Here is a 60948-nt window from a genome sequence, read left to right as displayed (position 1 = left end):
TTTCGCTTTTGCTCGGGGCCCCTGAACCCTCGGGCCCATGGACTTCGTCCACCCTGCCTACCTGCTTACAACGCTCCTGCGCAGAGCCCTATTAATTGCCTGACCGTGGGACTTTCAAAAAGTTGTATTATTGGCATAATTATGATAAAGAGTAGCGTATCAGTCGGGGGGGGGGTATTATTATTGGCATAATTTTGATAAAGAGTATTGGGCAGGGGGCAGTACCCCCTCAGTCGGCTTTTACTGGGCTGGCCGCAGCTCCATCTACCGGGCATTTCCATGTGAATATCTTTAGTCTGCTAAATACCTCGATTTAGGGCAATCTAAAATAGTGTAAAATTACAAATTGGCTTGGTAAACACAAAATTAATGTTCACCTTGATTTGGACTCAAATGATAATATATATGGGGTTAATATATAATAGCGCATAACGCGAGAGCCTCTGAGCGGTTTACAAAATGTCAAAAATGATACCCTCTGAGGATTTTTTTATATCTATAGTATAGCCATCGTCCGCCTTAAGTTTAGTATTATGCAATGATTTATCATCAGTGGCGTTATCAGGGTCAGTTGGGGGGGGCACTTAACACATATGCCCATAACAGCGCTGAAAGACCCATGATTTTGATAATTTCAGCTTGCTCATTCCTCACATTTCTGGTTTGACCGTAAGCAGCTCTGAACTTGAGACCCCCTTTTACGGTACCGTACGCCATCAGCTTCCAAAAGCCGGGGGGTGAGCATACCCACCAAAATGTGCCCCGGGCTTTCTCTTTGTGTATTTTGTTTGCGATTATCGTACTATGGTTTAAATAAAGCTATTTTCAAAACAGGCGATATTATTATAAATATCTAAATTTATTGCGTATCTTTCAATAATTTACAACAATTCAATTTTATAGTTCAATTTTTATTTCATCAAATACAGTTCGGCGGAGTTTCCTATTCTGGAAACATTTTATTTTTAGACGTTTTTCCCACAATACACTGCTTATAATATTATAATATATAATCCTATCTTAAAGGGGCATTTCGTGATCCACAGATTGTAACAAACTAGTCCAAAAAATAATACACTCATTTAACAAAAATAGAACTATGCTTATATAAATATCTATAGCTCCGTTTGCAATGATTATGGTGTAACGAAATAGAATAGGTTCTTTAATGTAGGACTATTCTGATTCTGCTGCTAGGCCTTATGGAAATTCTAACAGAATAGGAATGTTTTCAGAAAAGGGAAGCTCTGCCGAACTAAAGTAGCAGACATTGTACACAAAATATATGATGCAAAGTAGGGGGCTAGTGAGAAACATGACTAAAGGAGTATTTCGTGATTCTAGCATCCCTTTTTTATAGTATGTTTCAGTAGATATCCACAAAAGAAAATTCAGTTGATTCCAATTTTTCATTTGCGAGTTATGCATGATTACGACGTATGTGTATTAAAAAGGTTCCATAGGTAACCGTATTGCAAGTTCATTTCAGTAAGTGTAATAACATAAATACAAATTTGACGATATTTTTGTTACTGATTATGTGTTTAGAGTAGAGTATTGAGGCAATCCTGTGTGTAATTTTGGTTCGTTTTGATGGACAGGATTTTAAGATATGAACTTGTGAAAAATTTCTTTTTTGGCTTATATTTATCCAATGTTTGGCTAAATTTACCCACTAATTTTACCCCATAACAATTTACTCTGTGTTCTAACAGTGTAGATTTACCGACATGGTTCAGTTTTAGTAGGATCGGAGCACATAATAAAATGCATTTCAGTTTTCAGTTTGTTCAAAATCCCCCAAATGTTTTCGCCACATGTTTATCATGACATCTCTTAGTGACGTCATTGATCCAATCCACGAACTCATAAACTTTGGCGTAGAATGAATATCCATAATCTGGGTAAATAAGATTGCATCTGGTTGCATCATATAAGACCCCCAGCATTGTCCAGCTATCGTCGTCTCGTCTGCAAACCAGTGGACTCCCAGGATGACTGGTGCAGTCGTTTTCGGTTTTCTTCCTGCAAAATGATACAAACATCCGTTAGTTGCCAGTCCTTACTATGGAAGTCTCCGGCCTTGAGCCCTGTTGGGTTTACAGCCTTGATGTTTTACAAACATATATATTTAAAAGTGGCATTTATAATATTTAACTTAACATTTTAATATTTACTAGCGTCATTACATATTCATATATCCGTTTCAGGGTGTTTTCAACCCAAACAGATTTTAGTAAATGAGATGTTTCCCATCAACAACTTGAAATTTCATATTAAACTCATTTATGCCAAAATGGCATTTAGAATTTACCTCATAAATATTCATGGCGAAATCATTATTATTAGTCGCAAACGACACGACCTAATTTCACCGTGCGATAAATTTCCCTATCTTCTTGACAATCACATTCCCATAGCCAAACCTCGGTGCAATAAAACATAATACTGCATGGTTTATATCGGGGAAATAGGGCTACTATTTGCCGTAGCCAGTACCTTGGGGAAAATAGTTTACACTATTTCCCCACTAACCATTTAGTATTTGTATACTGTTTGGGTCATCACTGGGAGCTCTTCGGAAATTTCATAGAATACACCCGCGCGGAAATATTGTACAACCGTTGAAATGAAATGTAGTAAATTTGTTTCACTATAGAGCATTCAAAATTACGCTTTCTTAAATGTTGCAGTTTCTTACGAACAGCGATTGACTTATCGGACGAGTCGATTTTTCCTTTTGGTGTTTTAAGAAACGACCGATGTCATCGGTGCTTAGTTTGGCGACTAACGTTAAACAACCAGTGTCATTGGTGCATTAAATTTGACGACTATCCGTTAATTTATTCACTATTTATGAATTGAAACTATATAATTACTTTAGCGTACAAGAGAACGTTTTACTGAAAGACGTACCATTCGCCTGCGCAGATCATCTTATCTGACACGTCAACATAAGTTCTTCGCTTGCACTCCAAGGCGCCCACCAGTGGCATCGTTACCTATCGTTATTAATATTGGGAGAAAGGAAATAAGACTATAGTCAAGTTTAGCTCATTGATCAACTCACAATAAACGATTTGGAATTGCAATTACCAACTGGTATTCCAGATGTTATTTTATATTGCGTAAACAAATTTGCCCGTAATCCCGTATACTCTAGGCAAAGAGGGCCTTAAAAGCAGTCAGTCCAGTTTTTCTGTTTAAGGTTCTTTAAAGGCACATAGGAAAGGGTTCTATATCGCTGTGTAGAACCATTTTATATTTTACTGTTACATACAGAGGAGAGATTTTAGAACCTTTTTTTTTTTTTTTTTTGTACCATTAGCCTAAATCATTTTCCTAAATCTCTGAACGGGTTAATCATGTTAATGGTTCATTAAAGCAATCACATTAAATAAATGTTGCTTTGCACGCGCGTCAACGTGCGCTCTTTTCAAAGACACTAATCGTGCACACGTGAGTGAAACATACATGGACTCTCCATCATGTGAAATTTCGATAGAATTACGATTCCGGTATTTATGCCTATTTTTTTACAATATGTGGTGCGATGCAGAAAAACAGCGTACGCCTAGTGCCATGAGTGCAGGACAGTACTTTCAAAAATAGTTTTGACACATCGCTATGGTGGCATTTATGTCACTATTTAATTAATGTAATAACACACCTGGTGAGGATACGGATTTGGAAACACTGTTACCCCATCTTCCGGGTCCTCCCAAGTTGATTCCGTGGCCCATCCTGTTTGATAACACTTTTCCATGTCTGAATTGGTGCCTGGAATAAAGTTGAATGTATCTTCCTCTGCAGATGAAGAATAGAAAAAGCAAATATGCAATTATCAATATCTGAAATGTTTGGATTAATTCGTGCTTTATTTTTCTTATCAACGTCTTAATGCACTCAACTTGAATTATTAAAACACAGGCGATCAGTCGGTTTCTAAAGTGAACAACATCCCTCAAACATGGTGACGATACATCGACGACACATTTGCATTTACGTACAAGAGTACAAGACACTTACTGGTCGGCAAGCATATAGTGCGTATACAATTAACAAGCTGCAGTGGGTGACGAAGCTTCAGTAATGCGATATCTGAATCTAGGGTGATATTGTTGTTATCCATGGGAAGATGGATCTCATCGACAAAAGCAGTCTGCTCACATCCTTCTTCTGGGTTGTTAACAGCAACAGCATGACTACCTAACACCACGAAGAGCTGAGAAGATAATTCATAAATAATATACCGAATCAAAGTTGACGTAAGAATATAATAAGCTATAATTTCATACAGAATTGCAGATAAATTTGCAAATAATTTTGTACATTGAAAGTTACCAACCAGTGGTACAATACCCTATCGTAATCGTGGTGTCCGAGGGGCTATATCTGGACCTTTTACATTAGATATCTGTAAAGGTAGGCTTGGGTCCATCAATGACCACATAATTCTTAAAGTAGGGGAATTAATGAGCTACTCCAGGAAATATAGGCGCACACGCGCAATAGACAAGAATCCCTATCAGCACCTTACCTGTCACCCGGGACCTGTCGCCACATAAAGATACACGGAGCCCCGATTGTAACACACGGTGTACCACAATCTGGGGCTCATAATATATAGTATAACAGCATTATCATCATAAGAATTTACTGATAGCACAATGTACCTTTTCTTCGGGCACAATTTCTGGTTCGCCTAAATCCTGTTGCAAGTTTCCACGTAAGCAGCTAGCTGACAGCATCACCCATTGATCACATATCAGAGCTCCTTCACAGTACACGTTATAAGATTGGTGTTTTATTTGCGCTAACCATGGCCAAGCATGACTTTTAGCTTGGGTAGTGTCTTCGAGGATTTCCCAATCACCCGCTATTCCGCAACGTTCGTAATCTAATAGAAATTTAAAAAAATGGATTAAACAAATCAAAAATAATCGCACAACTTGCATGACTGGTGCGTATATGCGATATACTTGGGAGAATGGAGCGGTAAGTTACAATTTCAAAAGTATAGGCTACCGGGCCCGAACGTAATAATAGTATAGGATGGGCTACTCATGATTAAGTCGAATAACCTTACCAGTCCGTAGCCTTGTAGTGTTTCATAAAAGCTGAGGCACAGCTCTCGGTACAAAGGACTAAAGTAAAATTACCGAAACAAAAGATATGGTTAGGCACCAGAACTTTGGATCGACCGTCGATGCTGCTTCAATGCTTGTTCAATGCTCGCACCGCATCGGAACGCAATTGCGGCGTAGTATGAACGGACCTTAAGATTCATATGTTATCACAATTAACAATAGTCAATTAATTAATTTCATAAATAACTAGGATCGACCAAGCATCGATGGTCGATCGAAAGATCGAACTAATTTTTCCCATGGCCTTAAAGCAATCTTACCTGTGCGTTTTTCAGCGATGATTTCGGTCAACACGTCGAGATCGTCAAAACTATTGATTAAGAACACGTGACTAGTGTAAGGTACTGATGCTACTGTTCTTATCTGCGTGGAAAAAAAATATATGAAAAAGATTTATTATCAGTAGCCTTTGTCATTTGTTTTATGGAAATCATTCTTCACATCTCATTCTTAAAGACTAAAGCTATACGTACAATATTAAGTAAGCGTATTTACGCCACCCCTACCCCACCCCGTCAAAGTGCTTTAAGACACTGGGCGAAAACACAGGATGGTGTTTACATATCGTGGCTCATAATAAGGACCTGTCAATCAAATGAAACAATAGGAGTTACAAAATAGTTTACGCCTATTGCCAGCCTATATTTTAAAACAGTCCGACGTACGCTGTTTCAACATATGTGTTGCGGATTCGGTCAAGTTGTAATTAGCTTTGTTCGGGCCTATATTCTTCTTCTCGCGGTGTTTTCGCCAGCGTTAGCTGGCTATGATCTAATTCGGAGATCGTCTTTGTTTGCTAAAGAGATTACGGGGTACTAGCATTGGTTTGAATTACTTTGCGGAACTTTTTATGGTGAAAATATATAATAGACCTGTTATTGGATTTGTAAGAAAAAGAAAGTATGTTTTGCCGTTTCAACGAATGAAAACGAGTGAGAATTTCAAAAGTTATGGTTTGAAGGAAATATGACATTAAAAGTTCATGCCAGGCCTATAATAGTTTCCACAGCATATCAACGAAAGAAAATTATAGAATCCTTGTTATCAGGCGTTCTTAGATTTACATTAGCAGACCTCCTGGAGATCAGCACAGCATGAGATGTGAGTGTATTGATAACATGATTAAAACCTTTATGGACGTAAAAGTCAAAGTAAAAATATCCTATATCCTGTATCGTTTTATGGATAAAAATGACTCAAAATGTCATTTATGAAATAATTTATCTTAAACATCAGTTTTGTCTTTTCAACGGGAAAAATTCGATGCAATTTCAGGGCCTATTTTTGATATGGGTATAATTTATATACATGTAGGCCTATTATAATTGAACAATATCAGTCTTTATACATTTTATAATGTGCTATATTAAGTATAAATTGCGAATTAATATAAAATTAATGTGCATGTATAAGGCAAGTAGGATGGCAGTTTTAGCCAATTAACTAAAAACTGCATTTCTTTATATTAATAATGAGCTAAGGGTAGCCTAAAAGGCAGAAAAGACAAAAAAGACAGAACAATTTGGAGTAATTAATTGACAGGAAGTTATAGGAGTTGTTTGGTTTGCTGTTTCTGTGTGCATGTTCTCATCATTGATGGTTTGGTGGACTGTCATGAAACATGATGGATCATAAAAAGAGTGATCCTAAAAATGCCACCACCCAAACTTATTACAAGGCATCTTCTGCATTGAAGCTGGCTTTCCCTTTAAAGGGAATTTTTTCTACAGCATAAAACAAAAGTTGTGCCGCTGTGGAACCGCCGCGCTGGGGTGAAAGTTTCTGCTGCGTATATCTCAATGTGAAAACGCACGTAAAATGAACAATATATTTTGGCGTAAGGGAATGAGGGGGATGGAATAGAAAGTTTTAAATGAAAAAAATGAAAATCACGCGAGAGGGAACGCGCAATTTGTTGTCGATTTTTTAAAAAGTTCATTTCCCCCTCCCGCGTAAATATTGAATGGTCCCTGTAATGTAATGTAATGTAATAAGTTTTTCAAAGTTACGAGAATATAGCCTACCGTATGAGCCATGAAAATACTGACAATACTGAGCGAGCCGAATTTCAAGGGTCAAATGTGCGATAGTCTCATAAGTCATTCATACTTACATTATTAATCTCTGGGAAACTATGGAACAAATTCAAAATCCACGTACCTGATTGCGATCCACATCATTTCCAATACCAACAGCGAATATCTCAAACCCTCTATTCACCCTCAAATCTCTGGCAATAGCAACCGGATCCTCCGTGTTCGCATGTCCGTCTGTAACAATGAACAGTGCCTTTTTGGAGTTATTTCGCATCTGTGGGATAATTGCTGTGACGACTAGTGCCAAGGCTTCTTGCATTGCTGTTCCACCGCCAAGAGTATCCTGGTGTAATTATAAGTATGAAATGAAAACGATAAGAGTGAAATGAACATTTGAGATCTTTGTGTAAAATGTAGCATTTTAGTGTTCTTATAATTGGCCCTAGCCTTCCAGCCGTTTGTTTGTTTGTTTACCCAGGTTGGTCCGTGAGCATGGTGAGGGTTGACGATGCTTGGCTCGGCTAATTTCAATCAGGACGGAATTAGCGAAGCCAGGCAACACAACCGCCCTCGCTTTCAGTTTTCAGGCTGTACACGATCGTCCTCGCTTTTAGTTTTCCGCTTCGCTAATTCCAACAGATTGGAGTTAGCCGAGCCAAAACGCAATCACCGGCTGGAAGGGGCGGGCCAATAAGAAAACGCTATATAATCTTTCTAGTCCTTTAAGGAGCAGTAAGATCCTGGGGAGCGGTGCACTTAAACCATCACGCAAATAGATCGTTCAATTAAATATCTCTTTTATTCTTGTAAGTATTAAAACTTTGTCAGAATATGTTATAATTACCGCCAGTTCGTCCAGTTCACTGAACACTTCCTCCTTAGTGTCGACACCATCATTATAATTGAATTCTATCTCGGCGTCATTGGCAAATGATACTACAGCTATTCTTGTTCCTCCATGGTCTAAACAGGGAAGAACATAGACAAACAAATGGGGTCAGCAAACCACAGTCTCTATTATTAGAATGCCCTCTAAACGAGTCAAATTTGATGATTTTCTGGTCATTTTGATGATCAGAATATCCGAGTCGTTTTGAAGATAAATCTGTATATTACGTTACGATACACTACATTACATTGTATATTACATTACATTGTACATTACATTACATTTCATTTCATTACATTACATTACACTCTACATTACATTTCATTACATTACATTGTACATTACATTACATTTCATTACATTAGGCCTACATTACATTACATTGTACATTACAATACATTTCATTAAATTACATTGTATATTACATTACATTGTACATTACCTTACATTACATTACATTGTACATTATATTACATTACATTACAATACAATACATTACGTTGTATATTACATTACATTGCACATTACATTACATTGCATTACATTGTATATTACATAACATTACATTGTACATTACATTTCATTACATTATATTACATTACATTGTACATTACATTGTACATTACATTACATTGGATATTACATTACAGTACATTGTACATTACATTACATTACATTACATTGTACATTACATTGCACATTACATTACATTACATTACATTACATTGTACATTACATTACATTATACATTTCATTACATTACAATACATTACATTGTACATTACATTGCACATTACATTACATTGCATTGTACATTACATTACATTATATTGTACATTACATTACATTACGTTACATTACATTGTACATTACATTACGTTACATTGTACATTACATTACATTACATTGTACATTACATTACATTGTACATTACATTACATTGTATATTACATTACATTGTACATTACATTACACTACATTACATTGTACATTACATTACATTGTACATTACATTACACTACATTACATTGTACATTACATTACATTGTACATTACATTACACTACATTACATTGTACATTACATTACATTGTATATTACATTACATTGTACATTACATTACACTACATTACATTGTATATTACATTACAGTGTATTTTACATTACATTGTTCATTACATTACATTACATTGCATTGTACATTACATTACATTATATTGTACATTACATTACATTACGTTACATTGTACATTACATTACATTGTACATTACATTGTACATTACATTACATTACATTGTACATTACATTACATTACATTACATTACATTGTATATTACATTACATTGTACATTACATTACATTGTGAGGACACGGTAGCTCAGTAGTTATGGCCGTGGACTCATAATCTGGGAGCTTGCTCGACGTGCATGTGTTTTAGTCCCCGTCCCACCACCGTGTTGCGCCCTTGGGCACGGCGCTTTACCTCGCTAGCCTCATCTCACCCAGGTACAATGGCAAGCTGTTATGGTTAGTCACAGTCGTTGTACTGATTAACCCTGTGCCATTTGTAGGCTGCAAACGTGGTTCCGGCATAATCTAATGACGACGGAATAAATGTAAAGCGCTTTGATTTGAGGCTGTTTACGGCATAAAGCGCTATATAAATATCTACATTTATTTATTTTATTATTTGTATATTACATCACATTGTACATTACATTACATTGCATTGTACATTGCATTACATTACATTATAATGTACATTATATTGTACATTACATTACGTTACATTGTACATTACATTACATTACATTACATTGTACATTACATTGTATATTACATTACATTGTACATTACATTACATACATTACATTGCATTGCATTGTACATTACATTACATTACATTGCATTACATTATATTGTACATTACATTACATTACGTTACATTGTACATTACATTACATTACGTTACATTGTACATTACATTGTACATTACATTACATTGTATATTACATTACATTGTACATTACATCACATCACATCACATCACATTACATCATAGTAAATTACATTAAATGTAGTATATCAGCTGACGACGCCGGTAAGTTCAGCCGAAGAAAGCGCGCCGGTGAGTACCAAATTTTATAGTAGCATAAAATTATTTTCTGTTACAATTCAATTCTCTTGATAAAAAGAAAATTATCCTGCTTTATGACAAAAGTAAACAAAATTATGTAGATTTTATATTAATGTGCTTACTTTCATGATCAACGCCAAATTCTTCAATTAGATTCTTAGTAAAATTCAAGCCTTTCTGAAAGTTCCTCCGCCCAACACTAGAGGACTTGTCAAAGGCAAACACAAGATCGAGTCCAACGCTGTTCCCTCTACTGAGTCGCCCCATGGCAGATCGTCCCTTACTAGAATCGGTGTACAATTCAAATTTGTCGATAAAATCTCGACGGATATCACCTGCGATGTCATTTAGAGTCTTGGGAGCTGAAATCAAATCAGAAATGGAACGAATGTACACTTTTTCAACATACCACGCGTGCGCGTATACATGCCTTTCAGGTGAAATATATCTAGGCCTGTTACTACTCCTGTTTCATGGGAATCGATAATCATTAATTATAAGGCTTCAAAACAATATCATACCGATAATAGCAGATAGTGAAAACCTTCTGATTCGCAGTCATATTTATACATTAAAGTGATCCTTCTAAAGTCTTCTGAATTCCGTCCCTGCCACGCATAATAAATCACTCAGGATCACTGTTCATGGTCTATGCTTCCTTATTATCATTATTTTATCTAGTTTACACTTTACCCACCACTCACCCCACACCATACCACACTACACACCCCTTCTCTAAGCACACACACCCAACCACCATTAGTGTATTATGTACCCCTCGGACCCTCTTTTCGTGAGGTGCCAGAGGTGCTTACGTTTGCAGACAGGTTGCCATCCACTCCACTCTTTACGCTCCGTACAAACTCGGGATTCCGAACCTTCTAGTGTATACCCAGAATTGCAGCCAAATGTCACCCTATTGTCTATCTCATATCGGTCACCAAACTTGAAACCGTCTATTGGTATGACGGGTTCTTCGCAACCGGTTCCTGAAAGTAAAGAAAGGTATAATATAAGCTAAGAACTTGCAGTGATAATGAATTATGATTTTATTTGATAACACCATGCATTTAAAACAACGAGTAATAGCTAATATAAATGTACAGGACATAATTTGCTTTAATTTTGCTTTCATGGTGCTGTTTGAAACTTAGATGTTCATGTTTTTAATCACAATTTTCCAAAGGGTTAAGTTACTTCGGTGAATGGTGATGATATGAAAACTATTGATGCAGGATCCGGTTTTTGTTTTTACAAATGGGGGCGTGCCATTTTGGTGTTACGTGACACCATGGACCTAGCATTATCTAGCGACTAGTCTCTGGTTGGTTGATGGTTGTTTGTTTGGTTTGATTTGATTTGGCACTAGTGTTACTCAAAATTGAGTTTCTGTGCCAACAAGTCCCTGGATCATGTTCCGTATCAACCTCGACTTCTCAGTTTCTTATAATTCAACTTTCGATTGCATATTAAATACAAAGCTGTATATTAATAGTATAATGTTCCTGATCCACATCAATATAATGACCATTTAAAGAATGTTAAAAATGGAACACTAGAAAACCAAATTTTCACAATGGGCGACTTATAATGTTTCTTTATTTATTCATGGGACCTGTGCCTTAAGTCATTAAACATATAGCATTCCATCTACAAGAATATGTCTCTAAATTTGTTTTTTGACGACATGCGACAGAGACGAAAGGCAGACACCCTATACAAAAACATTACAATACTGAGATTAGTTTTACAATAATACATGTTTGTACAGCCGCTTGTGTCAGTAATATTGTTGCTCAAACTCCAAATACTGTTTTAGTGGAGGGTGTCTGTTTGTATATGGAATTCTACGGTGTTGATAAAGCCGAGTTCAAGAAAGCACAAAGCAAGCAAGCAAGAAACCACTAAATGAAACTGGGATGGAAACAAGAAACCAACAAGAAAGAAAGACTAATACGAAAGAACAAGTGAAGAGAGAGGAGAGGGACGTGGGAGAGGGACGTGGGAGAGGGAGAAAGAGCAGAGACACTTGAGGAGAAAGGGATATTCCCGGGGAATGTTTTATCATAACTTACTTTGACATATCGGATAGAGCCCATTCCATCCGTTCTCTCTGGTGCACATCATAGTACGTGATCCGTATAACTTGTACCCGACATCGCAGTCAAACTCTGTTTTCTTGGAAGTGTTATATTTAATGTACCCATTTTCAGGGGCAGTCATGAGCTCACATTGTGGTGGATCGTCTTTCGAAGTAAAGAAAAGAGATATTAGGGATACTAATAATATTATAATAATATTTTCTTTAATTTTGTAAAAACAAAATAAAATCTCAACGAGCTACATAAAAAGTAACATTGTATAAAATATTACATAAGAAGCTTATCAGATCAACAACACAAAAACGTTTAAAAAGTAAAATATTGTGTACATCCATGAGAAGAGTAAAATTGGCTTTAATACTAATACTATTATAGGCTACCTGGACCTCAAGCATGCGGCCCGGCCACAGATGATTATTTTTGATAGACTTGCGATACCTTTTATCATGATTTTTAAATGTAAAGTACATGGATTTTTACATTACACTAATGTTTTTCAAGTAATTCAGAAATGATTCCTTTTCAAAATAATTCAAATATCACTTTACTAACAGCTAGTGTAACAGTATTGGCAATGTAAATGCAAAGTTGAAAAGTTAGGCATGTCAACGTTGGTCCAACGTTGGCTTGGTGTCGGCTTACCGACCGCGACCATGCGGAACATTGCCAACGTTTGGCCAACGTTGTCTTGGCGTCGGCTTACCGACCGTGACCATGCCGACCATTGCAACGTTGTGCCAACGTTATCTTGCTATGGTTTGTGTCAAGTAATACTTACATTCACATGTATTGACACCGTCTCCTACATAATCGCCTTCGCACAAACACCTGTAAGACCCCCTCAAGTTCCTGCAGAGGGCATTTTGGTGACAATTATTTACCGGTTGTTCAGCGACACCTGCACATGCAGGGTCGACATCTACACTGCTGAATGAAAATGAGAAAGATTCGTCTGTCTCATCCGTGTCGCTGCATTCGTCAACGTCTATATAGTAAAATAATAGATACAGCAATAATCAGATAATTTAGCAATGAATTTTATAGTCAACGATTATCGCTGAGGGAATGGTTATCGCAATAACATTATGCATGCACTTGAAGGACCCTAATATATTCTACGTAACATATTATCGATTTTACGTCATCAAACATTCGTTAGAACTTAAACATTACAGGGGGTGTCCAATACTCGGAGTCTGTATAGCGGCATTTATGGTGCTAGCACGCTGCCAGTCGAGGCCTATCATGGAAACGATAGATGGGTACTTGGTTAAAGAAGTTGCACGATGGATATAAACATTTTGTGAAATCGTGGTCAAACACATAAGCGTAACGATAACGTAGATCATGATTTCGCTGGAGCAGACCCCTCGGATTTTTTTTCGGGGCAAATTGATAATCACAACGAACAAACTGGGCATATTTGTGTAAATCTGACATTACCATAGGATTTCTCGACTCATTTCCTTTCTAAAAATTGTAGTTTTATATACTTTGAACTTACACTTCAGAAATAGGCCTAATGAAGTAGCAAAAGTGGCACAATTGTGATTTTACCCTTTCGTTGTTAACTAAACATATTTCGAGATTAAAACAAGCAAATTGAACAGAGCAAAGGGCATTTGAGAGCTAAGACTGCGCCCTTGACGTTGCATGTAAGCATCATGTCACAACGGTATTTTCTAATTGCCAAAGAGGGCGCTTCTCACTTGCACAATTGTTGGTATTGGTGTGGGAATGCCAATGTGGTTCAAGTATTACATTGTGTCTTACCAAGACAAATTGGAGCAGACGGGCTGAAATTGCCATTCTCTGTACACATTAATTTACTGCATCCAGTGAACCCAGGGTTGCATATTACCGTCACCTCTTCTCCTACTGCTTTGCTTGGATTGTCGTCTGTTATATCGGGATAGTATTCACCATTGGATTGTGCTATTAGCTCCTCTATGTTACATTCTGTAGGGTAAACATACATTTCTAGAATTAGGAAACAACATCACTCACTCTTGATTAAGTTCATCAGGACTGCATACAGTATTCCATTAAATCAAACATTTCTTCTAAACATTTAGGCCTACTTATGGGACATTTCAAGAGCTAAGGTCTACTCATTTCTGTATGAAACGTCCCATACGGTAAGTGTTTCATTTGGACTGGTATAGAAGAAATGTTTGATTAATTAATAAAATAATAAAACATCACTCAATGACTTAACTAGTGTTGTTTAATACTGATAATTATGTGTACAGGGGGATGCGAAAAGATGGTATGCGTACGTGAAATATCTTGTCCCCCTTTGGGACATGCCACAAATATCTTTGCCCCCCCCCCCTCAGGTGACACACACTCTTTCCATCGCCCTCCTTACCAATGCAAGATTTTTGGGAACCTAGATTTATCATGTTTATAATCATATCGCAATAATATAATATTCTTTTTGATTGTATTGTTTTTAGAAAAGCGGTCGGGATGAGGCTGTATGTGGATCGCGATATGCCCCTTCAAGGGTAGACTAGGTATTGTTGGTCGAAGCAGTTAAAAAAATCGTTTGTCACGATAAAGCCCTTTTCATCTCGATCATAGGCATAAATAGAGTAAAATACAAAATTTTTGCGCGCTACACGCACACATCCAGTTAAGCATTTTTTAAAGCTCCGTTAGGCCCTTCGCACTTGATTATTAGTTTCCTGTTTACCGCCCGCGTCCAAACTTGAAAATCTCAAAATAATTAATTATTTTATTCTTATTTCTTATTTTCTCCTTTAAAATAACTTTCAACTACTTCTACTTGCCATTTTCTGACTTTAATAATATCAACAATATATATTAGACTTTATTTCAACACGGAAAGCCCAATTCAACAAAAGTTGTTCTTCCTTGGGGCCGTGCATAAACAAACATACAATGTACAAAATAACAAATAATTACAAAAGCTTATTATCTAGACTTAAACATATTACAAACTCAAAATTATTAATTGTCAAGCCAAAATGATACTTATGGTTACATACATACCATGCTTACAGGCATGGCTTTATGATTTTTAAGATTATTTTGAAAGTATACAATGTTGGAGAGTTTTGGATATTATTTTCTAGTTCATTCCAGCTTACAGCACTTCTATATGACAGACTGCGCTTTTTGTACTCTGTTCTTGGCAGGGGAATAGTTACATTGCTTTGGCTTTGACGAAAATTATAGGTATTGTTTACGTGACTGAAAATATGACTCAAATAAGGAGGTGCAAGATGATTTAGGATTTTGTAGGTTAAAATTAAACAATTTGAGTTTTGTCTGTCAATTAATGGTTTCCAATTAAGTTCAGCACGGACATCTATGCTAATAATGATGAATGAACAAAGAGTACAAATTACTACAACTCCACCTTCACTTATTTATTAAATCAAATATTGTTGTGAAATAATTAAATGCCCGCTCTAGTCAAAACGAGTCAATAGTTGATTGTAATAGTTCAAACCAGGGGCAGTAAGAATAGAAATCCGTGCAGTAAGAATAAAAAATCCGTGCTTAAAAATAGTTCTATACTAGTTTCAGCCCGAAAAATGACAAAGAAATTTAAGAGAAGTTCCTCCACAAAGTAAGTCTGATCTAGTCGGGAAAATCCTATATTGGATAGTTTGTGGCGATCAGTCAAACATTCAGTTGGCAGGGGAAATTTGGGACGGCGCCCCCATCCCAAAATGGCAAAAAAAATCCCTGTTTTTAACCCAGAAAGTCCCGTTTGCGAGCGTAGCGAGCGAAAATCTTTTAAGCCTTCTTGGTCAAAAAAGGTCCAAATTTTGCGGAAAAAAAAATCCACTTTTTCAAAACCCGTCCCAGTCCAAAAAGGTCCAAATTTTGAAAACAAAAGGTCCACTTTTTCAAAATCAGTCCAGCCCATCCCCCACCCCCCATAAATCCTGGTTATGGGCCTGTTTGCGATATATTAGTAGAGTGGAGTCCAGATCAGTGAAAAAAGCACTGCTTAAATGCTAAATGCATGTGATATCAGCCGGTTTAAACTCTTCTATGTGCTTACAAGGTAAACGTATAGAGGTAAATACTACATTGAACACTTTCAACGCTAAACTAAACACATAGACACTTAATGATGAACACGTCAAATCATTTTGGTATTAAACGTATATAAAGGGTGAGTAAAAAGGGTCAACGAATCAATATCCACGTAAGAACCATGTTGAACTTTCCCATTATTGAAAATGCCACACCATCATACACAACTTGTAAAAAAAAACCCAAGTGAACTCTTAAACTTTTATGAGTCATTTTACGGCGATACCCATTATAACTCTTTGTCCACGAGGCACCACAATTTGAATGAGAGCACACAATGCGAAATAAGGACACCAGATCTTAAACTGGCTTTAACTTAAATCAAGGTTGATTTTTGCGTTCTATCAATTCCTTTGTCGGTTCAAACTAACTTTTTAATAGTACTTAAGTCCTTCATACCTTACCTAACTCCAACTCCAATTTTTCGATTCCCTGCAATGTGTCCAACTTATACTGGATATTTTGTAATTCACACCACTTCAATTTGCACACATTCCTTTCGACATTTGAAAAACCCGCGCATATATTTGTATGTTTATAGAGAATGAACATTTTTACGTAAGGGTAAATAGGAAAATAACAACAATTAAAAGCAATGTTTCCTCTACTTATACAAGACCAGGGACAATAAAACTTTGGGTGCTCCATTTTACTTCAGTGCCAATGAGGTTAAGAAAATGGCAGTTGTTCCAAATAGTATAATCATAGTAAAGTGTGCTGACATTCAAAGTTTAGATGTCTCGCGGACAAGCATTAAAAAGCTGTAAAATGTGTCATAAAAACAGAACGGCAAGTGCTAATTATCACGTGTTTTAAATCCTAAAAGTTCAATCTGGTTATAAAATAAAGATGGATTCTTTGCACTTTTTGGACTCACCCTGTAAATTGCTTGTAGAATATAAGCACCCTGTTTATGGACTGAACATCTAGAGTTTTAAGTTGAGCACTATAGACATTTAGTTCATGAAGAGTGTGTTTAATCTTTTGTAATGAATTTGTATGCAACTTTTTTATGCAATTTGCCGACAACTTATGCACCTTTGCATTACTTAAGTTGCAGAAATCTTATCACATTCACATTGTGAGAACTTTACGCTACTGTGCGACAAGTTAAAAGATGGTAGGGACACGTGTGCATTTCATTCAACATTTAATAAAGAGGTTCTGTGTACTTTTATGGAGTTTTCAAAAATGACAATTCAATTAAATGGAATGACATTTTAAATGAAACCTATTATCTTTCTAAGTAAATCAAAAGGATTTTTATATTATTATTATATTTTACAGATATAAATTTGTGCAATTTTAGGCACCTGTGCGCATTTTATTCATTTTTGCAGAGATTGTATTCGTTTTTGCATATCAATACCATCAATACCATAAACTTAATAACGTTTATGATCCTAGTGTGTACTTTCATGGAGCTGTAGGTAATTATAAATGAAATGAATTAGTGAAATACATTAGTGAACCAGACATGAATCAATTTTCAACTTTAAGTGCATATCATAAGATTGATAAACTTAACTTCGGGGATTGTTAATGTCAAAAATGTCATTTTTTAATATAATTTGTCATAAAATTTCAAAAATTCAAAATTATTTGATAGTTAACTGAATAAAAGGTGGACAAACCATCTCCTTCTCATGATTTTTAAATGCCTCAAGCATGCCCGGGGGGGCACTCGCATTCCCCAGCTATACGGGTATGTGCCGCGGCGACGACCCCCTTTTTCAGAGCCGCTAGCCGTTCCTTAGACCCACTAAATTCATTGATTGCCGCTCTTGAAGCTCTAGCCGTTCCATAGACTCTCAGATCAAGCATGATGGCCCATCGTACCTGCATTCTCAGTTCATCTTTACTCATGATCAGGGACAAGCGATTTGCGCGGAAAAAATAGCAAATTGCGCGGAATTGCGCGGAACAATTTTTTCAGTGCAAATCATGTATCCCTGCCCATAGGAAAAAAAATAGCCAATTGCGCGGAATTGCGCGGAAAAAAAGTTCCGCGCAAATCGCCTGTCCCTGCTCATGATGTTCACTCTCAGAGAACTCGCAGTCAATCATGCAATACTCTTGCTATTCCTTCTTGGAGTATAAATCCTGGGAAGCGTACATTCCATTATAGAGGCGCTACAGTATGGAACAAGCTTTCATCTGATATACGCATTAGTTTGCCAACTTTAAGTTTATTTCAATTTAAAGCTAACATCATATCAATGTAATAGCATTGTGAATCATAATGTACAGTATTAAATATAATACTAGATTGCTTTGTAGTTACAGTAAAAATGTAATTATAAAATCATTTTTGTAAAATGTTTTTCGTTAAAGTTGTTTTGTATCAGGGTCTCATGGGAGACCAGTATTGTATTACTGAATTGAGTTTACCCTGAATAAATAAAGTTTTACTACTACTACTACTACAGTTAAGGCTATTCCTCGTTTTCAGAATGCAATTTTGTATGTCTGAGTGATGTGCTCTCTGCTCTCAGCCCTTAACGTCAAAAATGAGTCGGTAAAATGCGTGATTGTAACGCGTGATTGGTAAAAGTTTACAGAACTTGAGGGGAGACAACCTCTCTGCCAGCAACCCCTTCCCCTCAAGCTTGTGTCCGCTAGCCGATCTTTTAGATTTTACTTGTGCTAACGTGCAGTGACTTTTTTCTTCTAAAATAGCCCCTGGTTCATACGAAATAAAGAAAATAAAAGATAATGATTAATTAATAATTAAAGGTCACCTCGTTCCTTTTTCAATTTTTTTAATAGGAAACTAATAATCAAGTGCGAAGGGCCTTATGTAGGCCTATGTAAAGCAACTGCAATTGTTTTTGGTCTGTGCCCCAAAATTTTATTTGCCCCCCCAACAAGAAAGCTGGATACACCCCTGATACATCCGTGCAATAACTTTTGAGACCTTATTTGAAAGCAATTTATTTATATTTTATGATGTCCTGACAATTTAGGCCTATTATAGACATAAGGCCTGTAAGAGTGACACTGATAAATGATAAATTTATTGCGGATCTGTTTGCTTGAATTTGTAAGGGGTGGTGCAATAATTATGTGTACCCCCGGGGGGGTGAATTCTCAAAATGGTCTGCCAAAAATCGCTTGCCCCCCCCTTGGGCCGTGCCAAAAAACCTTTGCCCCCCCTTTCGACGTGCCAAAAAACCTTTGCCCCCCTTTTGATGTGCCAAAAATCTTTGCCCCCCCTTACACATGCAAGATTTTGGGGAACCCGAATTTAAAACCTTAAATTGTCTTAACATATAATGCGAGCGCAGCGAGCAGGAAATTTTGCATATTTGAACGTGTTCGTAACGTTTTCCTACGCCTTTTTAGGGCATAATATAGAAACGGTGCCCAAAATATCTGTGCCAAAATTGCTTGCCCTCCCTTTCGATCGCTTGACCCCCCCCTTTCGACCTGCCAAAAATGCTTGCCCCCCCTTTTGGCCTGCCAAAAATCTTTGCCCCCCCTATAATTCACCCCCGGGGTACACATAATTATTGCACCACCCCTAACAAGGTTGAAACTATATTAATCCAAAATAAAGCATTACCTATAGGCCCCCCTAGTGGAAACAAGAGCGGAGTATTTTAAGTACTAGTAGGCCTATACCTTCATTATGTGTGTGTGGGGGGGGGGAGTTTGGGTGTATACCAAAGGGGGGGTCAAAAAGTTTTCAGTCAATAAAGAGGGGGGGGTCTAAAAGTTTAACATACAGACAGGGAGGGGTCAAAAAAGTTTTGACATACCGAAATCAAAATTTTCCAGCTCCCCCCCTACCAAAGTACTTATGAACGTTCCCTTATTGAGGTTAAAAGGATGGCAATTGGGGGGGCTGAACCCGGGCCTTCTGGCCAAATGGTAAATCCGGCCCTGCTCTCCATTGAATCATCTCTTATTTAATTTTCGCTTTTGTGCTCGGGGGCCCCCTGAACCCTCGGGGCCCATGGACTTTGTCCACCCTGTCCCCCTGCTTGCTATACGCCTCTGGGGGGAAAGCAGGAGGCAAGAGTTCAAATCGGAGGGGGGGTGTTTGTGAGTTTATACATGACGTGTATATTATATTGTTTTGCTCCATTGGCCATATAGACCCTGATTGGGCTATTCCAGAAAATAAGCGCACACCCCCTATAGAGGAGTTCGGATATCCGGACTTTTTCTATCCATCCAAGCTCCGGATATCCGGACTTTTCATATAGAGGAGTTCGGATATCCAGACTTTTTCTATCCATCCAAGCTCCGGAAATCCGGACTTTTCAAACATTTTCCCTACATAGTACCGCGCTCGACCTATAGAGGAGTTCGGATATCCAGTCTTTTTTTATGCATACAAGCTCCGGAAATCCGGACTTTTCAGACATTTTCCCCTCATAGCCATGTATACGCTCGACCTATAGAGGAGTTCGGATATCCAGACTTTTCTATCCATCCAAGCTCCGGAAATCCGGACTTTTCAAACATTTTCCCTACATAGTACCGCGCTCGACCTATAGAGGAGTTCGGATATCCAGTCTTTTTTATTCATACAAGCTCCGGAAATCCGGACTTTTCAGACATTTTCCCTCATAGCCATACGCTCAACCTATAGAGAAGTTCGGATATCCAGACTTTTTCTATGCATACAAGCTCCGGAAATCCGGACTTTTCAGACAGCCATACGCTTGACCTATAGAGGAGTTCGGATATCCAGACTTTTTTATGATCTTCTAGTGACCAGAAGATCATAAATATAATAATAAAAAAAGGGTTAGTATCCCTTTTTTATGAAATAGGAGATGACCACCTCCCCTCCCCCACCACCACCCAAAAATATGACTCAAAACTTGGAGCCGAGTCATTTGATCATTGATCCTAAATTGGTTGGCTTCACTTATTTGCCAAGGGGTCTATATTTAGATTTATCTGTCACAATAGTTGAATCGTAATAATATTATCAATTAATAACAGAATATTTATTTATAATCATAATACATATTTTGCCTAGATATATCCCACTTCAACTTCTCACAAAGTTTAGGGACCGTTCATTATTTCTACTGGGGGGAGCAGACAGAAAGTCACTGCCGAAAACTATATGACCCCCTTCTCCGATAATAAAAACCATTTTCCCCCCCCCCCCCCTCCGAGCTACATGAAAATCATATGACCCCCCCACACACACATTAACGCCAACCAAACAAGAAAAGGCATACCATTTTTCACCCTGATATAGCAGTGATGTCAGTGTGCATTTCATTACACAGCTTCATGTGCTTCACAGCTACACAGCTTTATTTATTTATTTATTTATTTATTTATTTATTTATTTATGTAGCTGGTGGGCGCTTAAAGTGCTGGCATACGCACACACATGATTAAAGACGCAAATAGATGCGCGCATGGATCAACTGCCTCAACGCATTACGTCACTGACACACAGGCCCGTCACGCAGGATTTTTTTGGGGTGCTGATTTTGAAAAAGTGGACTTTTTTTACAAGGGGGTGCAATTTTGTGAAAAGTGGACTTTCTTCCCCAAATTTGGACCTTTTGACCAAAAAAGCGTAAAAGACCTGATTTTTTGCTCGCAGATTCTGAAATTTTGGGACTTTTTGTATACCCCCCTGCGTACGGGCCTGCTGACACATCAGGCTGAAAAATTGTGCCTACTTCTTGCTTCTTTCGCCACTCGGCTATGAGTATTCCAAGTTTTCACAAAAAGCACCCAAATTTACCCTAATTTGGCACTCCCCCCCCCCCAAATATTGGTCTCCACTGAATACCAAAATCGTTGAAAAGGACCCCAAAATCATGGCATATCCCCACATACCTTCAACCAGGTAGAACCCCACACAGGGTATTTTACTTGTTTTAATACAATATTATTTGTTTCACATGCAGTGTACACAGATTTTGGTTCAAACTGCCACCCTGTGCTCCAGCCCAGCAGCTCTGATGCTCCAGCTTTAGTATGTGTACTTCAATACCACTGGTCCCTGAATAAACCACATGTGATATTGATTAAAGTTACAAGTTTTTGCATCAAGTTGGCAGGTTTGGAAACTTGGGGTCAAAATTATTAATTCAATTTTTTTTATATAATTAGGCTAAAACGGCTGTAAATTGATTGACAATTTAGGGTTGGATGAAATGCTACTTTTAATGAATTTAAATCATTGAGTTCAAAATTTCTTTTGTAAAGAGGTTGTAATTTAAACAAATCATACAGAATATAAAAAATCAAGTAAGTTTAATTTCTTCATTTATCAAGCTATCAAGCGGCTGATTTATTAATTTTCAGTCTCTTAAATTGTAAATATGCATCAACTTCTCAATATACCTGTTGATACTGGGTGAAGCACAGCCCGGGTACACAGTGAAGTTAGGCAAAAAAAAAATTGTTGTGTTGATTTTTTTTAAATTCCCTCAAATATTAAATAATGCTTCTTCAATTAGGGACATTTGTCAATTTTGACTTCTGGATACCTGTTAGACATCAAGTAAAGACTAGTCTTTCAATAAAATATTAATTTTAAGTGAAAAACATTGATTTTTTGAACAAATCTGTAAAAATCATCATTCAAAAAAAAAAAAAAAATGCCGACCCTGATTTTCAGGATTTAGGGTCGGGCGGTTGAGGGCAACACAACAATTTTTTTTGCCTTATACCAGTCCTTTCTCAACATAATGTAGCTTGCATGTTGAATAGTGTAAAATGAATGAGTTGCGAAAGCTACTTCTAAGTCCGGACTCGAGTCCACTTTTTGTTGGACTCGGACAAAAACAGACTCGGCTCGGCTCAAACTTGGACACAAAATGTCCAATTAAATCCATGTAAAATGTGAAATGATTATCTAAAAATGTCAAAATAGATCTCAAATTTGATTCAAAATTGTTGACTTCACTTTTGCCCATTTTCCTAATTAATTGGGGCTGTCAAATCTGTGATCTGTCATAATATCCTACATATCCACCAAATTATTTGGATTTATCTGTCACTTCCCAGAATCAATACTGCTATCTTTAATGAAATAATTGATAATTATACAGAATTTAATAAACATTTTGACTGTATAAAAATATCTAAAACTTCTTTCATGGAGCTAAACTCTTGAAAGAGAGAAAACATGTACACAGACATGTACACCCCATCCATAGGGCTAGTGTTTGTGTTCACTACTTACGGGCAGTCACTGAACATTTGTCTGGGATATTTATCCAATTTAAGAATTTTAAAAAAGATGTTTAGAATAATTGATTAATATCACACAAAACATAGGGTACCTGCAGGTAATATGGGACCATTAAGGACGTTTAGCTTATTTGCATAAAAACTAAAGAAGATATGCCCACAAAGAGATTGTTATGATGAACAACCTGTCCTTTAAGATTAATAAAACAGGCAATGTTACCTTGTTTTTATGTTTGTTTGGGCGCTATGACGTCAAAATGACGTCATCGTCAAGTGTCCCATAATGTGCAGGTAATATGGGACACCGTGTTATCTCTATGGTGAAAATCAAAAGTTCAGAAAATCACTCTTTTGTTCTAAAAACATTTTTGTTACATGATTTTGAATGTTAAATGCAAATTTCTACAAGAAAATTCAATTTTCTAAATAGTTTTGCTTTTCGCATTGACAATGCACACAATTTCCCATGTGTCCCATATTACCTGCACCCATTCAGTTGAAAATCAGAAAATAATCATTTATAAAGGAAAGTGCCACTTGTCAGTGGAATTTTACCTGCTGATAAGCAACCCATCACCTAAAGATCATAAAAATGACAAATGCCCCTCAGTACCAGAGTTTTGGATACACAATCATAAAATGTGGCGTCATTGATTTTATATCAGGCCAAAAAAGCGACATAATTTTTGGGCAATTTCACTCTTTTGGCATTGATTTCCAAGAGTTTGATACTCAGACTCCAAAACTGCATTTCTAGAAGCAAAATTGATGTCTCTAAACACTTAACAAATCAACTTAAAGTGTTTACCTTCTCTAAGCTACTTTTTGTTAAAATGAAAACAGGTGTCCCATATTACCTGCTGTCCCATATTACCTGCACCTACCCTATTTCTGAAACGGTGAATTTCTATAAGTATTAATATTATTATGAAGATGATGATGATGATGATGACAATGTATGCTGCACATGCAACCTAGTGACACTTCTCTAGTACCTGGCCACTTACATGTAGTGTGTGTCACACTAGAATACTTTGGTCACACACACAAATACCCCTGCAGCGGACTGTTGACATGTGATACATGTAGTTTTACCTTCGAGTTACCTAGGGTATGGAAATGACTGTGACACTTGTGTGGGGTGGGGTTTGACAGTGGGTGTGTATAGGGAAAGTGGTGTGGGGTGGTATAGTTGTCTCATTGTAAAAGCAGCTTGATTAATCTTAATTCTCTAGGGTAGCTGCAGGTAAATTACCGGGACAGCAGGTAATATGGGACACCTGTTTTCATTTTAACAAAAAGTAGCTTAGAGAAGGTAAACACTTTAAGTTGATTTGTTAAGTGTTTAGAGACATCAATTGTGCTAGAAATGCAGTTTTGGAGTCTGTGTATCAAACTCTTGGAAATCAATGCCAAAAAAGAGTGAAATTGCCCAAAAATTATGTCGTTTTTTGGCCTGATATAAAATCAATGACGTCACATTTTATGATTGTGTATCCAAAAACTCTGGTACTGAGGGGCATTTGTCATTTTTATGATCTTTAGGTGATGGGTTAAGCTTATCAGCAGGTAAAATTCCACTGACAAGTGGCACTTTCCTTTTATAAATGATTATTTTCTCTGATTTTCAACTGAATGGGTGCAGGTAATATGGGACACATAGGAAATTGTGTGCATTGTCAATGCGAAAAGCAAAACTATTTAGAAAATTGAATTTTCTTGTAGAAATTTGCATTTAACATTCAAAATCATGTAACAAAAATGTTTTTAGAACAAAAGAGTTCTGAACTTTTTGATTTTCACCATAGAGATAACACAGTGTCCCATATTACCTGCACATATGCAGGTAATATGGGACACTTGACGATGACGTCATTTTGACGTCATATCGTCCAAACAAACATAAAAACAAGGTAACATTGCCTGTTTTATTAATCTTAAAGGACAGGTTGTTCATCATAACACAGTGTCCCATATTACCTGCACATGCAGGTAATATGGGACACTTGACGATGACGTCATTTTGACGTCATAGCGTCCAAACAAACATAAAAACAAGGTAACATTGCCTGTTTTATTAATCTTAAAGGACAGGTTGTTCATCATAACAATCTCTTGTGGGCATATCTTCTTTAGTTTTTATGCAAATAAGCTAAACGTCCTTAATGGTCCCATATTCCCTGCAGGTACCCTACATGTATATTTATGGAATTGGTTCAAAATTCTCTAGTGGAATCTTTGCTATAAAATTATAACATTATAACTTAATATTCGACATGGATTTGGCAGGGGCACTCAACTTTACAAGTGACAGGTAGGGGAGACCGGGCGTGTCCGCCCTATTTTCTTCAATCTCGCCTAGAGAGGGCAATTCTCATGTTAGAAGGCTATAGTTTTTACATTTTTAAGCTGTATACTATAGCTAAATACTACCACATTTGTAAGAACATTGAGCTTTCAGTAACGGCAGGAGAAGGGTAAATAAAAATCATGATGACAGGGCGGACTTGCCCCGTGCTGGGTGGGGTAAGTTCGCCCTGATAAAAAGAAATAATATTGCAAAACAATTATAAATTTAATGCAAACGTTTAGTAAAGGGTATATTAGGCGCTCACTCTCTTCCAAAGAGTCTACTAAATTTAATGGAGGTGTATAATGTAAGCTAATAAATGTAGGGGACCAAAATGAACAAACCTTTATTTACAACTTCGACATTTATGGTTTTAGAGCATAAACAGTGGTATGAGTAATACTGATACCACTTAACTTTAAAAAAATATGCTTGCATGTAGTTTTACCATTCTTAAAGGTATTATTATCAATATTTTGCATATCGCCGATGGGGCGAATCCGCCCGGAGTCCGCTTTGGAAAACACAGGGCGGACTTGCCCTTCACATACAGGGCGGACTTGCCCCAACGGTACTTTTTTTTTTTCTTTACCTTGTGTTATGCCTACTAACATGACTAAACACAATATGTTGATCTTTTAATTGCATAATATGTTGGCAAAACGTTCACCTTCCAACTGAATTTAAGACCAAAACCGTCTCTGTAAGGTCTTGAGATTATTACAATATTACTAATTTTTAAAATGTAAACTTCCTCGACTCAAAAATGTTTTTTGACGATAATAATAATATTACTCTGGCGAAATGTGTCGGACTGTCTTGTTTTCTTGGGTACTTAGCTATGGCGTGTGCCAGCTTATTACATCATCATTGTACTTTTCCAGCAGTCACGAGATCAGAAACATGGGGTGGGTGGACTTGCCCGAGGGCGGACTTGCCCGGTCTCCCCTACTATGAGTCTGTCACTATAGGCTCCATTTGAGCCGGGCATTTGAGGTTGGCTATCTTTCTATAATTTTCAAAATGCCATAAAATATAAAGAGGAAACTTTCAAATTCTCTTATTTCAGCAAAATCTAGAATTACTCCTTTTTCATTTTGTTATACCCTGTGACCCCTTTTTAGAGCATCATTTTATACAAATAGGCCCCTACTAAGCAATGCCAGTAGACAGATACCTGTCACATAAAGTTAAATGACTCCCAACACCAAACCCCGGCATGGACTCTGACTGAGTCCACCGGACTCGGTCTTATTTTTGTTGGACTCGGACTTGGCTCGGACTCGGCACCCCGGATCGAGTTGGACTCGAGTCTAGACTCGGACACAAAAGGACTCGGCTCGGACTCGGACAAGCTGGACACTTTATTTCATTTGCCGTGTAACTTATTGCATGTAGGCCTAGTATTGAAATGTAATACAGCTTGGTCAAATTTTGTAATTGAATTTCAATAGGACCTACCGTATTCATTCCAATAAGCGTGGGCGCTTAACAAAGTCATTTTGGGTGGGCGCTTATTTTTACCTAGTTTACATAATTTTTTCGTAAGGGGTGTTGAATAGAGACAAATTTACGTATGTTTTAAAAGAGTCCTGAGACGTTCTAGTAGCTTTTCTGATGTAGAAAATGTATTGCAAGTTTACACAGGACTTGTAGTCCTCCAGCCATGTCACCGTATCGACGCCTATTTGTCACTTCAACATTGATGGTAGGCCTACCCAATAGCAAATTGGAAATTTCCTGGGTGGGCGCTTATTAGGGCACGGGCGCTTATTGGAACGAAGCCGGTATATGTATTGGTAAAATTGACATTATAATAATTAGTTACAATTACAGAATTTAGTCCCTTGGTGGTGCCAAGTGGGTGTAAATGTAATTGTGAACTTAATAACACAGAAATGCATCCAAATCATGTAGTTTTGGTGCAAATGTATGTGAATTCACCGGGGAATTCACACCATGGCAGGTGAAAAACAAGCAGATTCCTCCAAGGCCAGACATAAGTCCTGACTAGGAGTGTCAGTGTTGGGTGGGGAGTAACACATGGATCCAGATAGAAAGCTATAGCAAGTGCCCTTAATAATTTTATTTAAGCTTGGTCCATGGCCCTGAAAAAGATAAACCCAGCCCTGGCTCCACAAAATGATCATGAATGCTGCTACACTGTAACAGCCTGTGCACATTGCCACCCATATTCATGTATCATATGCTACATGTCTCATTCACACAATGACTGATCAATTAATACAGAAAAAAACAGCAAAAAGATTTGTTCTTTTGTGGGGAATTTCAAGTTATCATGTTAAAATATCATTATTATATAGCTTTTATGTTTATTAATCATTTTGTTATTCCCCATCCAAATAAACTCCACTACTTGTATGCTGCACACAAGTGGAACTACATGATAATGTGACTGGTGTGAGATTTTCCGCCAGCCACATCACATGTATTTTTTGTGCCCAGGCTTGGACTAGTGCATCTGAGCACAGGCCCTAGAAGGAGGGTCTGTGATCTGAGTCAATGAATACAGAGGTCCTTACCATATACAGAAATTTGGGATTAATAGGAGATTTATAGGGGGTTTTAAATACCGGTATTAATAAAACACGGATATAATAAACTGGATGTGCATAATTAATGATAATAATTATATGATTAAGCTAATGGATAATCTGGAGGATGTAGATGTGCATGTCAACTGCATGAATGATTCCACTTACTTGGAAAATTGTGGACAATTAATGTAATTCCAATTGATGTTTTGTGATATATAATTTTTCCACATTGTACATGGATTGATTGGACTGGAATCGGACTCGGGGGTCGACTTCGAACCCAAGTACTTTTTTGCAGAATCCGACCGAGTCCAGCCAAAAGTGAACTTGAGTCCGAGTCCACACTCGAAAGCTACATCACCTGTACCCATGGCCCGTCTGCCTGCACCCATATTGGGAGCCGTACCCATACTCAAGTCCCAATTTCTGTACCCGTACCCGTACTGCACCCACGGCTTCGGGCCCGTACTGTACTCATGCCCTATTTTGACTTTGGACCCGTATCTGTAGGGGCCTACTCATGAACTGGGACCCATACCCGTTCCATGGCCTGGGACCCGTGCACCCGTACTCATGGTCCAAAACCCGTACCTGTACTTATGGCGAGTCCCAATACTATAAGTCTGTTTATATTCATTTAAATTTGCATTTTTTGCCCAAGTAATTCTCAGAACGTCTTGTGGCTTTAATTGCCATACACTAGACCTTTTTCGAGTCCATGTTAAATTTTTGCATCTAAAATCCCAATAATACCGATGCTCACACTACTCCGGCTCCAGAAAAATACAATACTAATTTTTTGTAATAAAATAAATATTATCCTGTTTTGGCAAATAAAATATAGGCTTAGCTAAATCCTGGCCGTGACAATCAAGACCAGCCTTGTACTAAAACCAATTTCAGGTTATGGATTCTAATTTTCAGAAAACACAATTTCTAAATAAAAATTGTATCTTTTATTCTCAATTTTCAAAATTAACATAAAATATTAAATTTATGAACAAACTCATAGCCTATACTCAAAATTTTGAATACATAGAATTGAGCTTTGAATATTGTGACTGCAATTGTAAGAAATCATGCAAAATTGCATGTTTTTAGCCAATTTTCCCTCAAATTGCAAAACTATTGAAATTTGACTTTTATTGCCAGTTAAAACTAACTAAAGGATTAGGATTTAGCCGGGGGGACTCGAATATGAAAGTGACCTGTGCCTTACAACACTAGGGGTCTATGGCAGTTTTTGTCGAAAAAAGAGGGCACCAAGAAAATTGGGTTCATTATGCACATGTGCAAAAAATTGGCTGTCAGTGACCCTGAAAAATAACTTTAAGCTAAAAATATGAAAATAGTCCAAAATGCGCGCAAAGCATGCAAAAAGTCACCTCAAAAGTGGGAGTGCTCCTCTCCCGGAACACCCGGGGTAGACAATGGACCTTTTCTCTGTGGGCGGTTCATATTCAACTAATCAACTTTTAAAATAAAATGTTCATTTTATACCAGTCAGTACCGGTATAAGGCCAAGTAAAAAAAACATGTTTCTCATCCTACCGCTTCCTTTTTTGAGGTAACTTCAATTTCAAAGTTTTTTAAAATTGAGTTATAACATTTTTGGAAAGATGTCTAGGAAGTTGAAATGCTTTATATAAGAAACACTTTTGGAAGGTTTTGTGATCATTAGAGGGGGCCTACCTACCACAAATGAACAATTTTTACTTGGCCTAAGGTTACAAAACTTAATCATCATCATCATCATAATTATTATTAATATTAATATTTTGGGTTATTTTGGACATATTTCCATTATTGGTAAATAGTTGGACCCATTTCCATTACGCCCATTTCGACTCATTACAAAATATTATTTTCAAACCCCATTTCTGAACACTCCTTTGCATATGTGACCAGCTCCAACAAAACCCGGAACAAGTCGCCAGACATGTTTTTTGAGTTATAGGCCTTTAAATATTACATTCCCATAAAGAAATTAAATTGTGGAATTCTTAATTTCATGGTATAAACCTGTGGGACTAAGTGGACTTTCAAATCATTGAAAGTACTTATTAAAAAGAGGTTTATTTAATCAATAAATAACAGTTGAAATATGATAATCCCTATTCAATAGGCAGAAAACTAATTAGTCCATTACTCAGAATTGCAATTTGGCAAAAATATCAAGGTATCATTTACAAAATTATCCATATCTTGAAAAGTATTGATGCTATGAAACTAATTGGCCCATTACTCAGAATAGCAATTTGACAAAAATATCAAGGTATCATTTACAAAATTATTCATCTTGAAAAGTATTGATGCTATTTATATAATTTTGGTATCATTTTAAAGCTTATTGTCTTGTGTTTACATTTTTATTCAAATTATGAAATGTCAAACATGCGACTTGTTCCTGGTTAATTTGTCAGTGCGGGTCACATATTGATATGTACAATTTACTATAGGGTTGATTGTCACAGCATACAAAAACACCCTATAAAACATGTTTTTGGTATATAGACCTATAACCAATAAAACATTAAATATGACTTTTCAGTATAATAGTTTGTGTTACTAGCAAGTTGGCAAAACAGGATAATATGATCCCAAATTCTGGAATTGGAAGTAGTCCTTAATGACTCCTATCCTTCAAGCAATGAACTTTCCTTGGGAACTTCCATAAACCCCTTTTTGCAAAAAAAAACCTCCTCATGGAAATTGTTACAAACAAATTTGTGTATTTAATTATATGACATATTCAATAGGTGTAAATAAGTATATATATATGCAAAATGCCAAAAGCATAATGCCAATGCCATAGAAAGTACATGTAATTTGTATGTCAGTGCAAATACTCCACCTTAAAAAATCAAATTTCCCCGCTACATACAGTATCAAAGAGCTAGAGGTTAAATAGTGGTTGGCTCAAGGTTAAAGATCAGATATACAACCCTGCTCTGCCTGTGTCTGTGATAAAGCATAGTCTAATACACGCATATCAGATTACTATCAGAAGTGTGATTCAAAAATCATGCAGTTGGTTTATATGTCTTGAAAAGAAAGGAATTTCAAAAGTTTTCAATAGTACTTTAGTAGCCCATTAACTTCAATAATAAACAACATACACATTTGTACAGCTTATATTAAATTAAATTAAATTCACAATCATGTTAAAAATAAAAATGACATTTATTTAATATGTAAAAATATAAAAGAGAAATTATAAGTCCTAAACTTTTAAACCAGTAAAAAATTAACCATGTAGGCTGTGGCTAAAAAATTCAAATACTGTATTCAAATTGTTCCCCATACACTCACAGTCAAAATTTTTAATTTTTTAATTTTTGTTGCTTTTATCATAATTAATGTCTATCACCTCAAAATATTTTTTTTTTCTAATAGACTATTGATCAAATTGAATGCCACTCCTCTACAACCCTTGGAAATCTGAACATTTCCTACTTGTCGCTAAAAAATCAGGACATTTCATCGTATCTAAGGCCATCCATTATACTCCTTGGAAATCCGGAATTTTTGACATTTGCACTAGAAAATCCGGATTTTTTCAACATATTTGATGTCACTCCTCTATACCCCTTGGAAATCCGGATTTTTTCAACATATTTGATGTCACTCCTCTATACCCCTTGGAAATCCGGACTTTTACCCACTTGTCACTAAAAAAATCCGGATTTTTCCTCATATTTAATGCCACTCCTCTATACCCTTCTGTACAATATGAAGTTGGAATTCCGAAACTTCAACATGAAAGTGGTTAAAATTTCCGGGTTATTTTCACTTTTAATGAAGAATATGGAAATCCGGGTTTTTCTTTGATTATTTGTGACCGGAAATCCAGACTTTTGTAGAGTGATAAGCTTGGAAATCCGAGTTTTTCTCTCATTTCAAATTCACTCCTCTATAGGGGGTGTGCACTTATTTTCTGGAATAGCCCATTGGACACTGTTGTAATTTCGTTCTGTTTAACGTAAATACAAATGAACAAAATATAAAAATCGTCGTCAAAAAAACAAAAAACAAAACATATTTCAGTCATTTTAGGACGGTGATCTGAAAAATTTTAGCAGGAAAAAAGTGTCTAATTTTTTTAACAGTCTAAAGAGGGTCTGTTTTTTCTGAATTTTGGAGTCATCCCCGTCTTATCCGAATGAGGAGACAAGCCCCAAACCGGGCCCCAATCCAGTAGAGTCTGAGTATTTTGGCCCTTAGTCCAGCCCTTAGCATATTAAAAATGGACTGTTTTGCGTTCCAGTATGGCATTTTTGAAGCCATCTTTTATATAATTTTGCGTCACTGTGAAATTTTGCCCATGGAAATGGAAATATAAGGCTAAAACTTACCAGTGGCAGCGTGGTCGACGCAGCATAATATGAGCAAGGCTAAAAGCGACCCAAAAAGCTCCAGTCGTTGCCATGGAAAATCCATTGTCTTGATCCAATCAATGATTGGTTTTCAAATTGAGATATCTGAAAAGGAAGTTTGTATGTTTGTTTGTTTTTTTGTTTGTTTAATGATTGGAAGCGTGTCCTACCATGCTCAGTGGCGGCACCAGATTTTTATTCTGGGAGACATGGGGTGGTGTTTTTTTTTTGGGGGAGGAGGGAACACATTTTGCGCAAATTTGCAGCAAAATTATGGAAATTAAAATTATTTGATATCAGAAGGACATTCTTCGTATTCAGAATGCAATTCGATATGTCTGATGTGCTCTCACCATCCCACAAAAAATACTACCAAAACGCTAATAGGCCTACCCGAGCCCTTAAACTATTTATGGTCATATTTGCATTTGCAGATGATCTTATTAATATCGTCCTTGATTGATTCAAAATTGGACACAATATTCATTCATTTTGGCCAATCAGCGGGTAGTTCTCATGGGGAGTTACGTGGAGGGGGGGGGGGCACTCAACTTTGGAAGTGACGGAGATGTGCGGACAGCAGTTCGAAACTAGGGGTCTTTCGGTGAGAGCCTAGACACCGAAAAAGGGGGGTCTTTCAGTGAGAAGGTACCAAAATAGGGGGTCTTTCCGTGAGACTTGGGAAAATCTGACAAAAAAAGGGGGTCATTCAGTGAAACTGGGAAAAATTTTGGGTCAAGATATAAAAGTTGATACAAAATTTTCACAAATTTGAAAATAATTTGGAAAATTGGAAAAACTTGAAGAAAAATAATGAAAAATGGGGTCATTCATTGAGAGATTATCAAAATTTTCCCCTAAATTTGTGAAAAAAGGGGATCTTCTGACAAGAAAACAAACAAGGGGGTCATTGGGTGAGAGGGAGTTCAGTAAAACAAAGGGGGTTATTGGGTGAGAGGGAGTTGAAAAATGGGGGTCAATGTCGCCGCATTCCCGTCACCCATTTTTAGTAAGTGCCCCAACAAATCGCCAACAAATCGCCAATTTGTCTTCGGTACTATACACATGCCTAGAATTGTTACCCTCTCTCCCTACGTATACTGCCACTTACTACGTAACTTAAAATGGCGAATAATGGACAGCCCCTTAGTAATTAATGAGAACACCAATTTGACAATTAATACACACAATAATAATGTGTATGTTAACACAAGCATATATTATTTTATACAATATCATGATCCCTCGCATTATGTTCTGCCACGGGGTTCAAATCTCTTGTAAACTAAAATACACAGAATAATACTGTCCATGAAAGCCATTGAAATGTATAAAAATTACTATCTATAGACACGTCAATTTTATGATGAAAACAATCAAACAATTTATGAAAACAAATCATTTGCTTACCGTGACAACTGATGCTGGTTCAATCTATTCGTCTAAGGTTTAATGTTCCTAAACTAAGATTATTCAGACGATTGGTGGGTAGATCTATTCAGAGAAAATAGCATAGAATGTGTGGTGTAGTCGTTGGTGGTATACTTAGCATGCTTAGTGCACTTCCGTGACCATTTCCTCTTACTTTATGGGATTTTTCCAGCTCGTTTTCTCCCATGGGACCATATAACAAAATATGTTTTGATGGGTTTTTTTTATGTGTACATTATAAAAGTATTGAAACTTTCGATCATTTTCATACTTTTACTTCTTCTTTCGCCCGAATTTCGACTCTTTGCTATAAAGCCCAGTGGTGTACTAAAATACCACGTGAACGACTAATCCTAATTAGAGTGCTTTAATTAGGCCTACAGTAAAATTTAAGATTTTATATTTTGGTTTAAAATGAGAACAAATTCGCGCGAAGAGCGCAAAAATGGGCACTTTTTAGGCTATTCTTGCCCAATAGAGTAGCACCCGGGGCAAGAAACAAAATTGGTGCCCCTATACACCCAACCCAAAGTAGCCCCTCCGACAAAAAAATGAAAGAGACAATCAGGAGGGCAAAGGAAAGAAAAAAAGGGCAAGGAGCCCTTTTCTAGCAAAATTCAGGGCCAAAATAGTGTAAAATACAAAATTTTCCCCGCTACGCGCGCACATTGTAACAATGAAGCCCTTTTTAGCCGGATAATGGGCGAAAATAGTGTAAAATACAATTTTTTTCCCACTACGCGCGCACATCATCCCAATAAGGCCCTTTTCGGGAAGCTCGAAGACATACAGTCTCTATGTATTGTATGATGCAACTGCATTTTTTTCGTCTGTGCCCCAAAATTTTTATTTTGCCCCCCCCTGACCAAGAAAGCTGGCTACGCCCCTGCCCAACCCCCCACCACCACCCCACCCGAAAATATCTTAAACGCGGGATGTCGGCATTATGATATTAAAAGTGAGGCCGATTTCAGTGGCGTATATTTCTTTTTGACAGGGGGGGGGGGGGTAGAAAAAATTCTTGAAGTATAGTGAATCCCCGGGGGCACTTCAACTTTGGAGGTGACGCGTATGTAGGGCTGTTAAGACCCCCTTTTTCAGCATCGCTGTCACCCAAAGACCCCATGTTTTTTTACGAACACATGCTCTGTCCCGGCTCTGTCACCCGAAGACCCCCTATTTTTCCATTTGACAATGATCTGTCACCCAAAGACCCTTACAAGTTCAATTTGAACAGCAACTTTCATTTATCACTGATTTTGTTACTTATTTTGAAAAAACAAAGAAATTTGACGCTATTTAGAACTAAAAATTCGATTTTCGCGGTTTTTGTGGCGCTGTTTCGGTCATGCTCTCACCCAATGACCCCATATTTTTTACATTTTGCTCTCACCGAATGCCAAAAATCATGCTCTCACCCAATGACCCCATATTTTTTACATTATGCTCTCACCGAATGCCCCTTAGTGCGAAAGTGCCAGCCCTACCCCCATATCCATTTCAAATTGAAGTGCCCCCCGGGAGTGAATCCAGCACCTTTTGGCGACAGAATAAGTTTATGGTACAAATGCGCGCGAAAAATTTTGCTATTTTGAAGCTAAACTGATGAAATATGGTGTAAAGGTGGAATAAATGCGCTCGAAATTTTGCGCTTTGGGGGCTAAAATGGGCAAATATGAGGTTAATTTGGTGTAAAAGTGGAATAAATGCGCGCGAAGCTAAAATGGCCAAATACTATGTTAATTTGGTCAGAAACCCATATTCAGGCGTCAACATGAGCGGGTGATTGTATGGACCACCCCCTGGCAAAATATTGGGGATCTACGCCTATATGGCCGATTTGGCGCCCCTAGTGGTAGCGCTTTCCAGTTACGCCATTGGTGATCTTTCAGCTTCAAAATGCTACACGCCATGCAGTCGACCGGAGTGTACCGTTACTTTTTAAAAGTTACATGCTCGACAGCAAAAGTACCATACCATCGGCGTTCGGGCGCGTGTAAAAATCCAGCCCTGATACTGCATCGAGTAGCTGATTTTGACATTAACATTTAGGGGGGTCGGGGGGGGGGGGGTGGCGGGGACGAGCATATTAATTGTTCCGGATTTACTGGGACTTTTTGCTCGCGGAACTGAGCAAAAAGTTGATACTATTTTAGCCCAAAATGAAGGTGTGTTTTACTCTGACGGGCCAGTGCGAGCAAAGGGCGCAAAATTGTGCAATATTTTACCCTATTTGGGCCCAAAACACGGTTTTTCGTGCTAGGAATATTTATTTTTTCTCCTAGTATTTCATTATTTTAGGGCGCCCTCCCCCCTCCCCCCTCCCTTCCCCACTCTAATGCTCCTGGGGTCTGAATCCGGGGTTTGGATTATGATTATAGAGAAGGAAAAGATGACATCATCCGCACACCAATGCAATGCCGATATCGGTCAAGGGAGGATGGGCCCGCCCGGTGATGGGGCTATAACACATTTATATTCATGCCACAAATTTATATATGGGGTTCTAAGAAAAATGGCCAGTCTACTTATTGACGGAGTTATATAAATTTGCGCATAATATCATGTATGATGTTTTGGGGGTTTCCCTTAAAAGGCAATTTATTATTTATTATAGGAATCGTAAAATATTAAAATAAAATAAGATTTACAAGGAAAAACCTGGCCCTCCTGGCTGGGTAGGCCTTTGTATATCAGCTTATATCAAAAGAGAAAACTATATAGTCTGAAAACTATTATAGCTTTTACAGCCGTTTTCTGAGATCTTTGTATGAGTCACGTTTCAGAGTAACCCGGGGGTGTACTTCATGTCACTAGGTTAAGAATGGTAGGTTCAAGTGCGTTCATAAACCAACGAAACTGTCATAACATCCGGGATTGAGCCGAGTCGAGTTGGTACGGGAATTTCCCTACGCACAACCCGCTCTGATCATATTATAGGCCAATGCGTGGGAGGAAAAGTGGTAAAAGATATTTATATGTCTACCAATCAAAACTTGGCAATCGCTTGGCAATGTGACTCTGAGGATTAACAAATAATATTTAGATTGTTTAGGCCTAATAGAGCTTAATAGTTCCTTATTTTGGCGCGATAAATCCTGGCTTAGACACGAGTCTAGGGCCTATATGTTTATATGTAAGAAAAATAACCTTATTCTTCATTTCAACAAATGGATTCTTAGTTCATCTAATTATTTTTAATTTCCTTTTTTTTCAACACACATGGCATACCCTAGATTATTGATAATGTTTGGTCCTTCTTGTGGGGGGGGCAGAGGGAGGAGGGAGTGTGTGAGTGTGAGCTTTGTCTTTTTATTTATTTCGTTGTGCTGTGTTTTTGTCCATTTTGTTTTATTATTTACATTGAAAAGTTCAACACACACACACACACACAAAATCAAAAATCATAATGGTTTCCTTATTAATGTAAGACCACATTACTGTTTGAGTATTTTAAAGCAAAAATCACAATTTCGCGCGATGTGCGTGAAATGTGGTATCATTGCAACATCCACAATAAAATAATGGTAATGGATTTATCCGAAAGAAATGGCATATGGACCATAATGGTAATGGATTTATCCGAAAGAAATGGCATATGGACCCCTATCTGCGGCAAAATTACATGGGTCATATGGGATCGGTAGCTCGAGCCGCACCCCTCCGGTGTCTTCTTGGAGCGGATTCCACAAGATATCTGGAGTTTCGGACAATAATAGATTCTTAATAATTATGTTCCTCTTTCTTCCCACTACTGATTCTACAATTAGTCCATTTTTAGAAAATGTGATTTATTAGTTAAGAGTTTTTAATCAAGAAAACATATTCAAAACACCAGAACAACTTATTAAAAAAGGCAGTGCAATAATTAGGCCCTATGTGTAGTCTATGCCTACCCCGGGTGGTGATGGTGTGGGGGAGCATTTGGCAGACCAGGGGGGAGGTGGTTGAGCGATTTTGGGCACATATAGGCCCTGTAGGCTATATAAGTTAGCATATAGGCCCTATAGGCTATATAAGTTTCTATGCTTCCGTTTAAGTGTCTATGTTAGGAAAACGTTCAAATATGCAAAACTTTTTGGCTGCTCGAGCTCGCTGCGCTCGCATCATATGATTAAACAATTTAATGTTTTGTTGCCATGTGTACAAGAAGGGGGGGGTGGGCTTTTCAGTGGCATGGTCAATGGGGGTGAGGGAGCTATTTTGGACCATTTTGAAAATTCACCAGGGGTACACGTAATTATTTTACAACAGGTAATACAACTGTTTGTGGGAACATGAAGAAGATCAATTTCTCGCGCTATTTTTATGCTATAATTTTAGGCCTATTATTGTGTGTTTTTTCTTCTCTGTCAAATAGGGTGGTTTCAATTTACAATATGAACCTATTATCATGATGGCCTATGATCCATAATAATGCGTATTTTGGAAAAGATAAATTAAACAGAACAGTAGCTGAAGTGCAAATGCCCAGGGTCTGAAATCTGTTGCAAAAACAAAAACTACAGCTATTTGCCTACCAAGGTTCCGGTTCGTGCGGAAAAGCAGAAGGCTATCGAATCCTAACAACCGTTATTAACATCATGAGGGATGTAGCACCAGTATTATCCTGGTCATATAATTCCGTTTGAGGATCATGTTGCAATTCTTGTGAAAAGTACCTTCAAGTAGAAATTTCAAAGAAACTTATTTGTGCTTCTGTCTTCTCTACAACTTTCATTTTCAATGTTTTAATTGTAACAGAACTTGACAAGATCCCAGACGTGTATAGGTATTGTATAGTTCTGCTAAGGCTTTGGTCATAGACCCTATAGGGTCTGTGCTTTGGTCAGTGATACTATTAAACTGGGATACACTTTTTTCACTGCGTATGACGGAAGGTCTACAACATTGGACAGAATGAAATCGCATTTCATGCCTGTGTTTATAATATGTATAGCCACATTTACTTTGAACGGTAAGTTTATTTACTTGTTTGTATTTATATTTACTAGCTATAGCTAAAATACATTTGTTTTATTCATGCACAACTTTATAATTATGTTGAACAGTTGAAGGCAATATTTTGACAATTTTGCGTTTTGACATGCATGGGGTCGTGCGGCCGCATACTATGGCACAGGGGGCCACCCAAGTATGATAGTGTACACATATGCGTGACCAATTTTTTTAAACATCCCCTAAATGAGTTTTACCCTACTAGCAAATTTAGCATCTTATTATAAGTTAGTTTAATATAGAATTTACCCCCAAATGAGTTTATTGGTTAGAGAAATGAAAAAAATGTACCCTTTTTGGACTCGTAGTTTACCAAAAATTTGAAAAGGTACCCTAAATAAGTTGTTCCGCTCCGTTTCAGAAAACTACCCTTATTCTTGAAAATCAGTGTTTTTTAGACCCTAAATGCGTCACGCGCGCAACTTGCCTTTTTTGCGCAAAAAACACCAATTTCTTATACTTATTTTTTTTCCGCATTCATGTGAGTGGCCCCCGGGGTACTAGGGAGACTGATGATAGGCCTATTACCCCTGACATGGGCTGTGCCATAATAATGAGCCCCGTGATTTTTTTTCAAATGGAGTGCCAAAAATTGCATAGGCCTACCCCCGGCTTGTCAAAAATTCTTTGCCTCCCCCAATTTTTTTGGTCCCCAATGTGCAAACTTTAAAATGGTCTTGATATACGATGCGAGGGTAGAGGGCAGGAAATTTTGCATATTTGAATATTTCTGTAGTGCTTTCTTAAACATTTTTCGTGTTATTTAATCCCCGTAAATGTGTGCCAAAATCGGCTTGCCCCCCTTCTAGGCCTGCCAAAAAATCTTTGCCCTCTCCCCATTTTACCTCCCCGGGGCCAATTATTGCACATGCCTCTTAAGGCCTCTCCTATAGAAATGGAATCTAAATGAAAACGTTTGCCCCCCCCCCCTCATTATGCCGCCAACAATTCCTTCCCCCCCCTTCTCGGCCGGCCAAAATTGCTTGCCCCTCTCGGCCTGCCAAAACCCTTCGCTCCAATTTTGCACTAAATTATTAGGAACCCAATTTGCAAATGCAAGCGTAGTGAGCAGGAAATTTTGCATTAATGTTTATGTAGGCCCTACTCGGCCTACTGTTTTCCTGGGCCTTTTTAGAGCGTTTTTATTTACTGTAGGCCTACATGTGTGCCAAAAATCTCTTGCCCCTTTTGACTTGCTTGCGCCCCCTTTTGCCCTGTGCTAGCTGGCCCCCTCTTTTTGCCTCCCCCGAACATGTAATTACTGAACAGCCCATAAGAGCTTTTAAAGTTCTTAATTTGGTTCCCCCCAAATATCCATACACTGTCAATGTTGGTCACTCTATCTGATCATGAACTTCATATTTGGCCATTTTAGCCTGAAAAGCGCATTTTTTTGCCCTCTCCGCGCAAATTTGTTTCTTTTTTGCATCATAGCTTCAATAATTATGGCAAAATATTTCGATGGTATAGGGGTGTGCAGAGCGCAGCGCCGAACTTTGGGAACTGAGTACTGATTTCTTGGCAAAAATATATAGGCTTCTGAATTAAAATTTCGTCATATTTTTGAGTCAATTGAATTGAAATTTGATGGTTGTAGAGCTTTTTCGTCAAAATTTTGCCAAAAGAGCTACAATTTTTGGATTTTCTTACTCACTGGCGATAAAAGTCAATGAAAATTAGGCTAATTTAGTGGTAAACATTTTTATAGACATGGGCAACTGAAACATGCTTTTTCATACAGTTCTTTTTATGGTGTTTTTTGTATACTGTGTAGGCCTACTAAGTAATAACAGTCCTGTGATCTTTAATTCAGTTTAGCAAACATATTTAACACGGTTATTTTTCAAGAGTGGTCCGTATCAAAACATCTGTGGGTGCAAGTATCAGTCTAGTATCCCTGCATATAATTATGATGGATAACTCAGGGGGGGGGGGGGCGGCCAAGATTGGCTGAATTTTGACGTCGTCATTGGTTTTACACGTAAACACAAAAATATCTCAAATTATTCCAAAACTGTACGTATGTTATTAAGCACTATTTTATCATTCTAAATCCGTTGAGGTTCGCCAGTGAACCTCATTGTAAGTACTGTTTTTTGAATGTTTTGTATGAATAACGCACAAGCGGCTAGGGGACGCAGGGGTAACCTTGTCAATCAATGGTTATTCTATTGTCCGCCAAAGTTTAAAGCCAGTGACATCACCGATAAGTTTATCCATGATCAACCCAATCGATAGGCAATTATCCAAATCGACTGCGTGGTATAGCACCACTGTGCGAAATTGACGAAGTTTAACTCGTGCGCATAAACTTGCATGGAATAAAAGTTAAATAAATATAAACTATTACAATTTGAAATGAAATAAAAAATTAATAATGATAACAATGAATAGTTATCACAATCAGCCGCTTGTAATAACGCACGGTATGTTTATCATCATAAACTTATCCCTGTGTAAAATAAAATTCGACCTTTTATCACTCTAATCCTGGTTAAAAACTCTTAGCTCAACACTGATCTAGGCCAATCAATAACTGATTGCCTATCACAAAGGCACTGGCCAATTATGACGTCAATAAATCAATAACTGGTCATGCATTGGTCTGCTTACTTGGTTGAGTTTGGATGGGATGGCCACTAACCTAGGAAAAACTGTCACTCATACAAAGAGGGCGACTACGTTGAAGACATTGACCAATAGAATTGCTTTTTGGACTCATGATAGAGAAAAAAATGACGATGATTGACATGTGAGTTTCTAAGGAATCAAAAATATGGTTCGCCTGTGGCGCTGTTGCAAAGTCAGAGAAAGTTTCAGGCCGTGAAGGCATGAAATCCCCATTCAATTAGTACACAGATTCTTGAGTGATAGATTTGCACAACATGTCATATAAACCCTACAACTACGTTGAAAACATGCTCTATTTTATTTTTTGAAAAGATATTAGTAATCACAACAAATTTCTGCAAATGATGATCTGAGTTTCTAAGACATTGAATTAAAAATAACATCAGGACGACGTTCTAAAAAAAGTTTCCTATACCTTCAACACAGAGCCATGTGCTGAGGTCATGCGTCAATTACAGACACACTGTGTAGCTAGTATAGGAAAACGGACAATAAGTTTACAATGTGATATATACCTAAAATTTCGCCCATTGTGTATCACGGTTAGCGTGGTGTAATGGTAACTGTTGTCACCTGCGGTGCATAGGGTCCCGAGATCGAGTCCCGCTCACTCCCGGCTATAATTTTTTTTTTCTTCACATTCATTTTTAATCCAAAAATATTTATTTTTTTGTGAAAATTTATACATTCACTGAGAAATATATTTTGTGCATTTTTTTCTGTAACGGGGCCAATAGAGCTAAAAACACAACTCGGCACGGGGCGTCCAATGCCCATGTCCAGGCAGTGTTGCCGTCATATTGTCTGTTTTGTTTACGATATTGGCTGTTGCCACAGTGAATAATGTAGTCCACCGTCGTCTGGGATAACTACTTCGAAGTTTTGCGCCGCCTACGATTATTCCTACAAGCGTTCTGTAACGATTTTGGCAGTATACACAGCTGTCTTTAGCAGAAAATGATGGCACTTTTGAAAAAATATGGAAGTTCAGCTGGGGGGAATTTTGTTTAAATTTTAACATTTCCTCATGAATGCGAGTATCCAGGCTGGTACCAGGGCCTGGTTGGTACCACGAGACAAAGACATTTTATGTTTCTGGAGTTGTGACATAATGGTAAGTCTGGTGATGATGATGTGAAAATTATTAAATTTTGTGATGTCATGTGACGTGTAGCCATACAATATGACAATGTTACTGTACATGTATATGGTAATGGTAATGGTATGCATTCCAATCATGCAATGCACTGTAGTTACTGTGTGGATAGAAGATAGAGGGTGGCAGGGTGCTATAGAAAAAATTATTAAATTTGTGTACATCGTGGAACATTCAACTACGCTTGTTACTCCGCGACTATAGGCAAAATAACAAATTCTCGATCATGAGAGGATGTACCGAACTGCGTCAGCGTACTTTTCATAGAATAACACAATTGTGCGACCTGCATGACCGAACCTTGACCTTGCCTAGCAACGACCGTGGGATTGGTCAATTCTCAAAAGCTGTGTTTGCGCCGTAAGCGCCGGTCTTTGCGTAGTACGCTCGACGCAAATAACTGTGCATACTCAAGTTGGCTCTTATGATCGAGAATTTAACATTTTGACTATAATACACGAGCGTACAGCACTGCCTTTTGAGGAGAGCGAGAGCAATTGCTCTCTAAGTACTGCTCTCCTGAAATCTGATATAGGAGAGTGATTTTTAGCTCTCCTTAGACTTAGTTGACCATTCTCTCTGCACATTTAGTCCTAGTAACTAGGAAGACCGAACACAGACATAATCATATGGACGTTCAAATGAGCCTGTTCTATAATAATTTACAAATACTTCGGATCATTTAGAGCTTTGTTTTACTGAACTGCAACGTGTGATTTATATGTAGGGACAGGAAACGTGTTTCGTACTCTCCAATTTCACATGTACTGCCTTGTTTGTATAGGGCCATATTGTGTGCAGCTCTGAGACCGTGACATATCAGATAATACCCAATGTAAAAGTAAATGTCGTCACGTTCTCAGTTACTGGGACTACTGCACATTCTATTTTAAATGCTCTAAACAGCTCTCCTTGAAGGTTCCAGAAGAGCTATTTAATGCTCTCCTGTCAATTCCAAAAGACAGTCCCTGGTACAGCGCTACTCTACTACACGTCCATATTGCGAGGTTATCTGCATACATGTACAACAGCTTACTACGCACAGCCACGCAAAGAGTATGGTCCACGATGTACACGAATTAAGTCATTTTTCTATAGTACCGGTACCGTATACACGTTCAGTTATCATATCGTCTTCAGTTTTAAAACAATTTTTTAGATTGTCCAATTTGGCTACAATTTAGCTTGGCAAACATTTATGTATCTATAACTGGAGTGTTTGCTTACTTTTAACCGGAAACACAGGCGCTGAAGTACAAATTCCGACCATAATTATTATGAGCATTGAGCAGGGCTGTCAACCTTTTGGAATTGCTTGGCGTGAGACACTAGTGGCGGACCTAGAGGGAGCGCAACACTAAATAAGCTTCCCATATGATAACATGTGATTTCGGCCTACTTTGAGCGCCATTCCTGGCGTCCCTGCAATACTTGGCAAAATAAATTTGGTATCAAATTATTAAAGCTCGATCTGTTTCTGTAGATTCCAAAACTTATGTCGGCATATATCGATGACCGTTGACTTTTTTCGCTACGCGGTGCAAAAAATAATGCCTAAAAATACACTAAACTCACGACTCACATTTCAAAATCGGAAGTTGTCTTAATCCGCCACAGCAACTTCATTAGAGGGCACGGCAAGTGACTGCCTTGGGTAAAGGACATATTTTGAGGGCATTACGGCAGTGGGGATGGGTACCCACAGCAAAATGCCATGGGTGGCTTGGGTTAATTCGAGGGCTGGTTTGAAATATTCTCTTACTCAAAACCGTAAGCAAATTTGTAGCATTTCCAGAGAAGATGAGATACTTCTGTGGTATTTTTATTTTTCATGTGTCATTGTATTAAATTTTGAGCCAATGCATATGTCACTCTGCAGAGCTCTGTCGGTTGTGCTATGGCATGGTCCTTTGTGCACGCTATATGTACGTACTGTGTTATGGTCGCATGTCGCTATGGATTGATTTTCCTCCATCCCTCATTGACCCCCGATTGGGGGTGAATGACCCCCTAAATTTAAAAAAATATTAATTTTTCACCCTCTATATTGGGAATATGTGCAAGCTCGGGGGTGAACTCAGACCCTCTACTTTTGGACCTTACTCCTACCCCTAACTACACTGCAAAATATTTGTCACCCCCGAGATTTAATTTTCACCCCATGTATTTGGATTTTCTGCAAGCTTGGGAGTGAAAAACACGGGAAAACAACCCCCGACTTTCGAGCCTTAATGCTACCCCTGCGTAGAAGCAGGGACTGCCTTTTGAAAATTAGAAAAGAGCTGTAGAATGCTCTTCTGGTTTCTTCAAGAACAGCTTTGTGAACAAGCATAATGTGAACAAGTTGTCTAGAGGAGCTACATTGTATGAATCGCTCTTGCAAATGCAATAAGAAGAGCTCTAGAGAGGAGTGAATACTCTCACTCCTCTCAAAAGGCAATACTAGCATCCAGCTTCCATAATTGCTGCTATTTTTACTCGCACAAAGCACTACGTATAAAATAAACTTTCTTCACATTCACCATTAGCACTCCTGTTTGCCTCACCATGTTAATATTCAAGGTGCAGCAATACTCAATTTTGAGGGATGCACTGTATCCAATGAAGATGAAGATATGTGATAACAGAAATGGGTTTGATATGTTACTTTTGTCTGTATTTGTTTATTTACAGCTTTTGGACAACAAGCAGGGTGTCCATATGACCCCGAGAATGCCTTGGCTGAAGGACAAGACTGCACAGCAGCTAGGGAATGTGCTTCTACAAGTGATATATGCCAAGGTAGAAGGGAATGTGTATGCGATGGGTATTGCGGACTAAGATGCATCAAAGTCAGTAAGTATAACATAGGGCTATTCCAGTTGAAATCCTTACACCTCTAGTCTAGACATGACCTCAATTGACCTTTTCGGTAAATCCCATAAGCCTTTGCGAGTACACCTGAAATAGCGTCATTTGACGTCAGTACGCATCATGCCGATGCGCACATCGTTTAGCGAACATCGTTACTGTGCATTGCAAATCGGCGTGACGTCAAATGACAACATCTCAGGTGTACTCGCAAAGGCTTATGGGATTTACCAAAAAGATCAATCTCGAGCTCTCACACAGGGGTTGTACAAATGTAGATTTCAAATGGAGTTACCCATTCAGGTAATTCCCATTTGAAATCTTCCACACTCCCTGTTTGGAAGAATAAGGTCATTTCTTCCATCAAACTTTAAAAAACAGTGCCTGAAAATATTGCTAGGAAGAATCTGAAGCGAGTTAAACTTGTAGTTAATACCTGTAGTTTTTACATGTTTGAAGTCAACACAAGAGATTGGTTCTTTTAATTTTTTTCAACTGAACAAAATTTACGTCTTTTATGTTGGCATATTGTTTCGGTGTACCGTGACATCACACCACAGAAAGTACCCTATTTAGGTGTAACCTTATCAAAGTAAACATTTTTAGGGTGGTTGTTGCTTGCACTTTACAAATGTATTATGTTTTTAAGAATACACTAAGAAAAGATTTTAGTATTTGAGGCCCTTTTAGCAATCATGGCAATGCAAGTATTATTTTTGCATTTTCCTCAAATTTTGATGGAAAATTTTGTAACGTGTCATTCCGTGTATCAAAAAAGTACATCAAGTAGGGGTAACCCAATCAAAGTATACATTTTTGGATGGGCTATTGCCTCTACTTTGCACCAATTAGGTTGCAAAGTATTAGATAGGTGCTATGGTTTGGATGTTACATGTTTTTGAGGAGGTGCTACTTTTTGACAACTTTTTCATGCATATTTGGATTTTTACCTGATTTAGACTTACCCCTACTGAAAATTAGATGCCATTTTTGGAAAGATTGGACTTTTTCCATTCAGAAAATGTTTACTTTTGCTATGATAGGATCTATAATTAGGAAGTTATGAATGTTTCAATGCAAAATGATGCACGGTCCTAGAAATTTACTAACCAAACGCAAAGAAACACCACTTCAAGACACATGGCCATATCTCAAAATCAATATTCCTTATACATCCGATTCATTTTGCTTGATCACGTCACATATTAGGATATTGCTATCAGAGAATTTCACCCCAGGCCCTCAGTGATAAAAAGCTATAGATGACATTTTGAATATCTAGTTCATTTCATTTTTTGTTTCTTTTTTTTTTTTTCTTAGGGAGAGAGAATTATTGTGGTGAACTGGCAACACCAGACAATGCCTCGCCGATGTACGATTCTTCTCGGCATTATGCATTCAACACCACAGTGACATACAACTGTACCAATGGCAGTGTACTTCTGAGTGGGGATCTGACGAGGAAATGCAGAGGTGATAGCAAATGGAGTGGACAGGAACCACATTGTGTTCACCCTGATGAGTGTGAGTGTTAAACAGGCAAATCTAAAGTTAATCTTTTATAACATTAACTTAAAAACTTGGATGGTTTTTGGCCTCATAACTGTTAAATTATTATTGGTCTGAAGTAGGTAAATGGGGGGTTGGCGAAGTCCAATGATATGCATTTCTGCTCTTAAAAATAGTGTTAACAATAGAACGAATAGATCAGTGGTGAATAAATAGGCAGAATGATGACGACAGGGGTTAATAGGGATAAAAGTTTGAAAGCATCATGGAGCTCAATTTTTGAATAATTTCATAAATAGGCTATGTACACTTTATTTTGCCATATGTACCATAAGTACGGTATTAATATTTGGAAGATGGTTCAGCAGATATTAATTGGCGTACCCAATGGGCTATTCCATTTAAAATCCACACTACCCCTGTGGAAGATCTTGGAAATATCTTCCACAGAGGTAGTGTGAATTTACTGGAACAGCTGCATTTGAATTTCATACACCCTCTGCGAAAGATAGGACCTGAATCTTCTACAGATAAAATGAGTTTAAAATGGGGCTGCCTAATGTGTTCATCCCATTTGAAATTCATTTCCTAAATCTTCCACAGGGGTAGTGTGGATTTTAAATAAAATGGAATAGCTCATTTATTAGGCTATTCCAAATGAAATCCATACACCCCTTATGGAAGACATGCCCTTAATCTTCCACACAGGGAGTGTAGATTTCAAATGGAGTCATCCATTCAGGTAGCCCCATTTGAATTTCACACTCCCTGTGTGGGAGATTAAGATCATGTCTTCCATAGAGGAGATGTATGGAATAGCCCATTTCTACTCAAAAAACATTACTAATTAGTATATTACATGTATGTTGTTTTGTTGATGGTGTTGCTTTCAGATTGTCCAAAGAAGATGGGAGCTATAGGGAATTCCAATAGGACATGTTTGACATCCTGTACCATACAAGGCAATGAATGCGGCAGTAACGAAACCTGTGTGTGTGATGATATGTGTGGCATGTCTTGTGTACAAACAGGTTAGTATGGTAAAGTTATGTATGGCATCCAAATTTGATATGAAAGTGATATCGTCATATTGTATTTCTACCTTTAGTCCTACTCAGTGGCGGCGGAAATATTAAAATTTAGGGGGAGGAGCATTTTTTGTTCCGGTTTAACTGGGAACATTGCACATGTAATGAGTCAATTTCAGGCTATTTTATCCCAAAAGGAAGGTAAATTTTGCTTTTTGATAGGCTAGTGGGCCTGAAGCATACAAACTTCTGGCATTTTAACCTATTTTGGCCAAAAACATGGTGGTCAGTTTGGGGACTTAAAAGGAAGATGCACATGGTAATTGTTGTTTAGGATGTTCTATTAGGATTTTTTTTTATGTACCCCCATGGAAAAATTTTGTGGGGGTATGTCGCTCTGTTTCGCCCTCCACCTGCTACCGCCGCCTATGGTCCTACTTCATGTGAAATATCTGATACACTTTCACATTTATGATGAGATCAAGCAAAATGAGTCGGATGTCGGGAATATTGATTTTGAGATGTAACCAATCATAGCATTCAACTTCTTTTGTATTTTTTTGTTCTGAGCAATACTAAAATGACCATATCTCTGGAACCATAAGTCTAATTATGATGGGGTTTTCAGCAAAATAAAGCTCTGAGATGGCTCATATAATGAGATTGAAATCTGAATTTTAATTTTGATCAGCATCAGACTCATTTTGCTTGATCGCATCACATTTACCATTTTCATGGCTTAAAATTGTATCGTATCATTTGTATATGTTCAAAAAAATGTCAAAATCTGAATTTGGTTGAATTTGAGGGTGTTCTGGTCAGGCAAATCACTGATTGGATCATAGAGAGTCTGAACCAGGGTCTGTTGACATGCTAAGCATTTTACTGCATTAGAGAAAGTTTTTACAGTTGATATATTGTACATTATCACCTTTCGCACAGAATCATAGAGAGTGTCTTATAAACAGGCACTTCCTACAATGCAAAAGGAGTTTCTCTGATAACTGATATTGTTTTATTATGGAAAAGAATGTCATAAAGAGTAAATGGAAGCAAGAGGCTGATACAGACCATTGTCTTGGCTTCATCCTGATGTTCTTAAAGTAACAGTGTTCATTGTCAAAAAATAAAAGTTGAGCATGGAAAATGTACCAAAGTATGCTAATTATGTGGTGTGATCCAAGTAAAATCAGTCTGAAGTCGGGCATATTTAATTTTCAGTTTTCTAAATGATTCCATCAATAATTTGTAACTTTAGCTACAGTTTGCAGAAAATCCCATTGAAATTGAACATTTAGTTCCAAAGATAATGAATACATGTATGTAGTTGAAGTGTTTCCAAAACAATAGACAACAAAAGAAATTATTTCCTTTGTTTGGTTATATCTGAAAATCAACATTTCTGACTTCCGACTGATTTTGCTTGATCATATCACATATGTTTAATGGTATTTTCATTTGTGTGGAACTTCTTTGAATTCCAACTTTGCTGCAAGGTTGTCTTTCTTAAAAATGTATTTTTACATCCTTGCTGTATTCCATCATGAGAAGGCAAAAAAATCACATTTGAAAATTCCACAACCTTCATCAGCAGCACCTCTGTTTCACATAATGTAATTTAATCCTGTTTATTGGAATTTATTCTTACCTTTTTCGATATGCAGCACTAGATCACTACTGCGACGATCTTCCAGATGTAGATTATGTAGAAACCACTTATAATTCTGATTCCAGGTATGTATGCTCTGTCTGACTTTAGTATTGATTTCAATTTACAATCACAATGTCTTTCTTGTACTTAAACTAGGCCCACTAGTATGATCTCTACTCCTTCCTGAGCAGCCCCTTCTAATGTTTTCGATTTGTTATAATAAAGACTGCACTAAAAGTAACACAGCTGTTATAAATACACCTATAGCTTCAGAACTATTGATTGTATTCACAATATTTTGAAATAGAACCAACGATGGTGTATTTACGCACATTTTGATACCCCATTTGTCCAATTTTATTCAATATATACAACACAGCAGTGTTTTGAAAGAAAAATACCTTGATTAAAAAGTTGCAGCTATTTGTGTTGATTTTTGAAGTCAGCGCAAAGATAGTGGTGGGATTTATGTGATATAATGCTTGCATAATAACCGTCGTATTAATGACAGCTGCGTTACTTTTTGTGCAGTCTTTAAAGTTTGCATAAGAACCAGTTGGTGTCGATGTTGAAGCCAGACTACTGCAGACTATTCACAAGCAGCCAAAGTCCCGTGCGTTGTATGCTGCCATATTTATCAAGCGCATATTTTGGGGCGCCAGCCCGGGTCAAAGTAGGGGCGGCAAAAACGAAGGGCGGCGGAAGAAGAAGGGCGGCAAAAACAGGGCGGTAAAAACGAAGGGGCGGCAAAACGAATTAGCAAAGGAAAAAGGGCGCCAAAAATTGAAAAAGCATAAAAAATTTGAAAAAAGGTTGCTTTTGGGACGCTAGCGCCTAAAATCCTTTGCTCTTCACATTTTCAAACGACCGTGAAAAAAATTGGGTCAACCTTTTCGGCTTGTTAAGGAAGGGCGGCAAAATTGTTTCTTCTTCAGCCCCCGGGTTAGGGCGGCCACGGCACGCCACTGTTTATGATTGAAATCTATCACATTCACACCTTTTTGTTATCAGAATATTTGGCACAGTAGCCACATCTGACTGTGTACCAGGCTACAGGGCTTCATCTGGTACAAAGGAGAGGACTTGTGGAGGAGATGGAAGATGGAGTGGAGAAGGCCTGGTTTGTCAAAGCTTTGGTAAGTTAGACATTGGTTTGGACCCTGCATCCATGTTTGCATGTTGCTTTATGTCTTATATTTAAGAAGTAAAGGTATATGCATTATCCTTTACACCCAAATAATGTGTCCGAGGCAGTAAAAATGTAAATAATGGGTGAGGCGCAGCCGAACTCATTATTCAAACGTTTTTACTGCCGAGGACACATTATTTGCGTGTAAAGGATAATGCTGCACCCTTTATTTCTATTTTATTACCAGAAAATAGTGCGATTTAAAGAGAAAATATCATTTTTTGGCACAAATATTTTAAGTTGTTTACTTCAAGGTAAGTGATCATGGTGATAGCGCGAATCGTGGAAATATTGCACTCGTAACCAAGCGTAATGCTGTGCGTAGGCGCTTGACCCATTATTGCAGAATAATAGGCTCTCACGTGACATGTTTTAACAAATCACAGTGCGTGATTTTGAATAATAATAAGTAAGAGTAATAGAATATATAATAGAGGGGTAAATAGTGTATCAGTAATAACAAATAATAATAAGCTGCATTTATCAGCACTTTTAACCCAACAGGTCTCAAGGCACCTTGCAATAAACAATCATAAAAACACAATCTTAAAACTACAAATAACGAGCAGTAAAAGGACCCCAAAACACTACATGGATTGCTTTGTCATGCACCCGATGAACTTGGCTTGCCGATCTAACATTGCCTCTGATTGGTTAATGATGTCTTCATTTTAATCACCAATCAGAATGGAGCTTGCAAATAATTCACCCCAATTTTTTTTGTGTGTGGTGAAATTGGTGTAACAATATTGCTGATTGGTCCAATTGATAATGGAAACTTCTTTTTAGCCAATCGGCAGGTAGTTCTCATGGGGTTAAAAGTTGAGATTAGTGCCACGTCGGATTTTGCAGTGGCCGATTTGCATGCTAACCTAATCCCGAGGGGTGTATACACGCATGTAGAAGTGTAATTTATCCATACGCTGGTGACGCAACCGTGTAAACGCACTGATTCAAATATTTTTTTGCCAGATAAAGTATAGGTTAGCGCACATTGGGGCTGGGTGGGTTACGCCAATACAAAAAACAAATTTGCAGGCCTAAGCATTATTTGTACAAACTTTTACTGATGCTGATTGTATTTCATGCATGATTAAATGTTGGTTTTGAAGTTAACCATGGAAAGCACAGAAATAAGAACCTTGCATTACATTACAATCCAGTGAACAACTATTATGATATTTAGTCCTACTTTTGGAGCTTGCAGACCTATTGTACTCTGTTGCCAGGGACGTATGAAGGAATTCGAATATCTATGGTAAATGACATAACTGGTTTTGATATCTAAATAGATGGGCGGACCCCAACGGTCACGATTTGCTTCGGTGAACTCACTGATTCTTACTATTTATGTAAGGGGATGGCCTTCAACTCTACAGGTTGAATGAACATGAACAGTCAGCTTCGTAGTAACCAAAATGATGTGACAGGAAAGGGCCTTACGTGCGGACATTTGAGCATGATAGTTATGTCTTAGAATGTAATGATCATTTGAGAACAATGTGTCACAAGAACTGAACCATATTGACACACCTTACTCCCAGAAAAATACAGCACTAATTTTTTTGGTATTAAAAAAATATTATCAAGTTCTGCCAAATGAAACATAGCTCAATCCTAATCATTCATTTAGTCCTAATAGTCGGGCTCTCATTCACGCGCGGATGGGAAATAGTGTTCACTTTATGTTTGATACGGTTTCTAGGCTGAAATTTTATGTAGAACACGCCTCCCGTAGTCCACTTTAATTAAAAATGTGCCCAAAGTGCTTTTTCCGGGGGGTGCCCCTACAATGGGGGTCAAAATTACTAAAAATGTATTCTAAGGCCAGTTGTGGTGATTTTGGTGTCTAAATATATGTTTATGGACATGAGAAAGTCATTTAGACAGTTTACTTAATCCAAAATGGCGGCCAAAATGGTGAATTTTAGCCAAACTTATTTGAACGGCTTTTTCAGGCCGATGGTGGTGATTTGAGTGTCTATGAATATGTCTGTGGACATGAAAAAGTTATTTACATAGTTTATCAAAATCCAAAATGGCTGCCTTATACAAAAAAAAATCAAAATGGCCGCCAAAATGCCGAAAATTATTCTAACTTATATTAACGGCGCTCTCGGCCCGATGGTCGTGATTTGGGTGTAGGTATATGTTTGCGGACATGAAACAGTCATTTATATTGCTTATAAAATTCCAAAATGGCTGCCGTATGCCCAAAAATTCAAAATGGCGGTCAAAATGTCGCAGATTAGTCTATATCATTTGAACGGCATTCTCAGGCCGATGGTGGTGATTTTGGTGTCCAGATATATGTTTGGGGACATGACAAAGTCATTCAGCTAGTTTACAAAATCCAAAAAAGTTGCCCTATGGACCAAAATTCAAAATGGCGGCTAAAATAGTGAATTTTAGTAAAAATTACTTGAAAGATATTCTTAGGCCGATGGTAGCGATATTGGTGTCTGGGTATATGTTTCTGACATATAGGCCCCTATAGTGTACATGATCAAGTCATATAGATGATGAAATCTTAAATGGCTGCCCTATGCTAAAAAATCAAGTGGTGGTCAAAATTGCAAATTTTATATTGATTTCACATAATTATCATATAGACACCCCAGCTCTTGGGACTTAATTTTTGTTTTAAATCTAAGGTCGCCGTGTCACAATAAAATCACATGTAATTGGTACATAGATGCCGAAATTATTAAAAATGGCGCCATTAACCAAATAATCACATTTGATGTCAATTGATCTACATGTATTATGATTTAAAAAGATGGCCAACTGACTGTAAAAGGTAAAAGATAGGCTATCTTTAAACTGGGGTAAAGATCGGCCATAATATGAAACATACTAATCATTATAACGCAATGAAGCTCGATGAAAGTGATTAACCCTAGAGCTACGTAGGATATTGTACCACCCCTAGGGTTTTTCATCCGCCATAAAAAAAAAGCACGCGTCTTTACGCCCAAACGACTTAAACTAATCGTAGATCCATCCTGTATGCTCTTTTAAGTGATACAATTTTTACCCCAGCACCTTACCCGGGGTATGACCGACCATCAAAGATGATTGACCATAGAGGGGGGGGGGGGGGGGGCCCACCATAGGTTTCTACAGTAAATACATTTTCATTTCACTCTTGTAAAATTATTCCAAGATGTATTGACTTTTTACTTGTTAGTTAGGTTGAAATATTCATTTTCTTTTATTTTTAGGAGACAATTCGGTGAAAACCGCAAGTTCGTAGAATTTTTGGAAGAAGATCAATTTTGCCTTACTTTTGTAAATAACCAGAATTGAATACCTACATGAATACAAAACCCACCCAAGTCCATCGAAAGTGATTTTGAGAAAACTAAAAAACAAATGTGTATCATACATGCCGGGTATATGCCATTTTGGATTTCACATGCTAATAGACCCACGTAGAGGGTTGATTTGGGGTTCAACTTTTATACATATGATAGGCCTATGTATAAGCAACAATTGTCCATGGCCAAAGTATGGACTTGGGTGGGTTGTGCATTCATATATTCAATTTGGCAAGGATGTGCTCAAATTATGACGTCATAGCGATATTATGTGGGGAATGTTTGTACTTCTTTTGGATAGACGAGACCCATAGCTATACATTGGTACCAAATACAATTGAAAATTAGGGCCAACACCCCCCACCCCCTACTAAAAGTGACAATTATTGTTCATCATATCTGTAATCTCCTCTCCCAATGGACAGTCGCATTCATCAGCCAGAAATTCGAGTGTAAATGCAACTCTCAGTATGTTACTTCCTCTTCCGATGGTTGGTTGAGGACCGGTAATGAGGCTGTGATCCAACAATTACAGATTGGTCTTGCTCGTCACCATTTTTAACTGGTGTAGCTCAGCTCATGTCCAAGGCAAACTGGGCTAATCATAGAACAATCGTTATAGGGGTGCCGTTTTCAAGCAACCAGCCGTAGTTGAGAGGATATGTCTGTTTATACAAACCGTAAAAGCAGTTAAAATGCCATTTGCATGATTTGCGACGAATATTACTCGCAGGATATGACATTTCGTGGATTTTCTGCATGGTCAAGGAGCCTTTGCTAGGGAGTGAATTTTTAGGCGTTTCTTCCTCATGCCGCTATCACTATGATGGTATAATTGCGACTGTTCCTTGGAGTCAGTAGGTAACTGCGAAAGCTGGATTTGTTAGAAAGCCATCACATTCGCTTGTTTGGTAATAATATTGACCAAGACCTGATATCCTTCTGATAAAGGCGAGTGTCCATTGACATATAATAATTGCCACTCAGTGTCCGTTTTAAGGAAAAAAATCTGGTCATCCGCCGGATGACCATGCCATGAAATCTGGTCATCCGCCAAAATTTTTGGTCATCCGTATATTATCCCCCAAAGTCGGGAATTCGAATTGAAACTTGCTTCGCCATTTTTTCCTCAACGCACGTGCGTGGCGACGTTGAAACAACGTTTTTGCTGTCAAACTGTCACGACCTCAAAGGCACAGTTCCAAACAAGCATAATTGCGTGGAAGCGATGTTCAGTGTAGTGTATCATTGTCCGTTTTAAGGGTGTAACTTTTGATTTTTTTGGGTCAAAATTTCAAACCACTTAAATATGTTTCTGTTTACTGAAATCATGCATAGAAGCAACTTAAATTCCAGTAAAATAATGTTTCAAGGCTTAAACCTTTTGATTTCTAATAAAAATTTGACATTTCCATAACATTTTGGTTAATATCTAAGAAAAAATGTATTTTACATAACCTCAGAAAATTATGACATTTAATCAATTACCAATTTTCATGCTTTGCTTCTAAGTATTGAATTTCAGTTGTGACAAAAATTAAATTATCACAGCAAGTCATTTTTTTTTGTTTCGGAGGCTTCATGTTAACAATTGTTAAACATTGCAGAAGTAGTTTTTTTGAAAACAACAGTGTTGGGATCATCTAAGCTGTTATTTTCTTGTGTATATTGAATCAATGATTCTATGCGGCAGATATTGTAGATTTATCACATGTTAATTTTTTTCACCCATTTGTTAAGTATGGTGTTTTTTGCATGTGAAGCCTCCGAAACAGGCTTTTTGGGATATCAGTATATTTTTCAAACATTAACCATAATGTCAAAAAATTTTTTAATTTATGACATTCTGCACATATCAAGTAATAATTACAATGCAGATATCAGTATGAAACACACCAATTTAGATATGCATAGATGATAATTAATCTTATTGTTGTTTCGGAGGCTTCATTTGTTTCGGAGGCTTCAATTGTTAACGGAAAGTTTGTATTGGGTCCCATTTTCAAACGGTGATATATATCTCCACGATTTAAAAACATGTGACTTGAGGATCTACTTTGCTACATTTTGATAAATAGATTTGATGAGCTCTTTTATTTGTATTTGCACAAGCTTGCTGAACAGTTTGTTTCGAGGCTTCAAAAAAGTTAACGGAAAACGGCTCTTTGAAGTCAAGATTTTATAAAAATTTTAAAAGCTTGCAAATCGACTAATTTTTGTTACCCATTTCAAGTTAAGATAACAACTGTTATGAATCAAGAAGAAGTGAAGAAATAACCAAGAATTACGAACCAAAGCTACACCCACAAAGTTTGTTAACAATTGTTAACGGAAAATGAAGCCTCCGAAACGACAAATATCGAAGTCCGGTTCTCAAAAATACAGGGCTGTTCACAATTAAATCTAATGTGGCAGTGTTTACTGAACATATGACTGTACTTTCAGGATAAGAAAAATTATCCATGAACTAACTGAAGAAAACACAGGGTTTTACAAAAATGTTACTGTTTTTTATAGTTTTTCAAAATGGCAATATTAAGTACATTTAAGCCTGCTAAAACTGAACGCAGTAACTCCCAAAGCTGATTATGCTACCCAAGGTAGCTGCTAACTAGATGACTTATGTGGCCAAAAATCATGGAATTCTGTGGCTTTATTAGAACACTACAGATTAAAATGTTAAAAATCCAAAGTTACACCCTTTACCGTGAAAATGACCATATACAACATTTTCAATCGTCTTTGGACTACCTTTTTAAATCATAATAGATCAATGGACATCAAATGTGATCCTTATAGTGTTAGTTAGTATTAACATTTGGTTAATGATGCCATTTTGAATATTTTGGGCATCTATGTTCCATTTATAAGTGATTATATTGTGACACGGCGACTTTAGATTTAAAACAAAAATTAAGTCCCAAGAGCTGGGGTGTCTATATGATAATCAGATAAAATCAATATAAAATGTGCAATTTTGGCCACCACTTGATTTTTTTAGCATAGGGCAGCCATTCTAGCAACTATCTAAATGAATTGGTCATGTACACTATAGGGGCCTATAATCAGAAACATATACCTAGACACCAATATCGCTACCATCCGCCTAAGAATATCTTTCAAGTAATTTTTACTAAAATTCACTATTTTAGCCGCCATTTTGAATTTTGGACCATAAGGCAACTTTTTTGGATTTTGTAAACTAGCTGAATGACTTTGTCATGTCCCCAAACATATAACTGGACACCAAAATCACCACCATCGGCCTGAGAATGCCGTTCAAATGATATAGACTAATATTCGACATTTTGACCGCCATTTTGAATTTTTGGGCATACGGCAGCCATTTTGGAATTTTATAAGCAATATAAATGACGACTGTTTCATGTCCGCAAACATATCCTACACCTAAATCACGACCATCTGGCCGAGAGCGCCGTTCAAATAAGTTAGAATAATTTTCGGCATTTTGGCGGCCATTTTGATTTTTTTTGTATAAGGCAGCCATTTTGTATTTTGTTTAACTATGTAAATAACTTTTTCATGTCCACAGACATATTCATAGACACTCAAATCACCACCATCGGCCTGAAAAAGCCGTTCAAATATGTTTGGCTAAAATTCACCATTTTGGCCGCCATTTTGAATTTTGGAACATAAGGAAGCCATTTTGGATTTCGTAAACTGTCTAAATGACTTTCTCATGTCCATAAACATATATTTAGACACCAAAATCACCACAATTGGCCTTAGAATACATTTTTAGTAATTTTGACCCCCCCCATTGTAGGGCACCCCCGAAAAAAGCACTTTGGGCACATTTTTAATTAAAGTGGACTACGGGAGCGTGTTCTACGCAAAATTTCAGTTTAGAAACCGTATCAAACATAAAGTGAACACTATTTCCCATCCGCGTGTGAATGAGAGCCCGACTATAACTGGAGATAAAAGAAAAAGTCACTATTTGATAAATTTCTTGAAAAAAGAGCCAAACACATGCATTTTCGGCATGTTTCTGACAATCGAGTCACAAAAATCACAGACTTGGAAGAAGTCTAAACATTCAATGAGTATATGCCGAAAGTTTGCTCTAATTTTCACTTTTTTGTGTTACTTTAAATTAAGTGGTTGGTTATAAGAATGAAACATGTCTTTTCCAAAATTTAGAATGCATAAACTGAAATTAGTCTTAGTACAAGTCTTTGGGCTTGAATGTCACTACATACGAAAAACACCCTAAACACGCATGTTTTGGGCCCTTATTTCCAAAATTGGCTAAATATTAAAGTTTGACTTTAATTGCTAGTTAGGACTAACTAAAGGATTAGGATTTAGCTCTGTTTCATTTGGCAAAACAGAATAATATTTTTTTTTATTCAAAATAATTAGATCTGTGTTTTTCTGGAATAGGGAGTAGTAAAAAAGGTAAAGGTAAAGGAGACAATCCTGTACAAACAGTGATCGGAGTGCCCATCTCTCTTTCATTGGCGATTGGGCCAGACTCCTCCATGTAGTGTTGCTATAGGGGGATCGCTACACCTCCTCTACAGCGAGTCTGTTACCTTCCCAGCATTTAAGAATGACGGTACCCATTTTAAACACCTGGGTGGAGAGGAGTAATCGAGATAAAGTGCCTTACCCAAGGGCACAACACGATGGCGTCGCCGGGGCTCGAACCCGCAACCTTCCAATTATGAGTCAGTGCCCGTTCCGCTCGGCCACCGTGCTCCCAAGGGAGTAGTATTTGGTGGTCAATGTTGTCTATCTTCAAGACCTCCGTAGAAGTGGGAGCATGTGTGGCCGAGTGGATAAGGCGCCCGACTCATAATCCATAGGTTGTGAGTTCCAGCCCAACTCGTGCCAACGTGTGTGTCCTTGGACAAGGCACTTTATCCTCATTGCCTACTGGGGATGTGGTTGGGTTGGATTGGATGTTTGTATAGTTGTGTATAGATCTGAAAAAGAACCTTTATCAATCTTATGTATAGTTGTTTGTTTCCTTTAATTCCATCTACAAGCATATATGTCTCTAAATAAGGATTTTTTGGACGAAAGAGACAAAAGGGAGACATCCTCCACAAAAACATTATTTGGGGTTTGAGCAACTACATTACGATATGGCTGCACGAACATGTTTCATCAAAAAAAGCCGCACTTAGAGGCATAAATGCTTGTAGATGAATTCTACAGTAAAACTAAGAGAGCTAATCCTGACTGTTAGGGCATTCAACACATGACCACAAGGTTGTTGGTTTGAAGCCTGCCAGGGCCAACGTTTTGTGTTCTTGAGCAAGGCACCTTATTTCACTTGTCCCACTCCACCCAAGTGTAAAATAGGAAGCTGTTAAGGGGTTGTCATACCGACACTGTTTTTGTTGACTGCCAGATGGTGTGATATAGGGTCCACAACTTATAAGTTTCCCCTTGATACTTTTTAAAATAAGTCAAAAAATAATTTTTAGCATCACACATTGCGTTCAGTCACAATGGTTAATTGTGTAAGAAAAGAGGCCATTTTAAAGTTGCACCTGAGTCCATAGCAGTTGGGTTTTCTTTAACAAACACATGAATAGACCTGGCCTACTGTATTGTTTGAGAGTTGAATCCTATATGGACTCAGGTGCAACTTTTAACACTGTTTAAAACGGTCTCTTTTTTTACATGATGAACCATTGTGACTGGACGCAATGACGTGTGACACTATAATTTGGTCCATATGTGTAAAACAAATAAGGTTACTCTTTTTACACATTTGCATTTCGTCAAATATTTTTTGATATATTTTAAAAAAGTATTTAGGGTCGAACTTGTGGACCCTATATATCCTAGTGGGAGTGGAATAAAGTGTTAAGTGATATAATATCGATTTAATTACAGATCTAATTAGGCACTATATGTAAATGCCTACATTTATTTATAGCGGTTGAGCACTTTCGACTACTTTTGGAGTAGAGGCTGTGCTGGAGGTGGCTTTGTCATGATTCTGACACCACAGAATGTATCCCGGGGGGGTTCTTCAAAATATTTTGTACGGGGGTGTGCCACGCAGACTTTCGGATGCTGACTTTCTCTATACCTACTTTTTGCTGTTTTTGCTACCCATCAGTATACCAATTTTCAAGAAAAAGCACCCAAATTTGCCATAATTGGGCGCTTTAATGGCATTTTTGCCCAAATGCGCCCAATTGGGCGCATTGGTATCCACTGAAAACCCACCCATCGATATACCAAAATCGCTGAAAAGGTACCCCAAAACCGTGGCACATCCCCGTATACCTTCAACCAGGAAGACCCCGGGAATGTATATTATAATACATGTATATGCATT

At 37.6% G+C, this 60948-nt stretch overlaps 2 protein-coding genes across 2 annotated transcripts in view; one reads left to right on the top strand and one right to left on the bottom strand.

Annotated features, from left to right (window-relative positions):
* Positions 1-840: 840 nt before the first annotated feature.
* Positions 841-34416, bottom strand: LOC140138743 (complement factor B-like). The gene is made up of 15 exons (XM_072160504.1): positions 34268-34416; positions 32837-32962; positions 14088-14273; positions 13093-13299; positions 12288-12458; positions 11028-11201; positions 10335-10574; positions 8031-8149; positions 7311-7529; positions 5411-5513; positions 4677-4900; positions 4030-4225; positions 3671-3807; positions 2917-3002; positions 841-2025 (listed from the first exon to the last, which is right to left on the bottom strand). Exons 2-15 carry the CDS (start codon positions 32919-32921, stop codon positions 1791-1793), a joined length of 2382 nt encoding a protein of 793 aa, XP_072016605.1. The 5' UTR covers positions 32922-32962; positions 34268-34416; the 3' UTR covers positions 841-1790.
* Positions 34417-39016: 4600 nt separating this feature from the next.
* LOC140139192 (sushi, von Willebrand factor type A, EGF and pentraxin domain-containing protein 1-like) overlaps positions 39017-60948 on the top strand; it is an 80353-nt gene continuing 58421 nt past the window's right edge. The window contains exons 1-6 of the mRNA XM_072160973.1: positions 39017-39245; positions 45747-45908; positions 47244-47447; positions 48326-48463; positions 50125-50194; positions 51123-51247. Coding sequence (XP_072017074.1) covers positions 39188-39245; positions 45747-45908; positions 47244-47447; positions 48326-48463; positions 50125-50194; positions 51123-51247 — 757 coding nt within the window. The 5' untranslated portion in view covers positions 39017-39187. The remainder of the gene's footprint in view (positions 39246-45746; positions 45909-47243; positions 47448-48325; positions 48464-50124; positions 50195-51122; positions 51248-60948) is intronic.

This window comes from Amphiura filiformis, chromosome 18 (assembly GCF_039555335.1).
Source record: "Amphiura filiformis chromosome 18, Afil_fr2py, whole genome shotgun sequence".
In the NCBI taxonomy this organism is placed as follows: Eukaryota; Metazoa; Echinodermata; class Ophiuroidea; order Amphilepidida; family Amphiuridae; genus Amphiura; species Amphiura filiformis.
The sequence above is the reverse complement of the archived record's forward strand: the minus strand, read 5'-3'. Positions and strand labels throughout refer to the sequence as shown.

Coding starts and splice junctions, on each gene's coding strand:
- LOC140138743 (XM_072160504.1), bottom strand. CDS start 32,921: ATGGATTTTCCATGGCAACGACTGGAGCTTTTTGGGTCGCTTTTAGCC. Junction 14,274..32,836: donor CGTCGACCACGCTGCCACTG/GTAAGTTTTAGC, acceptor TTTACCCTACAG/AATGTAACATAGAGGAGCTA. Junction 4,226..4,676: donor AAATTGTGCCCGAAGAAAAG/GTACATTGTGCT, acceptor TTATCTTCTCAG/CTCTTCGTGGTGTTAGGTAG.